Genomic DNA, 72,089 nt, shown 5'->3' with positions numbered 1-72,089 from the left:
ATTCATTGAAGAGGATATTTCTTCATCTTTTAAATGATGGTTTAAAAACTCATATAAATTTGAGTTTATATGCACTCAAATTGTTTCCAATTCTAAGAAACCATGGCTGGTGTGTTTTATAAAACACTTGTTCATACTTGAGCTGAAATGTTTAATAAAATCCCAGATAAGTTTCTCTTGCTAATCAAATATTATTTTTAATTAGCCAAACATATTTTAAATATTTTAAACTGAAACATTGGTTATTACTCAGCCATGAGAAAAGATGAAATACTGCCATTTGTGAAAACATGGATGGATCTTGAGATTATCATACTAAGTGAAATAAATCAGACAGAAAAAGTTGAGAACCATTGATTTCAGTCATATGTGGGATATAAAACTGAAAGCAAAAAGCAAACAAGACAAACAAAACAAACAAACAAAAACTCAGACACAGATAACAGTTTAGTAGTTACCAGTGGTAAAAGGGGAGGGAAGGAAGTAGAAGAGGATGAAGGGGGTCAAATATATGATGATGAAAGGAGATTTGACTTTGGATGGTGAACACACAATGCAATATATAGATGATGTATTATAGAATTGTGCACTTGAACCCTATATAATTTTTTAAATCAATGTTACCCCAAAAAATTTAATAAAGAAATAAAATAATACATTTTAAATAAAATGCATCTACATTTTTCCATAAAAAGAAAAATTATTGTCTAGTACTCAATCTAAATTTTCATTTCTTTCTATTAGATTTTTTTTTTCAATTTTAGTGAAAAGAAAAAATATGTACAGATACATTTTGAAAAAAATGCCTGTAGAAAACCAGATATAGAAAAGCTATTTGGAGGCACAAACAGAAAAAAAATTGCAGAAATGGATAAGTAATTCATATAGTATGATGTAGGTGGAAGTTATTATTCGTCAAAAATATTTTTTTATCATAATCTGAGTTATTGTATGTTCTTATATTCTGACTTTTCTCTGGAGTATAATCAATGATTTTAGAAAAACTGCTTCCCTTTTGGTTATAGAGAATATCGTATTAATACTCAGGTACACTGAACTCTACTCAGCAATATCTAGTATTTTCATGTGCAAAACACTGTTATTAAAATTCCATATTATTCTTAAGATCCAGGCTAGAAAGATGATATTCCTTCTATGTAGTAAGTGCTTACTACCCTAACATGGAGTAAGCAGAGACAGTCTTTCAGGAAACGGTATTATCTTGGCCAAGTAGTCTATGTAGCTCTCTTCCTTTGGAGAGTGAGACTGCTCAGTTATGTTGGAGATACTTTGATGCAAACTACATAGTACCATCACTGCAGGTATAGTTTGAATTTCTGAGGACACGGTTAGAATTGTTTTTTTTTCTTTTTTATTAGAATTTATTGTGCTGGCAATAGTTAGTAAAATTGCATAGGTTTCGAGTGTACAATTCTGTAAGACATCATCTATATATCGCATTTTGTGTTCACCACCCAGAGTCAGTTCTCCTTCCATCACCATATATTTGACCCCATTTACCCTCATCTACCACCCCTAAATTGTTTAATAAGTTAAAAAAGCACTCCATGGATACAAGGACAAGAATCAAATTGTAAGGGCATAGTTAATTACTGAGTTGAACCAATCCATGAATTTTCTTATATTTTCCTTTACAATTAATCCATTTCATAATTTAGAGGATAGAGGATAAGAACAAATAGTTTTCAGATCCTGTCCAAAAAAAAGCTTTCAAAAAATCATTCTTTTAATTTATTGGGGTGACAATGTTTAGTAAAACTACATAGGTTTCAAGTGTACATTTCTATAATACATCATCTATATATCACATTGTGTGTTCAACACCCAAAGTCAATTCTCTTTCCATCACCATATATTCGACCCCTTTTCCCCTCTTCTACCAGTCCTCCTTCTCCCTTATGCTCTGTCAAAAAAATTGTTCTGTGAGCATTGAGGTTTTTATTTATTGGTGGCTTCCACGTTCAGTTCTTGACCTTATTTTCCAGAGCTGTAACTTTCAAAAACCTTTTTGACATCTCTATTATGTTTTTGAACTCAAGGAACACACTGGAAGGAGGAATTCTTCCTTCTCCAACATTGTTATGACCAGCCTTTAAGCTAGTTCCTAACACTGAGCACCAGGAGACTCTGCCAAACTTGAATCATCAGCTCCTATTTCTGGAGTGCTGTTTCTATGGCTTGGCATTTAATATATTCTGCCAATGTTGCTTGTCAGAATTAATTATAGCAAAAGACCATCATTATCCTGACTAACTGAATATCCAATTACAAGATAATATAGCACATTCACTTCTCTAAATGTTCCCAATTAAAATATTAAAAGTGTAACTATTGGATTACAGAAATTTGTTTAATATACACAAATTCTATAAGAGAGCAAAAAAGTAGGTTTTAGCTGTTTATACATTTCAGAAACTGAGAATTTTTAAACTTTGAAAATGCTAGTGGATTAATGAGAAACTCTTTTCACTGAGAAAATGAGGAGTACGTAATGCTTCACCTTTCTCTTAACTTGCAATACAAAAATGTAAATAAATAAGACAAGCTAACATAATCCATAGCACTGTTGCTTATATTCTAGAATTTATTACATATATTTACTAATTAAATTTCAATAATGAACAACAAACTTAACCAATTTATCTGGAAAGTTCTTTCAAACCTGTTACCAATTAAAGACAAATAAGGTTATGTTTAAATAATAAGGAAAATTCATTTTCAGTTTCTCTCTTGCTGGTGAAGAAACCAAAACTATCTATATTTTTTATTTCTTAATTAATAAATTATTATCAATATAGAAATTATAATTTTAATAATATTTATTATTTTTCATTTTATATTCTGGAGATAGGATAGATTTTATTTAAGTGAGAAAGTGTATCAATTGTTAAGGTACATAAGTGATAAACTGTTGGGTCATTTTGGCAGCTATGAACCATTTTCTTAATATAAACCACAGTTAAATAAAAATTTTTAAATGGAAACTTAATTAAATTAAGTAAATTTTCTAATATTACGTGCTATGCTCTCATGGATACTCTGCACTAATTCTGATTATCCACATGAGAGTAGTACATATAAAATAATGAAACTAATACATAACTTACTCTGCAAAATAGGATTAAGAGCTTGGATATCTGTAGACAGGGCAATCTCTCACAGAAATGTTTAGAGAAAATGTGAGTCTTTAATATGTAATTTAAAATGATACCCAAGCATCTCCATAAATATCCATGGAATTTATAGAGATAAATGCAGATATGTTTTATCCAAAGTGTTTTGAAAATCTTGCCTCTAACAAATTGACAAAATGAATGGTCATATTTTGGAAATGGCAAAGACTTTATGAAATAACATTTTATGAATTATATCATGTTCAAGGTTGTAACAAGTTCTTCAAGCTTTCATTGAGTCCCTATACATTTACACACCAAAATAATAATAAGAAAATAATAATAATAATAATAATAACAATAACAACAACAACAATAATAATAGAATTGTTAATTTACTAAATGGGGCAAAAGGATTTGTAAAGTTTCCAATTCACAAAATGATCAATTCTATTGATGAATCACACTATATTTCTTGTTATTTTAATTATATTTTGCACAAACCCTATCTAGAACAAATCTACAAAAGTGAAGAATTACTTTTAAAGATTACAAACGCAATCATTTTTACATTAGTGCATTAGTACATTACTTATTTCAGATAAATGATTCTTTATATTGTTCATTAATATAAACTTGTCTGCTTATATTTTTGTTGAAATTATTCCTTAAACTTGTCAACTTCTACGAGTATTATCTACAGTGATACAATGTTTTAGTTTTAACAAGAACCTTAATAATCAAAGTTAATATATGACATAATGCCTAAACTCAAGGAGTTTATTTCTATTTGATAAGATAGAATTGAGAAACATGAAACAATCAGAGAAAAACTGTGTGCTAAAACATGTGTTCATTAAAGTTCAGAAGACATAGTGATAATAGTTGAAAACACTTTATAGAAGAGGTAGGAACGCAATACAGTTCAGAAATTTATCCCACAACTCAGAAATATTTGTGGCTTATTAGCATTTTGAATAATCAGGCAAAAAATCACCAACCAAATTAGGATTTGATTGTACATTATATTAAAAGTAAATGTATATGCAGTTATCAGTTAATGTAAACCCAAATTATTTAATTGAGTTTGAAAGTTAGAAGAAATTTAGTGATAATATCAGAAGTCATTAACTTATCTACACAGAAAAATCAGTAGTGAGCTTTTAGAACATAGCTGCTCAGACTCCTTCTAACCACTCACATCTTCTCCTGCACTAAATTTATACATATGACCCTAAAGACTTACCATTTTTAAAAACAATTCAACATGTTAAACACCCAAAGGGAAATATGTTATATATGTAACATTGCTAATAACCGCTAATATATACTTTAAAACCTCTAAAACTCTAATCGGTATTTTAAAGATGGGACTGTTGAGTAGAAGAAATGTTTTTGACTAAAGGTGGGATAAGGGCCTTCTCTTATTTCTCAAAACAGAGGACAATATTACAGTTATTGTACCTAGAGGTGAGGATAACTGTAATCTCTGGAAAAGAACATAAACTAGGATTTGGAGAGGAAAGAGATGCCATGAGCCCTCTGGGGTATAGTGGTGTACAACAGAGCAAACCAACTAATTCCCAAGCTCCTAAACTGGACAATAATAGTATAATTTCTTTTCTTTCTTTCTTTCTTTGCTTATTTGTTTAATGTAGCATGCTCTCCCCTAAATGAAAAAACAAAAACACGTCAAATTTAAATGTAATTGCTGTATTTGTAATTGTATCTGTTATCAATCATGTCCATTGATATTCATGTTTAAATATCGTTCTAGAAACTGCATGAAAACATAATTGCAGGGATGCCAAAAAAATGTATGCACATGACTTGTATTCATCTTTTGCTATCAGTATATATTGAGTATTACAATTTTAATACGGTTTTTCCATTCTTAAAATGTATATACTTTTTTTGACACCCTTTGTGTATGGCGTTAGTGCTTAATTCCGATAAGCTAATATTCTAGCTATGAGATACAATGTTTTTATACTAAACCTACAGAAAAATGTATACTAAATCATGATGGACTGTTATAGGCTTTCAGAAGACATGGAGATAGTACTTGGAAAATAATTCTTACAGGGAATATGGGGAATGTAGTACAGAAATTCATCACAGGCCAGAAAAAAAAATTTTCTTCTTTTTTCTTTTTTTGCATTGTGAATGGTCACCTTTTCATAATTGTGATTTGATTTTAATTTTAATAAAAATAAATATATGTCCAATTGTTGGACATATACAATTCATATTATATCATAGATTTGAATTCATGATCCATATTATTCACAATCCATATTATTCACGATCCATATTATGTCATAGATTTTAATGTGAGAATTAAATTGGAGATCATCTAGTTTAGAGTTCTCAAATTGTTTATTCTGGAATTACCTGAAAATCTTAACAATTAAAGGTGCTCAGTTTCCATCTTCAGAGATCCTGATTTCATAGGTCTGCACTAAGTTCCAAGAGTGCCTACTTTGAACAAGTTGCTCATGGGACTGTGGTGTGCAGGATATAAGAGACCATGATTCATAAAAATTGTTAAACATATCCTAGAAAATATGTTTGAGGATTTGATGGAATATTCTAAGTCATTGCAATAGGGTTCCAGATTTAAAACACATTACAAATTGCTAAGGTATCTCACTTCCTCAATTAGATTTTAGGTTTAGGATTTTCTCTCACTTACTGTTTATCTGTACTTTGCATTTCTCTTTTAGAAAGTGATGCAATTTTCAATATAAACTATATTTGGTGCATGCTTTATGGCTTTATTTTTTTCTAGTGCTATTATAGTGGTTCACATAACACATTATATGTTGGACATTAATAATTTAATTCAAGAAGAGCTATATCAGCAGTACTACTATTCATATGACACCTTTCATTTAGAATAAATGAAGTTTCAATTTAGTTCTAAAATGAATGATTTGTTGTCCCCATAAAAGTATGCATTTGAATTTGGCTTCTAATTCTTCCTAAATTTAATAGAGACTAATTTTTGTTTTTATTTTGTCTATGTGGCAAAATATTTAGGTAGCTATTAAAAAGAATCATCTGGAACATGCGTTGAAATAGCTCTTCAAGTTGAATATCGATATATTTTAAAATAACCTTTAAAAAAAATCTCAAGTGGAAATTCAGGGAAAAATGATGATGCACATCCAGTTAAAGTTAAGGACAGTTGTAGATAATTCTTTAAAATGTGTAATTAAGCACCTATAACACAAAAGAAGTTGTTATTCACACCTTGAACAACTATTACTAACACACAATTTTATCTCAATCTTATTTCTTCCTTTTCTATAATTTTAAATTAATAATATTTTCATTAACATTAAAAAAAAATGTTTAATCATAGTGCATGTTTTTTACCCTAAAATATTCTTCAATGCATTGGCTATGTACACCAGTAATTCTCAGTCATCGAGCTCTGGTAGAATCACTAATATATATTAATTGAGTTTAAGTAATCAAAAAGTCCAGTGAGAATTTTGCTTTGTGCGATAATCAGACTAGTTGCTCTACAGGTATGTTGCTACAAATAAATAGATTCTAGATAAAATATGATGATTAAAGCATTCATGGTCTCAACAGAATTAATATTTTATGGGCAAGAGGGAGATAGAGAGAGAGAGAGAGAGAAAGAAAGAGAGAGAGAGAGAGAGAGAGAGAGAGAGAGAGAGAGAGAGAGAGGTTGGAATTTGGATTTTTAAATAAGTGCTAAAAGCTGAGCAGTGATCATATCAGTACTGAGATCCTGAGATGCAGACTTAAAGATGTGAGAGACGAGCCTAAGATATTTGTATTAAGACAGGCTGAGTGAAGATTATAGTGACTTTTAATGCGTAGTGAGTATTTTCTCAAAGCAAAAGCAAAAAGTAAATTTTTTTTGGAAGAAAGCATCCTTAGTTTTTACTCCAGGGTTCCTTCAGAATGAAGGAGAGATCATTCACCTATGAGTCAAAACCAAAGATCACACAGAGGAAAACGGCCTAATGAATGAGCATTTGCTGATCCAACCAACTCTTAGGCATTTCCAATGACCACTTATTGTTGGCGGAGATCATGTCCATCTTCATTGGTGTTGTCAGAGAGATGCTCATTCCATCCAGAGGCACAATGAGCCTACCCAAGCTGCCTTCTGTTGTTAGTTTGGGAGTTGAGAAATGAGAGAGCTGAGTCACCTTCTGTTGGGTTGGGAAACATGAAACACCGGCCATTATGTTGTTCCTCAAATCCTGGGGTTCCAAACAAGTTCATTTTTTTTTTTTTACAACCTTTGAGAGCTCTCATTTGGTTGTCTCTTGTGTTATTTCCAGGGTTTATAGTTGTGCTTAGCAGAGAAGCGCAGGGAGAAAGGTGACTATACCATCTTGACTAGAGGTTAACCGGCTACTTGAAAACGTACCTAATGATTAGTCTATCCTTGAAAATTCCCAAACCAAGGAGAAGGCAGGGAGAACATTCTGAAAGTTAGAGAGTATCTTAATTTGCAATTAGTTCCAGGGTACTGTTTGTTTACTTAACACTTGTGGATTTCCCAGACATTCACCGAACATTTGATTATTTCTTTCCTCTCTCTGGGAAAAAAAAAAAAAAAAAGTGGGGATAACAAATATTTTCCTGTCCATTGTTTTTTTTCTATAAAATCACATTAAGATATTTCTCCACCTTTCTCAAAACACTAATTTCACATTATTGCCACAAATGGTTTATGCCTTGTTTACCAAGTTTCTGTGCAACATCTTTGTCCAAAAACTGTTCCAGTTTCTCTTTCCATAGTACTGTGAAATGTCTGCCCAACTCAGTGAATCTTCCTCAAAAGAAATACCTATGAATAGATCTCATCATTGCCAGTCATTTCTGCCATAAAGAGGCTATAAAAAGGACCTGAGTACCTCCCTACTTTACAGTAGACACTTTTGTTTGCAATCCCACAAAGGTAGACATTCCAGAATGGCTTGGGAATGCAAATAAAAAAGAAATTCCACAATCAGAGGGTGGAACAGAATGTGGCAGTATCAGAACTCTACATAATATCAGAACTCTGCATAATATTGTTCTGAGTTGAAATAAAGAAATTTAACAATAACATACATCTAACCATGCAGTGTTCCCTACTCCCACCATTCTATTCTTATACTTGCCTTCCAGATATCACCAGAGATGATCTTCATCCTGAAGCTAGTACTCAACAACATCTTGCATTGTTTTCTTTTTTAACTTTTGAAAGTGGGCATATGATGTTTGTATTCTTTTGGAACTTATTAACACTCACTAGCATATTGCTAAGATCCATGCATACGGCTGGGCACTACCGTGACTCATTTATTTTGACTGGATATTGTCGTTTACCCACTGTTCTAACTTATCCTTAAAAATCCTGGATATTATTTTATGTGATAGGTTTGAAGTACTAATTATATTATTAAAAATAACTATTAAAAGCAGGTCATGAAAGAACAATGATAATACTTAAAAAAAAAAAAAGGATTACAAAAGTATCCAAGTTTGTTCACCTGATGTCAATTTTACAAAATAAATGAAAAAAGACTTTCAGATTTCCAGAAAAATGATAGGAACATCTACTACAAATTGCCAGAAATGCTGCATTTGAGCTTCCTGAGTTGAATTTACAGGAAACAAAGGAAAATCTGTTGATGCTACCAATGGAGAGGAAACTGAAAGGCAGAGCAATAAGGGTGCAAACTTATTTTTGCCCAGGCTCTGGAAGATCATCAGATTTGCACAGGGATCGAACACTAAGAAGCTTGGCATTCACGTCTGCACAGGGATGATAGGGAAATAGGCCTTGAGATTGTATGAGGCAAGGAGTTAAACTGACAAGTCTGTAATCATGAAAGCTGGTGGTTTCATTGGAAGTAATATGCATACATTCTGTCCATAGCAAGAAAGCTTATCTCTCCCCAGACCTCTGGGAGAGGAAAAAAAGTTCCTTGGAATAAATAAAAACACAACCCTGTGTTTGTTCTGGTGTGGTGTTCAAATTCACCCTATTTTCACACTGTCAGAATCCTGAAGAAAAGTTTAATATAAAGTTTGATCCAGAACTCATGATAGTCATGGAGTGCAGAGCAGAAATAAAGGCAAACTCTTATAGAGGAATATTTTACAAGCCAGTCAACAGACTTTCCATTCTAAACAAAAGCCCCTGTGAAAAGATAAGAGCACAAGGGGAAAAAAAAAATCACAAAACACAAATAGAAGTAACATTCTAGGAAGTGATAAAATTATCACTTAGACAATAAAATTTAGTATGCTTATATTGACTAGAGAAAAAAATTAAATATTACAAAACACAAGTAAAGCATAAGGCTGATTTTATTTCCTGTTTCATTTGGAAATAATAGTAAAAACTATGTAAAAAACATCATTTTATATAAGGATGGAGTTTATGTTAACTGTAGTTTATAATCTCACCATGAACTCTACTCTGCCTTACTAATTATAAACAAATACAATAAGAAATAATTCCCCAAATACAGCGACTTCTTTATTTTCTTTATGTCAGAGATTCCTTACGAGTTACAGTTAATTTGCTACCATCTTACAGCTTTACTGGAAAGGAAACACAAACACTAACCAAAGATACCATATAATACAGGAAACCAATGAAAGTAATGACCTCTCTCTGTCTCTCTCTCTATCTCTAAAAACTGGTTTATTTTTTTGCAAATAACAACAAGGTAGTACTCTGAATAAGGTTTGCTAAGAGAGCAAGAAATGCTACTTGACTTATTAGTCAAATCTTCCCCTTTACTACACTCATATATTTTTGAAAAGTAGGATAAAAGTTGGGACTGTACCACTTCATTGGCACAGTAGGATTCAAATGTTATTCCTTTATTATGTTTTTCTGCTTAGTTTTATGGGATCAATTTCCCATATGGCATTTGTAGTTCTTACAGGAAAGTTGTATTTTGGCTTTCTCTCTCATAAAAAAAAATACCAAAACAAAACAAACAAAAAAACATGTTCTTGAGTTCTTGGAATCTGATTGAACAGCATCTGTCTCGGAGGATGCCCGGAACGCCATTTTTATGTTATCTCTGGGGTTTCTGCACACACAGCCTCAAGCGAGAGATTGGACTTTAATTACTTTCACTTAGGAGGGCTTTCCAGTTGTGGGTGGGCATAGATACAGTTTTCCCTTTGTCTTTTTTCCCCCACACAGTTTCTTTGAGCCAAAGTAACAAAAAGAGTAATGATAATAGTTCCCACCCATGTTTTCATCATGATGTTAAAATTTGCTGCATTGTAAAAATAAAAATAAAGCTGTTTGTGTTAAAAAAAACAACAGCATTGAAAATAGAAGCAGTCTCATTCAGGTTCAAATAAATAATGAAAAGAAAACTCCAAATCCCTCAGTCTTTATTTCTGCGTTTGCTTGTTTTAGCCAGAGAAGAAAAAGAGAAAACTCCGAAAGAAAAGCTCTTGTGTGGGTATGTGTGTCCAAAGTTGTCATTCTTGTGTTCAGAATCTCGTGAGAAATCTTGGTTTCCTTAGTGAGTGCAATTGTATATCTGACAGGCTGCACTAATATAAGATGGTATGAATGTTGACAGACTATGAAGAAAGCAAAATGGCACTGAACCCAACATAAGAGAATCTGCTAAATCATAATCTGGAATTTCCTTCACTATGGTCTGGCAAATTTCCCATTATCAAATAGAATAAAAATAGTAGTACTATTGGGGATAATACAGTATTAACTTGTCCAAATCTTTTCCATGCCCCTTAAATTTCCAATACTATCTGTTTCTTACTTTTCAAATATGACCCTGTCTAATTAGTGTACTTAATCAAGGGTATTCAAGATTAAGTCACTAAATTTTTATCAAATAAACTAAAAGCTTTTATCTCTCTTTGTCCATTTTTTAATAAAAATACATTATACATCTATCACAATTTGCCTTTTATAAAGTATATTTCAAGTAAGCTTTGAAATAGCCCTAGAAGCTAGATGAGAAAGAAAACAGTATGACTATTTGATGAAAACAATGTGACTATTTGATGAATAAGGAAACAGAAGTGCAAAATAGTGAGTGACTTGGCTAAGTTACTGGTCTGGTAAGTGATCAAACAAGTCTCCAGTTACAGGCTTCTTTCTGCCTACCAGCATACAAATCTGGAGTCAGAATTTTGGGTTAAAATCCTATCTCCATGGCATGCTCCTGGGCAAGGAACCTTCCAGTTCCTTACTTACAAAATAAGAATAAAAACTTCCTATGTTTTAGATTATCGTGAGAATTAAAACATGTATTATATGCAAAGCATTGAGAATAGCACCTGTATTATCCTTAATAATGTTAGCTATTGTTATTATTCCTTGAGCAACGATGACACTGTTTTTATTCTCATGTAACCCTAGCTCCCCTACTTGTATTCCTTTGTCCATTCCAGTCTATAAGTATCATCCCCTATTTAAACAATCAATCATCCTTTTCTCTACCTTGGGTCTTTTTCTGTCTACCAATATGGTCAGGATTTTTTTCTTATACTCAAGAAAACAATCATTGCTACTGTCTCACTTTTCTCTTTCTCTCCCTTTATTTTTTTCCAAAGAGCCACAAATCATTTCACTTTCAAGCTAGAAATGACCTTGTAGTTCGTCATTCTTGTTTAACCTAACGTTAGGCACATAGTGCTCAGAGAAGCTAGCACTTTGCACAGGGAAACAGAGCACCTTACCCGAAGCAGTGGATGAAACACTGAAACCCTGTCAGGTCCCCTCAAGGGAATACTGCTCTTTCTCACTCCCACACTCTTCTGCCTCCATTTCCACATCCCAACTTACTCATCAATTTCCTGCCTTTTGGATTTTCTGCTCCACAACTTTTCTAAAACTGAAGAGTTTAGCTCACTCTCTTTAGTGTACATAAAACTCTCAATTTTCTTTTATATCTCTCCCTTCCAGTACAATGCCACAACATTGAGTTTCCTATTTTAATTCTCGTTTTAAAATACTTTTCTTTTTCTCTTTAACTGTCTAAGAGAGATGCTCAATCAAATTCATTTCAGCCTTATTTTCTCACTACACTTCTGCCTTTGGAGACTGAATTCTACCTTTGGTGCTAGTCAATCACAACATCACTGTATGTCATTTCCAAAATGGCTTCATTAATTTAATCTATATTTTTGAACCCCAATTATGGGGTAGGCCCTGTGCCACACACTTGGTATGAAATGAGAAAAAGAAGATCTGGTCGTTTTGACACTTCAAAGAACTTACAGAGTGGTATGCTATTTAACAACGGACTCTACCTCCCATTGTCCCCCCAAAACCCCCTCAGATTTATAGAGTTTACCAAATTCCATAGTGTAAATACTTTGAAAATACTCCTGTCATGGCTGATTTCAAGCTACCAACAAGACATCATTCAATGCAAAATTAGGAAGAGACCTAACAGTGGGGTCCCTTGAGCCAGAGTTTTCTCCAGCATACCAGTGAATCTATTAGTGTTAAACATAAAAACCCAAATAAATAAATACTTAAAACTACACAAATATTGTGCCCAACTTTGAATTCTCTCATAAGTAGTTACAAAGAGCCTAGGTTAATTTTAATATACCATAAATCCTTGTAGCACTTATATAATTGTATTTTCCCCATCCTTTTGGGGGGGGAGTCTAAAAAACAACTAAATCAAAATATAAAACAGTTGTTACTACAACTACCTTTTGGAAATAAGTCACCTTTTGATCTGTGAATACCTGTTAAAAGAACAACAAATAAATTTGTGTTTTAGAGCAGTGTAGGTTTATAACAAAATTGAGTACAAAGTACAGAGAGTTCCCATATAACCCCTGTATCAGCGCACACAAAAACTCCCTCACTTTCAATATCATGTACCACGGTGGAATGTTGTAACAACTGATGCACCTACAATCACACATCATTATCACCTGAAGTCCATAGTTTAAGTTGGGCTTCATTCCTGGTGTTGTGCAATCCACGGGTTTGGACAAATGTCTAATTATAAGTATCCACCATTGTAGTGTCATACAGAATACTTTCTCTGCCCTAAAGCTCCTCTGAACTCTTTCTGTTCATCCCTCCCTCCTTCGCAACCTTTGGAAACCACGGATGATATTCCTGTACCTATAATTCTGCCCTTTCCAGGGCAAATTCCAAGTGTGTCATATAGTTGGATTTATACAGTACATAGCCTTTTCAGATTGGTGTCTATCACTTAGTAATATGAATTCAGGGTTTCTCCACATCTTTTCATGGCTTGATAGTTCTCTTCTTTGGCACTAAGTAATAGTCTATCGTCTGGATGTACCACAGTGTATTCATCAATTTTCCTCCTGAAGCACATCTTGGTAGCTTATAGGTTTTGGCAATTATGAATAAGCACCCATCTTCAGGTTTTTTTCATTTCAGTTCCTTTAAGTAAATACCAAGGGGCATGATTGCTAAGTTATATTGTAAGAGTATGTTTAGTTTTGTAAGAATCCACCAAACTATGTTCCAAAGTGATTGTACCATTTTACATTCCTACCAAAGATGAATGAGAGTTCAAGATGCTCAACTTTAATGTCAGCATTTGATATTGACAGGCTTTTGGATTTGGGCCATTCAAAAAGCATACATTCTAATATCAAACATCATACATTCTAATAGTTGTATAATGGTTTGAATTTGTAACTCCTTAATGACACATGATGTTTAACATCTTTTGACATACTTACCTGCTCTCTGCATATCTTCTTTGATGAGGTGTCTATTCAGGTCTTTGTCCCATTTTTAATTGAGTTGTTTGCTTTCTTATTGTTGAATTTTAAGGGTCCTTTATACATATTGGATAATGGTCCTTTATCAGATATGTTTTCAAATCAGAAAATCTATGCAATGATTTTTCTCCCAGTCAATGATTTATCTCATTCTCTTCATATTATCTTTTGCAGAGCGGAAATTTTTAATTTTAATGAAATCCAGATTATTAATTCTTTCTTTCGTGGATCACGTTTTTTTTTGTTGTATCTAAAAAGTCGTCATTATGCCCAAGGCCATCCTGGTTTGCTTCTAAGTTATCTACTGGGAGTTTTATAGTTTAGCATTTTACATTTAGATCTGTAATCCATTCCAAGCTAATTTTCATGAAAGCTGGAGGTCTGTGTTTAGATTGAGTTTTCTTTTTCTTTTCTTTTTATTTTTTTTATGTACATGTTCAGTTATTTCAGCACCATTTGTTGAAAGGAATATCTATTCTCCATTTTCAAAGGTCAATTAATTACATTTATATGGGTCTATTCCTGAGTTGTCTATTCTGTTTCATTGATCAATTTATTCTTTCACCACTGTCTTGTTTACTGTAGCTTTATAGTAAGTTTTGACGTTGGGTAGTGTCAGTCCTCTAACTTTGTTATTCTCCTTCAGTAATGTGCTAGCTATTCTAAGTCTTTTACCTCTGCATATAAACTTTAATATCACTTATTGCTATCCATAAAATAACTTGCTAAGATTTTGATTGGGATTGCATTGAATCTATAAATCAAGTTGGTAAGGACCAAATCAACAATATTGAGTCTTCTGGCCAAAACATTTTATTTGTAGTTTTTAGTTCAAATAATTACAAGAACAAAATTCCTCAAATTAATCTCTAAATTTGCCACCCAGAATACTGTAATAGATAAATTTTTAAATGTATTAGCAGCAAATTATATGTCTAAAAGGTTAGAATGTTCACTAATATCTGTATAATTTAAGCAGTATAATTGTATTTAAATGTCTTATTTTTATTTTAATCTCAGTTATATATTATCTGTTGTACGTGATTCCCCAATGCATGTTCTAAGGAACATAACTTTCCCGAGATATGCCATAAAAATTTGGTCCATGGACACTGAGTTTGAGAACTATAAACTAGTACTCCCAACTTCTTCAGACATTCATATGCTTGTTAGCCTACTAAATACCCTGAGAATTTGAACAGATTAAAAAAAATTGGTAATTACTGATTCCATACTCTGTTATATATATGTCTGTTTGTCTGTCTATCCACACTACATTTTGGTTTAGTTCTAAATTGATCAGTGTTACTGAATTCTGGTCAAATTTTAACATAACTTTCACCAAAAGTATGTTTATTATATATTAACTGGGTAAACATACATAATGTTGTATACATTTGAGGGAATTCAGTCCCTGTGAATGGAACCGTTCAATGAAAGTTGGTTAAAACTCAAGTAGTTGTAGTAATAGCAAAAATAATGATAAACGCTAAAATTTACTTTGCATTTATATATCTCTGGCATTTTCAGGATTCAATTATCCCCCAAACCTTTAAAGTGAGTACTATTGTTAGCACGTGTTACTTGTGAGGAAACTGAGGCCCACAGAGTGACGTAATTTTCTTAAGGTGTGCAGTCCATAAGAGCAAATGGTGATTTCTACGAGGTTTATCTAGTGCTAGAATCCATGTTTCTAACTACTATTTTAAACTTCCTTTCTAAAATAGAAATTGACCGAGATGACATGTGATTGTTATGGGTTGTATGTACATCCCCCAAAGATGTGCTCAAGTTTGGTCCCCTGATATCTGTGAATCTGACTTTTTTGTGTGTGAAATAGAGTTTTTCATATATAGTCAATTTAAGATGAGGTCATATTGGAGTAGAGTGGGCCTTTATTCCAATCTGGTATCCTTATAAGAAGAGGACAGACACAGAGAAGAGAAAGAACACATATAATGACCAAGGCAGAGATTGTAATAATGCATCTAGAAGCTAAGGAAGACCAAGATCTGCTGGAGTCTGCAGAAACTAAAAGAAAATCATAGAACAAATGATCCCCCAAAGCATTCAGAGAGAACATGGCTCTAGTAACACCTTGATTTTGAATTTCTAGCTTTTAGACTATGAGAAAATATATTCTGTTCCTTTAAGCCACCCAGCCTGTGGTACTTTGTTATGAGTCCTAGAAAAGTTACAGATAATAATTAAATTCAGTGTTTGAAGCTAATAGAATATACATATTTCTTAAATTTGCAGAAATGTTTACAGGTTATTAGTAGACATTTGCTATACGTAAAATATGTCTTATCCACAAGATTGCAATATACTCGTAAATCCCAGGACTCATTCTCTACAATTTCTCCTTCATTTACCAATGGAATTACTTAGAGAAGAATTTTAAATTGCTAAGACAGAAAATGTAATTTTATGTAGTTAACTTTTATGTATTTCATGGTTTTTGTTTAATCACTGAATTCATTCTCTCTCTCTCTCAAAATTATATCTTCTTACAAATACACTGGTTTCTTGTATCATATATAATAATCATGTCTAACATTAAATCATTACCACCAGAATAGTTGTATTCCAGTAAAAGTAAAAGATGAAAGCAAATTAGAGACAATCTTCATCTCAAGAAGTTGATCCCCTACGTCACTTAATGTTGGAATAAAAGCGCCAATATAGATAATAATTTTTTGAAAATGCACAGATATTTCATCTCAATTTTTATGATTTTCAAAACATTGTTATGGTTTATTGCTGTTGAAATGGAAATAATTTTTGTTAAAATTAGTAATTACTAGAATTTTATCATGAAACCTCTGAGCTTTTAAAAATATGATCATTCACTTATACTGGAAAAAAATATCAAGCTATTAGAAATACACATAGTTTTAAAGAAAATTAGCCAGTAAAAATTTATATTAATTTTTCCAAGAAAAAGTTTCTCATATAAATATTTATATTCTCTTAAAACCTAAATAAAACCATGAGGGCATCTAAGATGTGCATTTTGATGTTATGAAAAAATTGTTGTCTATTCTCAAAGCCATATGAATATAAAGATGGAAAGAAATTGTGATAATTTTAATGATTTGGGAGAGTCCAACTGTCATCCAGAAATAATTCTTCACCAGTCCTAATAGACTAGATAGACTATGTTGCAGTAACAATTAAAACGTGAAATCTGCTTGATTAAACATGAAATGAGTTTCCTTTTTGCCTACATCACAGTCAGACATGTTAGATGCGTCTTCTTGGAGGTTCTTTTTCAGGCAGTGACTTTCATCTTCTAATATTTCTGCCTTTAAAAATGGCCTTCAAAAATCATCTTGCAAAGGGACAGAGGACAATTGTACCTGGACTTCCATGGCCAGACTTGGGAAATAGCTTTAGCCCACTTCCCAGTTACATGGCCCCAATCTCACTGAAAAGTAGCCAGATAATGTAGTCTTCCTGTGTACTCAGAAAATATATCAGGATCTGGTGAGCACAAAACAGTTTAACTTGAAAGCTACAGATTTGGGGAACCATTGATAATCACACTGCTTTTCAACTCCAAAAAGGCAAGTCTCTTTGCTATAAAATGAGAGAAGGAGAGGTACAGGTTTCTCTTACATTTTCCCCCACCCCAAAATTCTCATATTCAATGACAATAAAGCCCTAATGTATTTTTCTGTACTCAGAGTTCCTATTGAATATATAGTCACATATATTTATTCAGTAAATAATTAAGGAAATACTATGCATAGTACATAGCAAAAATATACATAAGAATCCTGCCTTCAAGGATTTCACAGTTTAATAAAATTAAAAAACGTATTTTTTTATAATGTAAGCCAGAAAGATTTAAGTAACAAAATACAGATATAAAAAACATTGCAACACTAAGAAAAGAACAATTAATTTCCAATTCAGTGATTTACTAAAATTATGGTGGGTAAGGTGGTTAATTTTAAGTGTCAATTTGAGTGGATCATGGGATGCCCAGATACTTCGTTAGGTATTATTCTTGGGTGTACCTGAGAGGACATTTTTTTAGATGAGATTAGCATTTGAATAGGTAGACTGAGTAAAGCAGATTGTCCTCCCCAACTTGGGTGGGCATCATCCAATGCACTGAGATCTTGAGTAGACTGATGAGGTAGAAAAAGGAAGAATTTGCTCTCTCTGCCTGACTGATGAGCTGAAACATTGGTCTTCTCTTGCCCTCAGGCTGGGACTTACACCATTGGTGCTCATGGTTCTCAGGCCTTCTGATTCAGACTGTAACTATACCTCTAGTGTACCAGCAACAGATAATGGGACTTTGCAGCCTCCATAAATGAGTGAGACAATTTCTTACAATGAATCGATATAGAAAGATAGAAGATAGATAGACAGATAGATAGATAGATAGATAGATAGATAGATAGATAGATAGATAGATAGATAGATAGACAGATAGACAGACAGACAGATAGGGCTATTGATCTCTGGAGAACTCTAGAGATCAGCTTGCTTCCTTCAGCTTGCATTGTTTTAAATTTTTTTCTCAAAATGTGATCTCACACCTTTTTAAATAAAATCTGCTGTAGGTTAGTTCTTTATGCTATATTTCAAAATCTTTAAGCTATACCATGTTTAGTAAATGTAAAAAATGATTTATAGTTTGTTTCATAATATACACAATTCAAGAAGCATTATGATTGTTAAAAATATGTAAGCTTAGTGACTTTTATGCTGTAGCTTTATTCCATAATCTGGTGAAATAAGAACATTTTGAAGAGCTTATCAGACACATTTAAGTGGTTTCTGACCTTTGCTTGGATAATTATATGATGAAAATCCAATTTTAATCAAGTATGTAGACTCAATAGAACAAAATTCCACTTTTTTTTCCAGTTGTGGAAATAATTCTAGTTTATTCATTCAGCAGACATTTGGTGCTTACTAAGAGCCAGTCGGTACATTACAAATACTCACTTTTTAGGTAGGCGCTATTATTACTGTCATTTTATAATGAGGAAGAGAGGCTCAGTAACTTGCACATGGTCACAAACATAATAAGTGGTGAAGCTGAGATTAAAATCCAGGCCACCTGGCTAAAAAAAATCTTGTTCTTAATCACCATACAAAGTCATAAGAGATATTTGGCAATGCCGCCATTTCTAAATACATATGGATACAATTACTGGCTCTTATGGTTAATAGGCATCCAGGTTAAATATATGTAATAGGTCCGGTATCCATTTCTCTGGCACACAAAGTTCTCCAAAGGAAAAATAGCCATAGAGAGAAACTCAACTCCTGGTAACGCCTTGTCGTTTCAGGTGGTTGTTTCTGTGCTTTCTAACACCTCTCTGTTAGAAAACAAAGTTAGTAAAATTTGCCTACCAAAGAGTTTATTTATTAAAACTGGATAAATTTAGTGCAGTCATTTCCATGTTCCTTTAGAACAAAAATGAGTTCTAAGAGTTTGACTACTCTTACAACCATATTCAAGGAAAGATAAACATTAATTTATAAGTAATTCATTCTACTAATATTTTAGAGGAAAGAAAATGGCTCATATTTTCATATGTTCTAGAACTGAAGTAAGCATCTGGCCCTGGGAAAGCCACCGTACTCTGGTTTGGAAAAAAAGGGAATGTGTTTGGTAATAATTTCTTTAAAAGAATCACTAAAGAGACAGTGATGATTTAGAAACTATCCTCTGAGGAAATTTATCATGATCTTTGCAGGAGACAAAACAGCTTTTAATTCTGTATGCAAATTCTTGTCAGTGAGTACAATGTATAATCATGCTAAGAAACTTGTTTTATTATTACTATTATTATTTACATCAGTAAAGAAATTCTTGGTTTTTGTTTTTCTTCAGATCCAGCATAATTGGTAAACATTGATTTACTTACCTTGAGTATTATGGATGCAAATATTTTGTCACTGACAGGATTAAAACACATTTCCTTTAGTTACTTGCTTTGTTACAGGACAGACCCCCTTCTGTGTTCACTTTCTAATTGACATAAGGCACTCCACTGACGGTTGACTGAAGCCACTCAGGTCCAATCCACTTAAAAGGACACGTTTTTCTGTCCTTTTAAAAACATATTTCAGCTATTATCCAATTCATAAATTACCATTTGATAAGAAAACCTGTTTAAATTTCTTTGGTGCATCTAGTCTCAAGACCATTGGTCATTTTTTTTTTTTTTAAGTACTACCGGAGGCTCCTTGGCACATGAAAATGCAACTTGGTTGGATGCTTGTAATAACAACTTTTCTACCAAAACATTAATAAAGGACCTCTAGCTTCTTTCACCACAATAAATTAGTGCCCTTCTAAATATCAGGACCACATCTAATTTTCACTACTGTGCACTTTCTTAAATGTTCAGAATGCCCAGATGATTTGAGACCAAGTGCCATGCAAGCATTGTAGTCACTAAGCTCTATTTCCATGTACAAATGCTCTATTAACAATATAGTTATTTTTCCACACATGTTCCTTCTACAAAAGCACCCTCAAATATGCCAATACCACGTAGAATTATGCAGAGTTAGTATGACGTAAACATTATATTGTTAATAATTAGCAGCTAAATGACATAACAATTAGCAGCTTACTGGTATAAAACCATAGCATTGTCACGCCATCATCTGTGAGTCAGAAATGTACAACACAACACAAGCAAGCAAACCGTTCCTGGTCACAGAACGACCTCACAAAGATGTGCTCGGCTGTTCAGTACACACAGGCCACAAACCATGTCACTCCAGGCATTTCAGCTTGCAGCCAGTGATCTGGACGTGAAATAACTGTGCATTGGGGAATTTAGCGCTCTGTATGTTGGGACCTTTTTTTTTTAAGAATCTATGAGTTTACATTCTGAGGTCGTTTTCAGCCAGGTTTTAACTGAGACTATTTTACAGTTTAGGTAGAGGTTAAGCCTCTTCAAAGAAATTTAGATTCTGTTTCTGCCAGATACACCTCAAAACGAGAGAAAACACCATGGATCTCTTTTTTCTATTGTTTTGTCTTAGGCAATTCAAACCGAATATATCTACCTTCAGTTTCAAGGGACACATTTTTCCCCTTACTTCAGAGCCCAAGCCTACATGGGCAAGCTTTCTTGTTGCCTTCCTAGGCCAGTACGTGAAAGCTGTCTGATTTTTTTTTTTTTTTTTTTATCATTGTGAAAGTCCCGTTGTTAGAAGGGATTCCAACCCCCTGACTTTCTTACTCCCCGAATTTTATTTCCTGTTTCCATGTAGCTGTAACCCTCTTCTTTCCAGAGAAATAAAGATGCTCCCAGCACAATTGGCAGGTTTGAGTAGTCTTTATTTTTGGCCCCGGGAAATTTCTCTTAATTTCTTTAGAGGTCAATTTTCTACTTGAAAGATTTATTTGCTACATTTTATCATACATTTCAAGGTGTTTTTGCTAGGAAATTCTTTGGAATATTCACTTTCCTTGTAGATGAAAATGGAAATAAATTAGAAATTGTGGAATTTGTAATCCTGCTCATGTGGGAACTCCTGAGCTGAGTAGCAACAGGAGGCAGCGTCAATTTGTTCTTTGAAGACTTAATTTGTGTTTTCTATAATTTACATTGTGAACACATGTGTGGGTCTCACAACCCCAGAAGCAGTACCTTTCGTACTAGTACTTTCCTGGGTGATCCGCACCTTGGGTAAGAATAACTCTACCAGGTGGCAAGCTTTTAGAGAGTCGAGCAATTAGGTCATGCTATGGACCCAGGCCCTGTCATACAGTTTCATGCAACATTTGCATTTAACTGGAAAAATACGGCTCCTGTAGCAGGAATACAGTGGACCTTGCAAGCCTCATAGAACACTTAGTAGATACAGAAGAGAGTAGAAAGGACACATTACATTGAGAGCAAAGCCCAGAAGCCAGAAAGCACATGTTCTGGTACTTGGACACCAAGATGTATCAGATGAATAGAGGTATTAGATGAATAGATGGCACTAGTTAATGACACAATCACCAAGAGAGAATTTCCTTGAGCGTCGTGGTGGTGAGGAATCGTGTTTTTATAAAACAAATCATAATACTATGTAGAGTGAAAACGGAATGTTCTTACTTCACTTCTTTGTAAAACATTCCCTGAAAATTTGGGGCCCAGTTTTATCAAAGTGAAAACATGTCCCCCCAAATCCTGCTTGGAATATGCATTTTCCAGCAAACAAGATTACCATCATGATGCTGTTCATTATTATAATCTAAGGATTGTCTTAGGAACATATGGCCCAAGAAGATAATTATTCCAGAGAGAAGAACTGAAGATAAACTAGCCAATTGACAAGAACAAATCTGAATTTGAAATGATACCTATAAAATTTCATCTCACTAAAATATTTTGACATATATTTTCAAACTAGTTTATCTTGAAGGATATAGCAGGAAATTGTATACATTTTGAGTTTATTCGTTATTCTAGATTTATTAGTTATTCTAACCCCATTTATGTAAGAATTTATCATTAACCTATAATCTGATATCTTGAATTCTAGACTTTCCAGTATGTTTCATTCCTCTAGCTATGTATCTATTATTTACTAGGATTATACATCTTTTCATATTATAGCTTATAACATTTTTAAGTTTGTTAAAACAAATTGATATTTATCTTAGTCTACTTGGCTTGCCACAACACTGTGCACTGTGTTGCTTAAACAATAGATATTTATGTTTTTTCAAAGTTCTAGAGTCTAGAAAGTCTTAAATCAGAAAATCCAGCAGGTTTTGATTTCTGGTGAGACCCCCTCTTCCTGGCTTGCAGATGGCTGCATTCTTGCTGTGTCCTTATGTGGTGGAGAAAGAGCAGGTTCTCTGATGTCTCGTCTTATAAGGAAACTAATCACATCAACCAGGGCCTCATCCTCATGATCTCATCTAATCCTAATTACCTGTAAAGGAGCCCATCTCCAAATAGCATTGCACTGGGGTGTAGGGCTTTCACAGAGGAGTTTGGTGGGATGCAAACACTCAGTCCATAACTTTATTCATTTTTCATTTTGTGAAATATATCTTTTTCTTGTTTATTCATTCTTACAGATGAAATTTAGATTCATTCATCTACTTCTAACTTAAGTAGTATTGCTATATTGAATTTATCATTTCTGTGAGCTTCAGTCTTTCCTGGAACAAAGTGTAGTATAAACAAAAAATGACATTGTACTTGGGAATTTTGTCCTTATTTTATTTTTCTGAACAAAACATTATTGGTACTTTCCACCCAAATTTTGGTTGAAAGTATCTTTAGAGGAAAGGTATTTGAATTCATCAACAATGTTTTAGTCAAAAGTTAAGCCCACCTGTCTTACAGTGGGTAATGTATAGCCTTTTACTTAGTCCCAAGAAATCAAGTATTCATTCCTGAATAAGTCCTTCTAGCCCCATAAGAGAAAGAAATGTAAATGCTTTTAAGGCTGAAGAACAATGATCTTTTGTTCTATATCTGTCTGAATATAGGAGTTCACAAACAAAATGAACGTGGAAATGATTGGTTATGAAAGTGCAAATGCAGAGAACATCTACTGAAACTCATAATGTAACTTAGAGTGCACTTGGGGTGTATTATTGAAAGCTTGTTTCAAGACAGCAGGTTCGTTAGCTTATGACATCCTCTGAGTCATGGTTGAAACCACTCAAGTCACTTCATTAAATTTCCCTCCACAGATTTTTGGCCTGGTTTATTATGTTTTCCAGACATAATGAGCCTATAGTGGGGATTGAAACACTGAGTCATGGGTACGGTTAAGGATTTTAGCTCACCAAGAACACATATGAAAGTCTTCACCATGTAGGAGTATGCATAGACTCTAAACAGTGTTTGTGGTTTTAAATCATTTTTATTAGAAGTCATAGCCTGATTCATAGGATCCACTGTTGGAATTCTTACTGCTCTCAAGAAGCAAGAAAGCACAAAATCATAACATAAAGGAAATTTGGCACTATCTATAAAGTGGTATGTCTCCTCTTGTGTCTCTCCCAGTAAGATAATGTACACAACTGCATTGATGTAAGGGTTAAACAAATCAAGTCAAATATATTTTTTGCTTTGACTATTTACAAAATATTTATAAGGTAGAAATTCTTGCTTCTATGTATCATATTTATGAACGTCTATGTCTGATCTCTCAGACTCTTCTCTAGTGAAAATATTAAACTATTTCTTAATATGTGGGATGTAAAACTGAAAGCAACAAAGGAACAGACAAACAAATAAAGAAACAAAAACTCATAGACACAGACAACAGTTTAATGGTTACCAGTGGGTAAGGGGGGAGGGACGATGTTAGAAGAGGGTAAAGGGGGTCAAATATGTGGTGATGGAAGGAGAGCTGACTCTGGGTGGTGAGCACACAATGTGAGTTATAGATGATGTATTACAGAATTGTACACTTAAAACCTATGTAATTTTAGTAACCGTATTAACTTAAAAAATATATTTCTATGGAGGGAGAGAACAACCAGAGGAGCAGAGAAATAGATTTAAGAGTATCAAACAGTAACCTCCTAAAATTTTGGAACATACGTTTGTTTCTTTATGGAAGAGTGTGTAACAACCGAATGATTCTTCCAACAACTTCTTAAATACAGCTTTCGGTTTCAAGCACTCTTAACCTAAGTTCGTATTTGTGAGATGATCAGATTCACAAATCACAGAGATCAATTTTTATATAATGGCAATTTTATCACTGTATGTTACATTTACAATGTTTTTGAACCCAATATGTTACTCTCTGAATTAGGTACGTGCTGAGGGCACTGAATTTTAACCAATCACAGTTTTCCTTTGTTTTTATTTCCCAAGAATATGCTTTCTAAGGGATAGAGCATAACAAACAGTGAGTCATCCTTACCAGAACATTGACTGTCACCTGAGCAGTACCACTTCTCTGTCGGAGGGGGTCAGGAACAGCGTCATTGTCCAAGTCCGTTATTCTCACAGCTATCTTGTACTGTGACTCAGTTTCCCTGTCTAGTGAATCCAACAGCTTTATCATTCCTGACACAAAAATGAAAGGTGAACTGTTATCCTGGGATAACTAAATATCTTTAATTTATGTTAAATTATAAACAATGTAAATGAAATCATCACTGTAATCACAAATTGAATATAACTAATACAAATCAACTTTGGTAGTACATTCATACACCCAGCATGTAATTTGTCAGCAAAATCATGGCAGATGTCTTAGTATATGGAAGAAATACATCTTCATAGGCTTTCTGAACATCTCTTTGGCAAAGATCAAAGCTTTTCCTGCAGTAACTAAGAGTTTATGGACACAGCTAATAAACCAATGTGAACATTACATAGTTTAAGAGAAAGTTGTTTTTAAAGATTTTCCAATAACCAGTTTCTCGATAAAATGAATTCCAAATAGGTATATATGAGCTCATTATTTTTATTACCACTTGATATCAGCATTTTTACAGTACCTGTGTCTGGTTCAATGTAAAATTTGGGAGGTGATCCCAAGTTGCCTCCAACAATGGTATATTTTATATTATCAAATGGCCAGTCTGCATCTGTAAATGTAATTTTTCCAACTAATGTATCAACTGGAGTATTTTCAAATATATTGAAAGTAAATGCTGATGTAGTTCCAACTGGATTCAATTCATTTATGCGACTCACCCTTATGATGATTGTAATAACTGCTATGGAGAAAAAAGTGCATACGTATGTAGCTGAGATGATCAGGTGTCTTCTATAATTCTTACATTTCTTTTCCTTTTCAGTTAACAGCAATATTATATATTAAATTCTAAGTATGTAGATTATACAAATATATATTGTGAAGTTCTGTTATTAAATTATTACCTTTTCAATTATAGAGTATTTGAAAATGAGTTTAGGATTAAAGCACTCTATTGAATACTTGTCAAAACAACTGCCTTTTATAATGTGTTTATATATAAATGTTACTATTCGGAATTAAAGATCATAGTTTCCAAGAGCAGACATTGTTCCCTAATTGATATATGATTAAAATACTTCAGTATGACAATTTAATAAAGAAGTATGAAGGGTGTGCAATTTACTATGATAATGTGAATATTAGCGTTTTTTCTAATGCAAAAATATTATTACCTGAAATATCTTTTAAACAATAAAGATTTCAGAAAAGTCCAACTTTGACATTTCCTTTAAATAGCTGCAATGTACTGAAATAACATTTTTACATAGTTCTCTCACTCATGTTTTAGTTTTTATTTGGACTTTCTTTTTTTAAATACTAGTATATATGCACCAGATAAATTAATATAAGAGCAATAATTTTTATGCCTTTTTATAACAGATCATCAGAACATTTGCAAATATGATAAATTTCTAAGAACTAATTTTTAAAATTACTTGTTATTTTATATAACTCAGAATATTTTAATATTTCAAATAACATCTTACTTGATAGTACAGGACTTCCTTCATCCGTCACTTTTACAAACAATGTATATTTGAACTGCATTCCTGCCAAAATAGCATTATCATAATCTAGCTGTGCAGGTCCAATCTGCAAATAAAAAATATTACATTGATGGTTATTGTTTTTTAATTAAACATCTATTTTGTCATCTACATTAATCTAAAACCAAGACTTTTGAAACCTTTGGTAAAAAAAAATAATAAAAAGAATATTCTAGAACAGTACAGTTCAGTAGAGGTATATTCAGTAGTAACGTGAGCCACAAATGCAAGCCACACATGAAATTTCACCATTTCAAGTAGTGACATGAACATCACATTAACAGCCTAAAGAAGGAAAACCACATGATTATATCAATAAATGCAGAAAAAGCATATGACTAAATCCAACACCCATTCATGATCATGGTAATAACTCTCAGTAAACTAGGACTAAAGGAGAACATCCTCAAAAGAGATAATCTATGAGTACAAAAAAATCTACAGTTAACATTACACTTCATAGTGAAAAACTCAAAGCTTTCTCACTAAGACCAGGTACAAGGCAAGTGTGTCCCATATCTCTACGCCTTTTCAACATTGTACTGGAAGTTCTATTAGTCACATTTTTTAAAAGCAAATTAAAAAAGTAAAATTAATTTTAATAAAGTATTTTACTTAATCAAACATATCCAAAATACTATCATTTGAACATGTAATCAGCACCAAAAAATATTGATGATGTTTTCATTTGTTTGTTATGGGAATGCTAATTCTCTAAAATCCATTGTTATTTCACACTTGCAGCCCATCACAATTCAGGCAAGCCACATTTCAGGTGCTCAAAAGCCCATGTAGCTAATGGTTTCCACACTGGAGAGCAATGTTTTATAATATATAAACTATAAATTTATTGCAAAAACTAAGGTAATATTACTGTATAGTCTGGCATTTTGTAATTATTACATATTATAAAAGTATACTACGAGCAAAACTAGGGTTACATATTTGATATGCATCTGTCCACATTGACTTATTTGCCATAGATTGTCTTTCCCTTCATAAATAGAAGCTCTGTTGTGTATTTAAGTTTTGTAAAGTAGTTGTCATGAAGTTAGCAGTTTTAAAAATAGAGTTAGGTACAAGGTTGTAAGAGAAAGATCTCTCAGAAGCAAGCTTAAATGCAGGCTGAAATAGGCAAAAACAAATTGGGAGATCCAGTCTGGAGAGAGGTCAAGGCATCTCAGATTCTGGGCGTCACTTTAACTCTCCGGGGAAGAGGGCAGGGCAAGCATGATGGCAGGCAGGGTCTGCATAAATGTTAAACAAAGGGCGAGGGGAAGATCTCCCCCTTCACAGCTCAGGCATAATCACACAATCCTCAGGGTGGCCATCACTAGAATCGGTCTGAGGCAATCCAAGAGGAGTGGAAGGAATGTGATTGCGTGCTGTCTCGTTCTTTTGAGGTTCTTTCTTTGCCTTGGCCACACGCACAATAACTATTTTCCTTAAAATTAGCCAACACCTATTAGGGAGAGAAGTTATGTGTGACAACTAGGGGACAAGTTGCTGCAGAAAAGCATAGGTGAATAGCATGGTTTTCTTAAAATTCTACAATGTACCAAGGATTGTAAAAATTGGGAATTGTAAATAGTCAAATGGGAAAAAATAGTTTCCGTGTGAATGAAGTAGAATATTAGGTGATCTCTAAAGTAGTTTTCAACCCTATAATTCTGTAATCTATATTCTAAATGTAGATAAAGAAGGGCAACATGAAGAACACTGATGGCACTGAATCAGACATTAGTCAAGAAGTTAATAATTAACACTGGTAGTGCTACTGTTAATTTATCCTCTCTCGTCCTATTTATATTTAAATAATATGGAAAAAGTAGAAATGAATTGAGCATTGAAAACAACTACGACAAAACAATAACCAGAGGCAGACAGAAACATACGCAAAAATTTGATATATGTCAGAGAAGGCATTGTAAGTCACCATAGAAGTAAAACTGTGCGAGTTGGTATTACAGAGGATAAAAAAAAAAAATCAATTGAATTCCTCCTTTACTCCAAATCACAAAGTTAGTTCCCTTGTGTTTGGAAAACTTAAATATGAAAGTCCACTTGTTAAAATATTTTCAGGAAAATGTAGGATATTTTCCACAGCATGTGAATGTATCATACAAATCAATAGGGAAAACAAACAAAACAAGAATGGGCAAATACACATTTGCTTTTTACACAAAGGACACATAAATATTTCATGTTTTTTCACACAATTGGTGAATATATGAAAAGATGTGATACCTTGTTACTCATCAGGCAAAAGAATGTTACAGTGTGTACGGACCAGGTATCATAATGAGGATATTGATCAAGAGCAATGCTTGCACATTGCTGGTGAGAGTCTAATGCAACGCACCAACTTCGGAAAATAACTTGGCACTACACTTACTACATTACACTTAGGGAATGTGAACAAAACACGAGATTAAAATCAGGCACAAGAGAAAATGATGCCATCAAGAGATGCTTTAAACACTAGATGTATAAGGCTGCTGTCAGCGCAATGGCCTCCTGTTTTTACAGCAATTTTTTTAATAATTAAAAAAGTATACTCTAAAAAATAATAAAAACTATAGTATACTTAATTCACAAACAGTATTATGTTAATTATAATTATCAAGTGTTATGTACTGTATGTAATTGTATGTGCTATACTTGTATACTACTGGCAGTGCAGTAGGTTTGTTTACACCAGTATCACCACAGACACCTGCATAAATGCATGGCATTGTGATATTATGATGGCTACGAAGCCACTGGGTGATAAGAATTTTTCAGCTCCATTATAATATGGGACCGCTGTCATATACGTGGTTCGTCATTGACCGAAATGTTGTTATGAGGTGCATGATGGTACCTTATGTAGTTGACCATATACATACACTATGACAAGGCACTTTTGTTCTTAAGTATAAACCATAGATAAGGTGTTGCATGTAGGCACCAAGAAAAACACAGAAGAATTTTCGTTACAACCTTCAACAAAATTCAGGAGGAAATCTAAATCTCTATCAATGGAAAATAGTTATACCAGGTCTGACAATTAAGTTTGTGAACTTGCTGCAACAACGTTGCTAAGCTTTTTTTGATATCAGTGGGATTATTTATTATGGATTTGTACCAACTGGACAAACAGTTCACCAAGTTTACTGTTTGGAAGTGCTGAAAAGGCTGCATGAAAAAGTTAGATGACCTGAACTTTTCACCAACGATTTATGGCTCTTGCATCATGACAATACATCAGCTCACACGGCACTGTGTGTGAGGGAGTTTTTAGCCAGTAAACAAATAACTGTATTGGAACACCCTCCCTACTCACAGATGACTTCTTTCTTTATCCGAAGATAAAGGAAATATTGAAAGGAAGACATTTTTATGACCTTCTGGATATCAAGGGTAAAACAACAACAGCTCTGGTGACCATTTCAGAGAGTTCCAAAAGTGCTTTGAAGGGGGGAGTAGGCGCTGGTGTCGGTGCATAGCTTCCCAAGGGGAGGACTTCAAAGGTGACCATAGTGATATTCAGCAATGAGGTATGTAGCACTTTTTCTAGAATGGGTTTTTGAACTTAATTGTCTGACTTCGTAGTCACACAATGGAATATGAAGGCATATAATGGAATACTACAACAACAAGGTAGGTGGATAGATAGATAGATAGAAAAATAATAGACAGACAGATATTCACCATACATAGATGACTCTTAGAGACATAACATAAATTTAAAAAAATTAAGTCACAGGAAACTGAGGGTAGGATGTGATGCCACTTTTTTAAAGTTCAAGAGCTAAGCAAACCAACAATATTATTCAGAAATATATACATAGATGACAAAACTATGAAATCCCCCAAACAATAATAACAAATACAAAATTCAGGATATTGGTTACATTCGAAGGACAACCCCAGGGGTGAGAAAGGGTAATAGCACAGCTGTTAGTAATGTTCTAGTTCTGAAGAGAGGTGATGGGTACAAGGGTTCATTTTATTGCTACTGTCGTAACTTAAAAATATCTCATGTTATCTTGTAAATATCAAATATTGCATCATAAAATAGTAATTAAAAATGAAATGACTAATAAAAATATATTGGAGTGATTTTTCAGGTCAATGCTCATTAAAGAGAAATAACTTAATAAAATACATCATTAGCAATACTAATATAAAGCAACATTTATTTTTTATTATTTTATTAAGAAGTTAAGTATATGAAATAGTTTGGATTTATTATATAGCAATTCATTGTTCAACATTAAAACTACATGGCTATCGCCAGTACTGAGGTGAAGGTCACTCCTCAGTGAATTAAGATTAATTCAGAGTTACTGATATCTACTAGTCTATTAGAGCTTTATTCATTATTTTAACATAAACCTTTTGGTGCTTATTACAAATCCCAGTTTTGCGTGACTGTTAAGACTCTTATTTTCTCCCCTTAGTATAATAAACATGCAAACGTATGACTATCTAAAAACAATTCAATTTTGTTTTAATTATCTTAATTATGTCCTTTTATGAGTTTAAAACTCAAACATTGTTGAAAAGCCAAAAATGTGTTCTATGTTCTCTTAAAGGCTTTACTCATTAAGCATTCATGTTGGGTAAGTTTCTTTTCTTCTACAAACTGGCTTCTCTTTTTTGGCTGTTATAGCAAGATAAGAATGTGGGCATTTTAATAACTCTTTCTGAACTTAATCACCTTTTGAGAAAAATACTATTGTTCTTATTCCAATAACATATTTAAAAAAAAAGAAAAAGGGTTATACCATATATCAGTAAGTTTAAAGGAGATCAGTATTTCATAATTTACAGAAAAGATAGAAAAAGTCATCATGCGGTCCTTTGATTCAATGATTTTACTTCTAGGAAATTTGTGTGGCAAGTTTTATGGGTTTTGTCAAAATTAGCACAGGTCCAATACAGCTATTCATTCTTGTTGTTTGTTCATACATTTTGTGTGCTTGTTTTATTGTATTGAAATTCGCTTGAACAGGAGGATTCAAAGAAATGTTATACAATGCCATGATCTTCATATTCCTAATTAATTTTTTTTGATATTTTATTTTCCATCATTATCAGGATATAAATTAACACATGTATATGTTTTATGAGGAAATGTTACATTTAATAATTCTGGTCACATTAACAATAAATTTTAGTTGCAAAGAATTGTGAAAATGGGGTATTGATTCATTTGGGAGTAAATTGTTAGCTAAATCCTGTCAGTTGTCTTATAAAACTATTTCAGTTTAATTCTGTTCATTATTCTCATTAGCTTACCCATTGATTAACATAAATCTAACAACTACTGAATATATGCCAAGCACTAGTTTAATAACGGATTTTTTCTTTCCCTGTAACTGGGGAGACAAAAATATGATAGATGCCATGGTGGAAGAGATACAAAGCTGTGAAAACACAACGAGAAGCACCTGACCCAGATAGGAGGGAGAAGAAATATCAGGATGGCTTCCTAAGAGAAGTAATGTGTAAACAAAGTTATGAAGGCTGGGCAAAATGTGCAGGTAACGGGTGCACAAAATAGCTTAGGGTGCATTTTTCTAGGCAGTGGAACAGTGAACAGTATGACTAAAAGCCAGAGTTGAAAGGGTATAGCGTTTCAAGGTTGTGAAAGTGATCCTGCGTGCCTCTATCATATAACAGAATGTGAGGCAGTGAATGGTCAGGGTGTTAGGGGTTTCTATGAAATTCAACTTGGGTCTTGGGTAGGAGTCCACTTGCAAGGGATTGTGTCAAATCAAGGCTAAAAAACTGCTTATTACATATGTACTCGTGTATCTTACTTATCCATGTCTGTTGTCTTAGCCAATCAATTAGATGAACAATTTTTTATCATAATAATATCCAGACAGTAGCCATAGATCCTGTTTGAACACAACGCTAACCCAACCTTTCCTACTCTATTTAAGAATATGTGAATATAGCAACATATAGCATGACTTGATCTCAAAAATTACTAAAAATAAATTTATATTTCTTGAATTGGTAAGATATTTAAGCTATTGTATATTCCAAGATGCAGTAATAAAGTATGCATGTTTATTATATTTTAAATAATGCTCAATAGTTATTTAATATACTTATTAATGGCAATTATAGTAATTTCAACACATTCCAAAGGAATAGCCAGGACTTTATCACGGAACCATTTGTTCTAAGAAATTTATAACCTTCCTAGTTCAGTTCCCGAGACCAAAATTGCATTCCAGCATTTATCCCAAATTAAGATATTGTATTGGCATTTTAAGGTTCAGTTAAAAATACAAGAACACATTCTGCCACAAGCTATTTGAACTACTGTAGTTCATTAAGGATTTTATTATAATAAAAATTTTGTTTTAATCTGAATTTAATCACAGGGCCACAGTCAGACAGCAACTTTAAAATACTTACTTTCAGTTCATTGTTCGTGAGGGTGAAGGTTTCATTGGCAAAACCATCCTTAATCAAATGATAAGTGATATAGTTATTGGGAACAGTTCCATCTTTATCTGTACAAGTTAGAGGGACTAAAAGAGTTCCAACTGGGATGTTTTCACGAAGTTCAATTCTGTTAAGAGTAAAATATGAGAAAAAGGTGGTATAGCGTGTTAATCTAGATTTATGCAGATGATAAAAATTTTAAATTATGTTTTAAAATCTGAATCAATTAGTCATAGTCATGGGATGTGGAGTACAGCATAGGCAACAGTGTCAATGGAATTGTGACAGCTATAGACGATGTCAGAGGGGTAATCGATTGGAGGAGGAAAGTTGTCACTTGGTGAGGTGTGAAATGTCTATTACATTGTTTTGTACACCTGAAACTAATAAAAAAATTGTACTATGAAGAAAAACATATTTTTAAGCCAAAATAATAATAATAATAATAATAATAATAATAATAATAATAAAATGTGCTCAGATTTTAAATAGCCACTTCTGCCATGATAAAATTAAAGTGTGGGTGAAAATTTTTGAAAGATAAGAAATTGTTTGGCATTCTTCCTAAGGCCTAAGGAAAATGAGCTATGGTTGTATTGGATTAATAAGCAGCAAATGTAATAAGAAACACATATATTATGATAGGAAAAATGGCAGTTTGTACCTCAAATAACAATTTTTATCTGTAAATCTCAGAGCTGAAAGTAATCTGACATTACTTACTCTATACTTTTGCTTTTATGCACATAAGTTATTATTTACCCCATTTTATAAATAAAGTGAAAACTAGAGAGGTTAAATGACAATTTAAAAGATACAGGCTAGAAAAAAGAATGAATCCTTGACATCTTGCCTTCCTGTATAGTATGATTTTCTTGAAAATTGTCTTATTGTTAGGAAGTTTCTTAAATTAATATTAGACTTGAATTAATGGATTGATCTCCATGCATAGCTCAAGTTACAGTTGTCCTACTACTAATTGTGTATTAAATCTACTTAATAGCGGCGACTGTTAATTTTAACCAATATTCATTTGCCTCTCTATACCAGGGGTGCCCAAAAAAATGTTTACACATTTAAAGAGATGTTATCTATGCTCAAGCAGTAGTTTACCATAATCAGAAGGGTCTGGACACAGAAGGTAACCACTTTGAGCACCTCTTATAATTGTAGAAGTCAAATGTGACTTGTATTCTTCTTTTGTCATCAGTGTATATTGAGTATTACAGTTAATACAGTTTTTTTTTTACTTTTTTAAAATGTGTATACATTTTTGGGGGGCACTCTCTCTATATCCCAGTTTCCCTACAAATTTCACAGCTGGCTAATGAGGGGAGGGGAAGAAAAGTGAGTGGTGGCAAATGAAATGTAAGTGCAAAGATACGAATCAGTCTAGGCAAGGAAATTAAATATTTGGGGCACCTACTATATATGCTTGCTCTCTCTGATCTCTACATGTGGTTGAAAGCACAAGGCAGCAATATTGCAAAACGAGAGGATCCAATAAACTGGGTCCCCTCAGTCACAGGAGTGCCACTCAGTAGAGCCAACCAACCTTCATTGTCTTTGCATAAGAGACAGAGAAATGCTTATTGGGTTTAGCCACTGATATTTTTTTAATTTTATTTTTTGTTATAGCAATTAGTGTTAAGTTTCCTGACCAATAAAGACAGTTATGATTGTATTATTCTTTTATTTTAAATATTTCCCATTTTAATTACTTAAAATACCATAAGATTGAAAAAATAGTGGAATAAAATGTGAATTGTCTAATTTTTTAACAAAAAGAACGTTCTAGAAACCGAACTTCTAATATTCCTCCAATAAGAATCTGTAGACTACTAGGTGAAATAGAAAGGGAGAGCCAACTACAACTGGAGTGGCTAGAGAATTAATGTTTATTATTTCTACCTCTTGGTTTTTTTTAGTAAACATTATCTCTGGCAAAAAGATTGCAAACTAAAAGTCAATTTTTGAAGTGCAACAGAGCAATGGCAGTGTTTCTATATGTGGATTTTGGACTATGTTTTGTAACCACAAAGTGATCGAATATATGCTTGCAATAATAGTCATAAAATATTGTTTCAAGAGGGAGTTAAGTTATTCAAGAGCAGACTACCAAAAACACTTTTATGGCATTGTATAAAACATTTGCTGTGCAAGTGAAAATTCTGATTAAGCTGGAGCTGTCATTGCTCAACTTGCGGGACTATCAAAGTTCTACTCCATGTAGTTGATTTTAGCTCCATTTAGATTATTCTGTTGCCCGATGATATAAAGCATGCATTTCTATGGTTTTCTTCAGGAATGGAGTGTTACATACACTGTTGGAATGAGATATAACTAGAATACCAAAGAAGAGTTTGTTATCAGAATACTCCCAGGCTAGGTTAAGAATTCTCTGAGCATTCGAGTAGTCTATAGAGAAAAATGTACTAAAGATCAGGGAATTTAGGTTTTAGGATCTAGTTCACTACTAATTAGCTATACAAACTTTTTAAGTAAATGAAATCTTACAGATTTGATACCCCATTTATATAATACTAATAACAATCTGCATTTCTAAATCTCTATGTAATTAAAAAGCCACACCAGGGAATGTGATTTTGCATGGGCTTTAAAGCTGTCTTTAATATCAATAAAAAAATTTAATGAATAATTTTGCTATATTTACAAATATATAACTTTTAATAATGTGATAGCTGTCAGGCCCCTGAAAGCAAGGGCTTAGACAAAAATCATCCTTTGGGGTCCTTTCTAACTTTCATTTTTGTAATTTTTTGAGACAAAATAAAGCACATCCAATTGCATCAGGGAGAAAAAAAAGAAAAAGCTGCAAATTCTTTAAAATATAGTTAAGGAAGGAATATAGCAGGGGCTTACTCTTCATTCCAGAAATGGTAGGTTGGTTGCCCATTTATTTTTCTCTTTTTCTCTCTATGCCAAAATCGAAGGACACATTGGCTATGAAACTTACATGTAAATATCCTGGGTGCAGTGAGGTGGATTGTCATTAATATCTTGTAGAATCACTGTTAGGGTTCCAGTTGTGGAATGCACTCGTCCATTGTCATAAGCTCTAAAATTCAGAACCCAAGAATGGGGGGTGGCTGCATCTTCATAATCCAAAGGATAGGCGATTGTGACTTCTCCTGAATCTAAAAGGTAGACAAATGCAAATTGGCTCAACATTCACAAGATGAATACATTATGAATTCAAATAATTACATGGATAAAATAGTGCTAGGGATAAATTATACAGCACACATCACAGTGGCTGGCCTGATGAAGCTCATAATCTAGCCATCACTGAGGATCTGTAGGGAATGGTTAGTGACAGGGAAGAAAGAAACCTCCTAAGTGGCATAGATCAGAAAATATTTCATAGGAGGGTCATGGGGGGTGGGAGTGAGGGATGCACCGTAAATCCTGGGTTCAGTGTTGAAAAATGAGCATACAAAACCAAGGCAGAGAAGATTGGGGTGGAGTGGAAGTTGCAAGGAGGGAGTATGGCAAAGAGAAGCCAAAGAAGAGGAAGAAATGAAATGGACACTCCAGGCAGATAGAACAGCAATGGAAGGGAAAGAATACAGGCAAGAGCAGAGCATTTTGAGAACAGTAAATTGCAATACTAAAGACTGGGTGAGAGATTTAATTCCAAAAGTGATGGAAGGAGAGGATTTTAGTTTCTATTTAGCAGGTAGAATTCATAAACATATATTCTGGCTGACTGAATATGTGTATCTGGGATGGGCAACAAAAATGGAGTGACAGCAATGAGAGAAATTCTTAATATCTTTACCATTCCATCCACTTTTAAAATTATATTATTTTAAAGGTATAGTTTCTTGCAGTTGAAAACCAACTATATACGCTTCTTAGGATGGGGCATATACTTTCCTGAATAAAACAATTTTATCTACAACATTTACACATACAAATCCAAGAGAATAATACAATAAACTGCCATGTGCACATCACTAATTTCAATTATTACAATACATGGCTAATTTTGTTTCATCTATAGCATCACATACGTGATCCCCTTCCTGAATTGTTTTAAAGAAAATCCCAAACAACATATTTTATTTGTAATTATTTTCTTACCTATTCTTTTTTATCCGAAAAATACTAATTTTAATGTTTTAAAAGACAGACCAAAAAAAAAAAGGGCTTATAGAGTCTAAACCAATTAGAACTAAGGCAGCTTATAACAAAAATGAACACAATATGATTTGATCTCATAAAGGAAATGACTAATGAAAATTTAACAAGTTTTCATGTTTGTGATATATTAATACACAAAATATCAAAAATACAAAGCATGAATTTCCCCCCTTAGATTATATAAACTATCAAACCTCTATTTAATGCATTTACTTTTGTAAGCTTTCTCTGTTTATCAGCACATACTGGACAAGTACATACTTACTAGTACTTTACCATGAGGATTGTTTTCATCTCAAACTAGTGACTTGCTTTTTTACCCGCAGCTACATACATTTCATTTCCATTACAAGATACGTAAGACCTTTCTAGTGGTAAATTTTAATCAATATATTACATAAAAAGAATCTTGATTTTTAAAATGAACCTTTTTACTAGTGTACCATGATGGGTTTAATTGAACAGTTGAAGTATAATAAGGTAACTACATTGTACTGTTTAAACTAATTCACAGCTGTAGGAAAATGTTTGATTTTTAAAATATAAGCAAGATGAAACTGCATAGTTATGAGCAGTAAAATACTAGAAAACAGTGAATGAATAAATAAGGTGATTTTTCATCAGTGGCCATTTATTATATTACTCTTAGAAACCTGGAAGAAATTGTCTTCAAGTTTCAAATGTTCTGGCAAATCTAGTGGTTTCTGAGCTTCCTCAATATCACCTTGAATTGCTGAAATAAGTGACTCTAAAGAATCAAAGTTCTTTTCTGATCTGAGGTAGCCAACGATGGACAGGTTGAAGATTTCCCCATGGACATCCTCTTTGAAGGTATGCATGATGTGAGTCTCCATGGACTTCTTTGTATTCTTGTAGTATGGGTTCCATCCTATGCTCACCACCAACTTATGGACATCTCCACTTCCAGCACTGGCCCAACCATAATAAATGTCAGGGGCTACATCAGCTGGAAGATTATCTACTACTTGTTCAGCAAAGTTAGCTGTTGGGATGCCTAGCTCCTTGGAGGCCTGGCCAAAGCGCTATATCACCCGACTACGACCGAAGCAAGGCAGATGCCTCATGACGCGGTCCTCTCCGGGTCTGGGCTGTGGCCTGGTCAGGTCCACAGGTCCCATGGAGCCACCATTCAGGCGGTGCCCGGACCTCTGGGCCCCTGGACCATCCTGGGGGCCGAGGTGGGAGCCTTTTCTTATCTATTCTTATAGGTAAAACACTCTTCTTTTAAAATATAACAACGATATAATTACATAACTAAAAACATCACATTAATGCCCTAGCATAGTTGTATATCCAGTAATGATCAAATTTCTTGAATTGTTTTATGAAGTTTTGTTGCTGTTCAAATCATCGTCTAAGTCCATTCTTTGTAATTGGTTAATACCACTTAACTCTCCTTAATCTATGAGGTTCTCCAAAATTTTAAAAAAATTTGTTAGAAACTTTTGTGTTCCTTCCTTAATCAATTAAATGGTGTCACACTATGCACACTTTTCTCCACATTTCTCCCCAATATATTTTGGAGATCATTACATAACAATATGGAGAGGTACCTTATTTATTTTTCTAGGTACATATTATTCCATTGCCTAGGTATATGGATATTTTTAATCTTGCTATTAAATAATGTTACAATGAATATCATGTGCATATATCTTTTTATATTTTTGCCAGTGTAGTTGAGGTATTTCGTAAGATGGGATTAGAGTTAAAATGTAAGTGTATATGCAATTTTTCTATATTCTGCCAGATCTTTCTCAGTGAGGGTCATAGTATTTTTCATTCTCACCGGCAGTCTATGAGATCTGTTTTCCTACAGCTTCACCAACAGAAGATATTGTCAAATATGAATTTTGGCTAATATCATAGGTTAGAAGCAGCCTTTCCACTTACATTTCATTTGCCAGCACACCTTCCTCTCCCTTCTCCCCCATAGCCAGCCCAATCTTCTCTGCCTTGATTTCCCGTGCTCCCTTTTCAACACTCAGCTTGGCTTCAGTGTGCATCTGTCACTCCCATTCACCATGACCCTCCTATGAAATATTTTCTGATCTAGGCAGCTTAATGTACATTAAAGTGTTTGGGGATGATGGACATTAGGTCAGGAACTTATTCTCAAATGGTTCAGGAATAAAAAATGTTCCCACATGTTTGTGATTGTTTAAAACATTTCATCATATAGCATTATTTTCATTTTCAATTTTATTATGAGCAAGATTGAGCATCTTTTCTTATGGTTAAGAGTCATTTGCAACTCCTCTAAATTGTTGATTCTTATCTACAGTCTATTTTCATATGTGATTGTTGCCTTTATTTCTTCTAATATGCAGATATTTTTCCAACTTCTCATTTGTATTTTTACCTTGCTTCGGGTGACTTTGTTTATCTGCCACAAAATTGTTGTTGTGATGGTGATGATGATGATAATAATGATTACATCACATTCATCAATTCATAAACATGTGGTTCTGAATTGTGAGTTATAGTTATAGAAGTTTTCCCTACTCCTAGGTTTATTAAGAAATTCATTCATATTTTCTTCTATGTGTATGGTTGCATTTTTAAAAAATTATCTTATTTATTTGATTTTTTCTGCTGTACAGTATAAAAACTGTTTTATTTTTCCTAATACTATCCAGTTATTACATCATTTATTAAAATGTCAATCTTTTCTGTACCTTCACTGAATACTACATTTGCATGATTATTTGGAACTTTTATCAAGATTTTATATTCTGTTTGATAGATCTATCTGTACAATCATTTGTTGGTATCACACCATTTGCCATTCAGAGGCATTGTAATGTGTTTTAATACCTACGGGGATTAGCTTCTCCTCACTGCTCTTTTGTTCCAATTTTTTTTTTTACGACTATAAATACTTTCTTTGAGTTATATGCAAAAAAAAAAAAACAAACAAAAACAATGATAAAAGTCGATAAAATTAAAAACTGGTAATATTTTAATTGAGTTACTTTTAAAATAACTTATCTATATTTGCAGAGCACGTAGCCTTCATGTGTAATACACTCTGTCCTTTAAAAACATTAGTTTTAGTTGTAAATTTATATTTAATTCTCACCATTATTTTTTATACTGATACCTCTCCATTCACTTTGGTCGTCTGTAGTGCATTCCCTAGTAAATTCCTTACGAAGAACTCAGGAACAGTATATCCTGAGTGCTTTCATGTTCCTAAAAATTCACCTGTTTTCTTTATCCAAGAGTTAATTTCCCTGTGTATAAATTTAAGTCACATTTTATGTCCTTGAGTTTCCTAAATATGTTACTCCATTATCTTGTGGAAAAAGTGTTATAAAAAAGTCTGTTTAAAATTTGATTACCACTCTTATATAAATGAGCTAATTTTTTTGCCAAGCGGCTCACTTTTTGTTGTTGTTAATATATAATAGTTTACTAGAATATGTCTCCAGGCATCAGCCATATATTGGTTTTCCAGAATCCTAGTTTGCCTTTTTTAATATGTAGCCTCAAATCTTTTTTTATATTAAGAACATTTTCTTCAGAGATGCTTTTTAGTATTTGTTATGTCCCATTGCTTTTGTTTGCTTATTCAGGATTTTTAAATATATAATTTAAAGTATTGCCTCCTCTCTGCCTACATTCTATATCTATCGTATTTTTGTTCTTTATTCATTTCTATTTATCAGTATTTATAGGTATTAAATGTTTTAAATAATTGCAAACATGTGGAAAAATTATTTTCCTGAACCAGTTGAGAAGAGATTCCTGACCTGATGTTTGTCATCTCCAAATAACTTTAATATCTTGTGAGAGTATTTTCCAATATTACCACAAAAAAACAACACAACCCAGAAGTTAACATCGATATATCTAATATTGAGACCTCCTTTCAATGTTCACAAATAGTTTCAATAATATTTTTATAGCAAAATGATCCAGTTCAGAATCACACATTGTCAGGTTTCCTTAGTCTCCATATACTGGAAAGTCCTTCAACCTCCCCTTAAGTTTTATGACCATTTTGAAGATGAAAAGCTGAAAAGCTGATTTGGACAATTCTCCTCCAATCAGATGTGCCTAATATTTGTTCACAATAGGATTTGATTTATGTAGTTTGGGATTACATATCACAGAAGTTATACTATGTTCTTTTGCATGCTATCAATCTGTCTGGATACTGGTGATGTCCACTTTAATTCCTTGATTAAGATAACGTCTTCCAGTATTTTCCACTTTACAGTTGAAATTTTATTCTTTGTAATTAATTAGTATTTTGTGATAAGGTATTATGAAAATATGTAAACATCATGTTTCCCATCAAACTAATAATTTATGTATGTGTTTCTATCTCTGTGGACTCATGGTGTACTATTTTATATCCTGGATTATAATCTGCAACGATTGATATTCATTTTGATTTTCAAACTGCCCTTGGATTGGCTAGAGGCAGCCAATTCAAGCTGATTTCTATGTCTTCTTAACATACCCTCATCACTCTTTGAACATCTTCCTGCTTTCTGTCACAAGATATGTCAAGCTCATATTGTATTTTTAACTCCTGTTACCTCAAAAAGAGCCATTTCTTTAAGGAGCTCTTACAGGGCAAATGGTGTTTAGAAGTCAGTGTCTGGGCACTCGTTTTGCTCATTGCTATTCTGGTGTCATCCTCCAGATATCCTCCAGCCAGTAGATATAACTACAGAAACTAATTTTGTGTTTCACAGACACATCCTCCTGCACACATACATATAATCAAAAACTTAAGTTTATGCTAATACCTTCAATTTTAATTCATGCTCATATTGTTCATTCCAATTTTTTCATTTTCTGTATTTGTACCTTGCATGTCTGACAGGAGAAACTAGCATTCATTTATTTTTAAAATAGTTGTTTTATGAATCCCCCTATATGTAGCTAATCTATTTCTGCTGTTACTCCCTTCTCACTACTGTCCTGGGCACCCTTCTCTCTTTGCTTAAGCTCTGACTTGCCATAGGTTCTTCCCTCCGCAGGTCACCTTCCTCACCTCTCTCAGATTCTACTTCCTGAGTGGGGCTCTTTCTCTTCACATGATAGACAGTGTGTGTTTAATCCTGCTCTTTTCATGTGTGCATATGTACATCACCTCTTAAAAAGAGGAGAAAGGTTTCTTTTTCCCCTCCCATTCCTTTATGTCTAGGTCGTCAAGGCGTGGGCTCCTAACTTTTGGTCATACAGAATGTAGTCAGAGTTACAGGTATTATAATCAAGCACACTGAATTCAAGCACAGGTACTGTCATGCAAATTCGCTGCATAAGATTGTGTAAATTAGAAGTCCTCTCCAGGCATCATATGTTAAGAGAATTAGGATAGTAAAATCCCAAAGAAGTTATTATGTATGCAAACTGCTTATGAGAACGTATGATATAGAATAAATATTCAATTTTTGTGACTAGTTTCCATGGGAAAATCCACTTTTTAAAGAAAAACCATACAATAACATCCCAGGGAACCCTGCTGTGGGTCTGAATTGTTTGGGCGTCCCCTGGAACAGACAAATTGTACAGACTGTTTCCATACTTCTGAGAAGGAAGGAATGATCACTTTTACCTCATATAAAATATGCTAAATATTTTAAAGCTGCTTTTATCCTAGTATAATGATAATCAGGCTTATTTTTAACTAGTGAACAACATACTTTATTATATTTTATGAAATGATTAACAATAAAAAAATTATTTTACCTTCATTTATTGAAAATTCTTTGTGTGTACCTATAAATTCATAATGTACCGAATCCCCTATGTCTCTATCAGTTGCTGTCAACTTGACGAGCTTTGTTCCAACAGGCAGATTTTCATAAATATTAATAGGTGCATCTGGTATGTATCTGTAGGACAAAAGGGATTTTTTATCACTTAGTATAAACAAATGTCTCTTTTCATCTATGTCACACAACAAGTATTCTAAATTTTACGTGATACATATTTTGTAACAGTTTCAAGCCCTTGGCCTTTAAAAGAAATTTTTCTTTACAAATGGCTACATATAGTCGAGAATGTTTTTGTATTATAAAGTGAAGATAAAAGTTTCCTCCTATCTATACCCTTTTGTAGCCCTTCTACCGACTAGTAAATTATACTTTAATCTAGACAACGAAATACTACAAACATTGTTACAATCATATTTTTATTTCATATGTATTTGGAAATATTTTTATATCAGTAAGTACTCATTGCCCCAAATTTTTAAATAGCAATATTGATTTTGCAATATGACTGTATCAATGTGCATTTTCTACAACATTTTACTTATTAAAGAGAAGCAGCAGAAAAATAGAATTGTTTAAAATTCTCATCCCATCACAAAAAGAGGTCACTCTTCTGTAGTTTCAAGCACAAAATATAACTGAGGTTCACTTCCACTGTATGTAAAAAACTATAGAGCACATAGAGGTTTGCCCTAGATCACTTTGAAAATTTGTTAAGAACATTGGCAATGGAAATACCTAATAGCAGAACGCTGTATTTACCTGGTTGTAAAAAACGTTTCAGTGGTTAAATCTTAGCTTTGAAATATTTAGATCACTCATTGCTTACCTAAGAACAGGACTGTTATCATTCACATTTCTGATGTTTATGGTGATGGTGCCAGTGCATGACTCCAGAGACAGGTTCCCTCTGTTTCTCACAGTAACCACTATCTGGAAATGCTAAAATAAATACAAGAAGACAGAATATTTTTTGAGTGCTTAAAATATGCAAATTCTGTTTACATTAAAAAAACAAACAAACAAAAACGCTTTAAAAATAAAATTGAAAAACACTTTAAAAAGTTGCAAGCATAAACATGTAGAACCATTTCCAAAACATCTTCAGGTCATTTGCCGAGAGGAATATATTTTGTACTCTCAACCAGATTTCTGTGATTAATGCTATCTACCAATTGTTATGGAACTTTGACCATATTTTTAAACACTGGTTTTGGTGTGCCACATTTAAAGCATCATAGTCAATTTAAATTTGTTGAAATACCAAACTAAAAGAGTAACTTAAGTTCCACTGGTTAGGGAAAAAAAAATATGTAAAACTAAACACTATTTTACTTTTGAAAAAAAAACTGAAAAATCATGGATACTTTAGAAACCACAAAAAAGGTGTCAACTTTCATTTTAAATGTTGATATTCCAATGTGCAAATAAATAAGAAATGTGGTCAATACGGTAATAGCTAGCAAGTTTGATGAAGTCAAATAATTATTTTAATTTTTATTTTATTAAATTTAATTCTTTAGTTAGTAAGTACATTATGTGTATAAACAAAAAGCACTTCAAAGTAATTTTAATTCTGTGAGATTGTACTTTATTGAGTCTTCTATTTTAGGAATATTTCTACTAACTAAGAAGAAACTGAACATTATAAGGAATATTCAACTAAAAGGTCATTTAACCAAAAACATCTTACCTCTGAAGTAAATTATTACTCAGGGAAAAAAAAATATATATATATATAAACTGCTTAAAAGGCAAAGGGAAAGGGTGGCTTAACGTGAAAAGTTTGTCCTCAAATGTGTCAATTTTCCCCTTCTTTGACACTGTCTTAAGAAAATGGGGTTCCCTATGACAGTGCAGCTGTTCTGAACTAATCATTTATTCATTTGTTCGTTCGTTTGCAATATATCCATTAAGTATCAAACACTGATGGTTAAAATGAGCAGCACAGTTTCTATACAGCGTAGAGCATAAAAGAGTTGAGGGAAGATAGTAAGAGCTTCTCAGACGGGATGACAAGCAGTGGCAAGGTAGCATAGTGGTGAAGAATCCACACTAAAGTTAGGCGGCTTGTGTGTTGATATCATGACTCATCCAGTTACCGGCTGGATTATCTTGGGTAAATTACTTATTTGGACTTAATGTTCTCATCTGTAAAATGGAGGTAATAATGATATCTATTTCACAGGCTTTTCATAAGATTTAAGTTATTATTTGTACCGTCCTAGTACCTAACACATACTCAACATAATGTGTTTTGTTTCTTTAGAAAAAGGGTAGGATAAAAATAAATGCATAGAAAACAGGGCAAAGGTGACCACACTGTACTTGGCATACAGCAGACAGTAAATAAAATGTTTTGGAACAAATGAATCTATATTGTTTCTCGGTGTTTTAAGTCTTAACAAAGCACCCAGTCTCTTGAAATTGATAGATAGAGTTCATGTTTCATTCAAGAAGTACTTCTCGAGCACTCACTCTATGCACTATGCAATCCACTAGAGACAAGAACTTAATTAACAGTAACATTAACATGGAGAAAATCGCGTTCTAATAGGAAAAAGACTGACATGAAAACCAAAGGAGGGTGAAATTTTATCAAAAGAGAGTTTACTTTTAGATCAATTTTGTGTACAGAGTAAAATAATTGGGCATAATCCTTTTAGTTTACAGCTAAAATAAAATGATAGGGGCAGAGAAAGAGAAAGAGAGAAGGAACTAATTTGGTTCAAGAATAGCTGAGCCATAAAATTAACATAGAAACTGTCCTGAGGCCAGTGATGCCCTAGGGACGCCTGGCTGTCAAAAGATGAACCTCTTTGAATGTACAATAGCTCAACACTGTCCAAATCTGTAAACATATAAAGCTTTTTTACAAATGAGCTCAGGTGTTAAAAAAAAAAAAAAAAAGAGTGAACAAACAACCTTGAGCTTTAGTCAGCAAAGGTGGGGGAGAGGAAACAATCAGGATTAGAATCCCAAAATTAAATTAAAATACTAGCAAACTGAATATAGCACTCTGTATTGAAAACTACCTTATATGGGGTAAGTTACATGCCAGAAACACAAGGATGGTATAATACTAGACAATGTATTAAAGTAACTCGGAACTTTAATAGATTTATTTTTGAAAGAAGAAGAAACTATCTAATTTCTAAGCATAAAGCAAAAAAAATTATAAAATTCAATATCAAATTCCTGATAAACACTCTTAACAAACAAGGAATAAAGAAAACTTTTGTTACTTAATGAGGATGGTCTACCATAACCCTACAACAAACACCATTCTCATTTAAAACATTTAAAGAATAACTTTAAATTCATGACCGGACAAGGATGCTTCCTATTACTACCACTTATTAGTAAACACTGTTCTGGAAATCATCAGAAAAATAAGACATATAGTCTGAATAAAAAATTATAATAATTAAAAAGAAACGACTATCTTTTTACAGGTATTTTGTGAATGTTAGCATACAGAAAATAAAAGATCATCTAGAAATTATTGGAATCAATATGAGGAGTTAGCAAAGTTACTGTTTTCAACATCAAGATGCAAAAATCAATAGTTTCCACTATAACCCTGAAGAACAATTGGAAAATGAATATTTAGTAGCAAAATTCAAGTTGTCTAGGAATGTCATACATATAATGTGAAAAATGCAAAATTTTATGGAGAAAAATACAAAATGTTATTGAAGGACTTAATGAAGTTCGGAATACAAGAATAAATCCTCCAGGTTTATGGATGATACAGATGCTAATTCTCTTCAGTCGAATTCATAAATTCAATGCCATTAAAATAAAAATTTCAATAGGGCTTTTTTTCATAAAGCTAATCCTAAACATTACATGAACAAGTACAGAAACAAAAAGAATGAGGTCATTCTATTTAGGAGTGAAGGGAAAACATCAAAGTTGGTAACATGAAAAATAATCCAATAATACCAGAGTGAAAAGTAATATTATAAGCCATTCGCCATTTGTCCTGGAGTAGCAGTTGTTGCTTTTTATTTTTTCTCTAAATCTCACACAGTGAAATAAACTCTTGTCAAAATATTTGTAATATTTAAAGGCTTGCTCTAGGCAAGATGTTAAAAATAGTAATAATAATAATAATAATAATAATAATACCTGGTAAACCTACTACTGGAAACATTTGAGAATGTTTAAAGAAACTGGAAAACATTTGAAATTTAAGTGTACCCACTTCTCAATAATTTGATAGGGAAGGTGATTTATTATGTTTTTCCACCCCATTTATACCTGTCTCTTCTTCCCAGATTTTGCAAATTTGAAATTTTACCAGAACACCTAGGGGGGGAAAAACAAGACATACGCCTGATCTCTACAGTCAAGTAAAGATACAGGCAATCCCCAGACAATTAACAATTGTAAAAAATATTATTCCATTTAATTACCCAGACATTGCCTCCATTTTGTGCTTTGAATATGGAGACAATCCCTCCTCCAACTTTTACACAAACTTGAAGGAGCAAACACAAAAACTGAAATAATGTTTAAATAATTTCTAATGGAAAAAGTCAAATAAATCAAATAAGCTTCTAAATTTATTTTCTTAAAGTGGATTTCTGCTTGATCTATGGAAATATGAGAATGCAATTACATGAATTTGGCATTTTTATTTCAATTTGAGTTTCAAAAAATTTTTATTGAAACTAATACTTCAATAAGTGTTCTTCTTGAAGGCTACCTACAGATATTTATTATTTTAATGTTAAGATTATATTTATTCTCACCTTAGGATTTGTTTCATAGTCCAAAGGAGGTTCCAGGGTTTTAGAAATGACTCCATTATGTGAATCCAAAGCAAAGTAGGCCATGGCATTAACTGAAGAATTTAGTACTAAAAACTTTAAAACACACACGTACAAATGGTTAATCTATTATTGAAAAAGCATGGATTTTGTACTGATGGTTTTGATGCAATTATCTGGCAAGACCTAACTAAATCAAAATTAGTCTTGTCACAACAATGCCAATAAAATAGAAGCTAAACTTTCTTTCAGTACCAGACTTCAAAATAAATCTGAAATTTTTCACATTTTTAGTTGAATTTTTTCCAAAGATGTTTATTCTTAACTATTAGAATATTTTTGGTAAACAGCTATCATTGAGTTTATAATTAGGTCACTTTCTAATGCTGCTAATATATAAAAAAGGCATTCCCTCTCATATACTAAGAGTGTATCTAAAGGAGGCACATGGACTGAATTACTTGGAAGGAGCCATTTGATCTGTCTCTGTGTTGATTTTCTATATGACACAATAAAATATTGCTTTAGACAAATTTTTTTCTTTTTGTGAGCATCAGCATGTTTCTCTCTGTTGTTATCACCCATGCTTATAACTGGGCTCAGTTTCAAGATGAATATGAAAGATTTTGAAAAGGATTTAGTAAAGACATTATATATATATTTTTAAATTTACATACAGTTTCTGGCCCAAAGAAAAATAATAAATCTTGGGAGGCATGATATCCAATGCCATTTCCAAAAAGACATCACAGCCATGTTGATGGGCATATTAACTGATTTGTATCTGTCTATAAGTGAACAACCAGAGTTGGCTTATGTTAGACTAAAATCCATTAAGTGTTCTTACGGAAAAATCTTTTCTTTGTTTCTGCCATTATTATTATAGTTTTGGATTTGTTAAAAAAACATATATCATTTTCCAAGTCTTTGTTTTGTTTTCCTTTCCCAATGACTTTTACAGTAAAATCCAGATATAAATTTTAGTTATGGAGAATATACAAGTGAACACATAATTATAATTGATATTTACATAGACATCCATCTTCCATACACATGCACATATTCTAGCCTAAACACAAACATATATCTATCTATGCACCCTAAATACACATATCCTCATATCCAGACTATAACCCTCCCCACACATTCAAACACCCAAATACATGGAGCTTCAGAACCTGGTAACTAGAAATTACATTTTCCTATGTTGTCTTATATCCTTGAAAGAAAGAAAAAAAGAAAAAGAAAAAAAAATGAAACAGGGATGCTAATCAATGCTTTATTATAATCAGGTCACCAGAAAATTATGTGCAGATTAAATTATTCAACAATTACCCCCCTAAACTTTCATACCAACCATATTCTCCAAGCAATATTTATGAGCCAGTTGTTAAAGTATTGGCAAATGGAAAATAAAAACCTTAGTTTGCTTTAATGAGAAGAATCACAAAATTTAGGGCAGAATATTCCTGTATATTAATATGATTTCTAATATATTGTATAATCAAGAAGTCAAAAATTTTCTTACAATATAACAATATAAATCATATGTGCATCATAAAAATTTCTGAAAAAAATCTGGTATGATGAATTAACTTGTATTTCTTCTTTGCCCTCTCTCAATCTGTAACTATCTTGTCATACATTAGTTATTAATTCACTATTGTTTATTAATTATTTTTGAAAACAAATAATATGAAGATATAGCATATCATTTATTCAAATTATGTGTATAATAAAGAAAATATTCCTGATCTGCGATGAATAAACGACAATAAAACATGAAAGGATATTCTCTCAGTTGTGTAAATGTCATCAAATAAATGCAAATAAGTATAAGCTCTAGTGTTTCAAAGTAATTTCAGACCATTTTAAAAGGTTTATTTCTTTCATTTTAAAATTACATCTTTTTTAGTCTATGTTACTGTATTTAAAGGTTCCATTTTTTTCCTTTCACTTCAATGACTACCATAAGATATAAATAGTAATTCAAAACCTGATGAAATAATTTTTTACTCATTGAAAATTTGAGCACTCTTTTTTTAAAAATCAAAGTTGGAAAGAATAAATAGATTATAATAAAACACATACTTCAACTTCTTGTCCTGGATCTGGATCTCTTGCAAGAATCATATATATAAAAGCAAATGCAGGAACATTTTCAGGAACAGACACTGTAACACCTATACAATTATATAAACCATGAACAATAATTTAAATTCAAACATTCTTCCACGACGAGTCATGCTGTATTTCTCCCTATAGCAGTTTTCTTAATGATACTTTTTTGAGAAAAAAAAAATAGAACAAAAGCAATTATTCCTATTAACATCAATGTTAGGAGAAACAAAAGAACAACACCAATTTCATATTTCTACATTTAAATTTGAGGCTGAGTGGAATGGGATGTAATTGCTTAGTGTCCAGAACAAAGTCAATGGTCACTAAGATATAATTTCAACTTTGATTCCTTTATAGTTAAATGATTGAAGCCATGCATCTCTTTTTACAATAATGCACACACAAAAAAAATAAAGCACAGGTTGTGAAGTCAGAAAGAAATGCATTTGAGTTGCTGATCCATCAACGTTCTTCTGTACAATAGGGATCAAGTACATTTTCAATCTTAGAGTAGTTTCAAGGATTAAATAAAATATAATACATAACACATCTCAAAAGTGCTCAATAAATGTTAATTTATTGTCTTCATCCACTACTCCTATGTTCCCTTCAATGTTACCAATTGTGATTCTGTCTCACCCCAAAATCAAATAACACAAATGCATATACTTTTAAACCATAGGTAGTTTCTTAGTTTCTTCATCTGTTATGTGATTCTATAAATGATACTCTGGGGAAAAAAAAGTGTTCCTGCTTTCTGTGCACTTGAATCTTGGATATCATGTCCAGGAAACACTGTATTATGATCCAAAGTAGGAAGTCCTGCAAAAGCCTCATATAGTTTTTCTATTTCTAAGAATGCGATAGAACAATTTTTGTGTGAATGGGTCTTGCTTGTTTTGATCCATTAAGTAAAATATTATACATAACACATCAAACTAAACCCGTTTAGTAGAGTCTCTAAACAGGTTTGTTCTACTTAATTAAGTCAACTGGATAATTTAGCACAATAAGTGAATTAAATATGTTTGTGGCACATTGCCATCTGAAAATGGTGTCAACACCTGTTTTGGGTAACCTCACAGACACCCACAGAGTTACCCTATTTTTGAGAGAAAGTAATATGGTTTTTTGTTTCGTTTTGTTTTTCTGCTATTCCTCTGTCCCAAAGACCACAAACCCACGTGATGGAAAACAAGGGCATCTTGATCTCAATGCTGTCTAAGTCAGACAAGTCTGTGGAAAAATCAAGTCAGAATGACCTCCTTGGAATCTATGTGTATCTTCTTAAAACTTTCTATAATTTGGAGGAGACCAAAAGGAAATTACGAAGAACATCAGTTAGATTGTCTCAAAGTGATCCAAAAGACAATGTTTTCATAAACACCAAACCTATAAGCTGGTTCATTGCCAAGGCCTACCTGGGAGACTTTCCTTTCTGAACTTGAGCCTCTGTGAATAGGTCTTTTTAATACAAATTCTTATCTCTGCTGGATTTTTTTACTACACGTACCAGAGGGTATGTTTTGATTCAAAGTAAGAAATCTGTGTGTGTGTGTGTGTGTGTGTGTGTGTGTGTGTGTGTGTGTGTGTGTGTTAGAACTTTCGAGTTTCTAAAAGAGTGATGTATCTTAAATATGAAGAAGAGATAACGGTTATGGTGAGAAATGGATAGAGAGCAGTTATGGACAGGAATCCGGGTGGTGGATGGGAACACTATTTTAACAAAGTCTGCCTTGTCTACTTGCCTTCAATTTCATTTTCTTCTCATTGTCTCCCAGTTAGCTGGGTAGTTTCTCCTAACACAAATAATGAGAGGAAGAAAAGGAATCATAATAGAGAAGGTAGAAAGAGTAGAGAGGATTTTGATATAACGGACAAGTAAGCAAGTTAGGTTAGAAATAAATGGAGGGAAAACAATAGAAAGAATAACTAGCAGAACAGATATAATTGATGAGCTTGAGTTGACCCAACCAAATTCAAATCAAGCCAACTTGTATTTTCTGATATTCTCCCATGTGCAAAGTTTCAAGTGCATTCAAATGTTAAAAAGTCAAGGAACAGTATATGAGGTTGTGATTTGAATGGCACTACTTCATTATTTTATACACATAGATATACTGCTTCCAATTAATCTATTAGGACTGTTTTCTTTTCTGGGTAGAATTATAAAAAAATGAAATGCAATTGACAAAATTTTAATTTATACCAAACTTTTCAGGAACATCTATTTTACTTATACCAAATGGTACCTTCATATATTACTTTAATTATCTATTCTATTGTAATTTCAATAATTGTAAACCTATTTTAAGTAAATACTCTTTTGGGAAGACTGTTAGGTGAAATAACTGCATACTATTAGGAGTAATGATTCTTATTCAAGAAGTTGAAATTTTATAACTAAAGCTAGAGTTTTAGTTATAAAAGAAACATTGAGAAACATTGAACAACATTAAACAAATGAGAAACATTAAACAAATTAACCGTAGAGAATGTTTATTTCAGTGTTGGAAAATAAAGAATCATTTCTTGTAATCATACAAAAACAGAGATAACAATGGTTTTATATATGTATCAATATATGAGTATAATGGAATGTGTTTATAATTATTTGTTAATGTCACATATTATTTTTCACAACAAAATTGAGAAAACTTCAGTTTCTATTAGCTCATACCTATTATTTGTCGAAAGATAATTTTTAATGGCTAGGTAGCACAATATTTTAAATAATTTCCTCTTGTTAGATATTTTGGATATTTCAAACACGCTATATAAATTTTACACATAATCTCGACTACATGACCAATAGTTCTGTAAATAAGAACTCTAAGAGCAGAATTATGGAAGTAAAGATTATAATCATTTTAATACCCTTTATAAATATGTACAAAATAGTATTTCGGGTGGTTATTCAAAATCCCATTTATGAAAATGTTAATTTCTTTACTTTAGCCAACACTGCTATTTACCTCCTATTCTTTTAAAACCTTGGTCAATTTAGTGCTGTGTTTCCCCAGAAATAAGACCAGGTCTTATATTAAGGTTTGCTCCAAAGGACGCACTAGGGCTTATGTTCAGGGGATGTCTTCCTGAAAAATCATGCCTGGACTTATTTTCCAGGTAGGTCTTATTTTCGGGGAAACACAGTAGGTGAAAATTATACTTTATTCTTTAGATTGTCATGTGTTTGACAACTTATCAGTTACCTATTAATTCATGTTACATATAAACTTAAAATACTTTTGTAAGTACTCCTATACCCAATCTGCCACACAAACAAATAATTATTTGAATGTTAAATTACACTAACTCTAATCAGTTTTTTCTTTTGAGGAATATATCCATCATTTTATTCAATTCTTCATATAGTTCTCTTTTACAAAACAAAACAAAACAAACAAAAAAACACTCAAACTATAATTCCAAGTTTTGTTTTAAAATTGTCTTAGCCTATCATTGTTTTATGAATGTTACTAATAAAATTGACTTGTCATGTACCTGCTGCTGTTGAAAACCTTGAGTCACAGACAACAGGGTCATCCACATTCTCCACAAAAACTGTCAACATATAGGTACTGGTGTTATTTCCATTATCTCTGGCCTCAAATTCCAAAAGGTAGGTTTTAGAGTTATTTGGATTGTCAAGATTCAAAGGCTGAAGAAGAGTGATTATGCCTGTAACTAATGAAAAGAAATAAAATGAAGAAAAATTACCAAACTCAAATAATTAAACATGTTTATTTACTCAGATTTATGGTGCTTCAATTCACTTGATGATATATGTTTTTAGTGAATGAGAAAAGTTATGTTTAGCAATTCTACATTCACTAATAATCTTTATTTAAAAACGCCCATTTGCTGTATGCTTACCTTTAAAATATAATTAAGTACTAAAAATGGTTTCATCATATTTTCCTCCAAGTCTCTAATTGTCCTTTATGGACGTACCAAGCATAGGCAGCATCTGTACTTCAGAAATACCAGCTAGAAAACTCTGCATTTGATTTTAACTACAATAATAAAAAGTTAGCATTTTTGAGCCTGAAACAACTAGGCAAACCATTTTGAAATCCTAATAATGTATTGCTTCTGCCATATGACTTAACTCAATCTTATTGTATTCAAAGAGAAAATATGAGCTCAGAGGTCAAACCTAGGAAATTTTGTGAAGACAGAATCACCAAGGGAAATTCTTGGTCAACTGGGGGGGTGGAAAGGTAGCCACAGCTATCTCGTTGCTTACATATTTCTGCTGGTCCACTGTCTCACCATTGGCATGAAGTAGCAACTGGGTTTGCAACTACTCCACCTGCCTCTAGATCCTCTTTCAGCCTCTCTGACTCCTAGAAAAGGGGTGTGCTCAGCCTTGTAATGAAAGACCCAGCTTCTGCAGGACACTCGCACCACCAAGGTCAGAGGCAACAAGAATTCACATGCTGTGTTTCCCTGAAAATAAGACCTAGCCTGACAATCAGCTCTAATGCGTCTTTTGGAGCAAAAATTAATATAAGACCCGGAGCTGATTTTCCGGCTAGGTCTTATTTTCGGGGAAACACGGTAGGTGTTAGTCCAGCTCATGGAGTCTAGCACCTGCTTGTGTGTTCTGGTCTACCCTTAACCTTTCTCACTTTATATCCCTCTTCCTTCTGTCACTTCCTGCATTGTGGACTTCAAACCCCAGCCTCAGACACAGAGACAACAGCCTTACAGAGACTGCTTAACCAGCTCTCACAGTTCTATTCCCGATGTTTCCCCCACACGCCCTCCAGTGGAACACTGACAAATTAAAGCAGGTTCTGTGACAGGATGTAGGGAAAGCAACATCTCAGAGTAGTATCCTGTCCACATAGATGGAAATCTATCTATAATCAAATATACAAAATATAATTATTAAGGAAAAGTCTGAGATTCCACAAGTGAAAATAAGGAGATAGATATGACTTCGTTTTCCTAAATTCTACACAGATTTCACAGAAGTATTTGGATTGATTACTTCTGAAATACAAATAAGGGACTATGACACTAATTAGTTCACAAGAATATCATTTCAATAAATAAGAAAATAGCAATTGTCAAATGCCACATATTTTTGGTATGTTTCCTTCTCCTTATTTAATTTAATTTTGAAAAGGTAGTTTTACCAGCCCAACTTCTAAAGGAAACACATAGATTAGGTAGTGAAGGTTGAACAGAAGTAAGCTAGAAGTGTGTATTTAAAACTTACGAGGGTCCAAGCCAAACATTTCCTGCTGGGTTTTAAAGGAATAAGTGATGCTGCTATTTTCATCTCGATCTGTTGCTTTTATTTTTGCTATAATTTCTCCAACAGGTTTTTTTTCAGTCACATTAATAGAATTCAAAGGAAATGGCCTAAAGGAAAAAAAAAATATTGTGATGAAAAAAAGTTGAAAATGCAAATTTTTATGTAGCGGGTGAGTTATAATAACCTGCAAAGAATATTTTGTATTTGTGATGATATCACCTTCATCTTGTCAAGAATTTAAGAATTCCAAAAGTACTCAAATACTGAGAAAAAATTCCATTTTGGGCACAAAGTTAGTTAAAATTTTGCATAAGCATTTATTTCTAATCATCTAGTCTCTGGTATAATACCAGATATCAATAATATCATGGCATCAAAGAGATGAAAACTGAAAAACACATTAAAATAGTGCACCTCTATTATTCCAATTATCAAATGTATGGAATAGTTGGCAATTGAATAATAAGGACTAAATATGTTCATTTTATTCTTGATGAAATGCTGTCCAAAGTGATAACTTATTAAAGTCAGCTATCAGAACATTCCCTGTAAATTTATTGTTCATGTCTTTAAATCACAGTTAAAGTCCCTGACCAATTTCTAGAACATTTCTGAAACTTATATTTATTTCTTATCACCTACAGTGTGTCATTTATACACATAGAACTGAGCCTTCTCCTGCTCTTTAGGATCTTGCTACTAGTAGAGAACACAAATAGAAAAAGCGACAATGCTATGTGGTGTATACCATAACTTTGCTACAAATTTAAAGAGAAGGGGAGACGAAATCTGGGGTTGGGAGAAAGATTCAAGGAAGTTCTCCAAGGAATGTAAAAATCAAAGGGAAAGAGAGGCCATTTCTCTGAGCAAGCTTCTTGCCACCACCATCCAATCTGGTGTCTCCTTTATACCATAATACACTGTAACTCACAATATTTATATTTTGAAGCACTTTACATATTTTTTTCTTTGTTTCACTGTCATTTAACATATTTTGTCTCTTAAGAGACAAAAACAATATTTGGGGGCAATATTTTAATAATTTTGGTATTACTTATGATAGCTAGCATTCAATTCTCCTAAGTAAAAGCACTAAGTTCATTCCTATTGAAGGCATGAAGGCAATAGAAAATGTTCCAAGAAGTTGATGGCACCTCTACTGCAAACATAGGTGGACAGTTAGAGTAACTATCCCCAGAAATAAAGGGGAAACAAAACTCCATATTTACTTCTGTTGTTCAGGTAATATAAATTAAAGTGAATTTTGGAAGTCAAACAATTAATTACTCTCCATCATCTGTAGAGATATAACTTAGTTATAGAAGGAAAGTAATTTGAATACTATTTTCTTATTCTCTTCACCAATTTAAGAAGTATTTGATTGTTCTTAGACTGTAGTAATATGTGTGATTGCTACATTTTGAAGTATAGAAAAATATTTAACAGACGTTCATAATCTGCAAATGTTTTTGAAGGCTACAATTATACCTCAGAGTGAAATAGTTTAAATATTTTAGACTACATTTTAAGATCTACTTTTCCCGTTATTTAAAATTAATGTATTTATTAAGAAACAATGCAACATCTTTGCTAAGTCTTTGGGAAAGAAAACAAAAGGAAAAAAAAGAAAACAAAAGGAAAAAAGACACACAAAAACCCTTTCACCATATGATAATATTGGTTATTTCTACATTTGTTTTACAGTATTTTCTAATATATATTTTACTTTCTATCAGTATATGTATCAATCATGGATATATAATCATATATTATTAATTTAGCAGAATAAAACTTTTTCTATGCAGCTACATTATCTTTATTTTTTATTATTCATATAATATAAATTATATTCGTATATGTGAAGTTTAGATAGTTATTTTCTTATGGTTACACTTTAAAATAAATATGCTTACTCAAATTGAGGCTTCTCATCATTTATGTCTCTGACTTTGATAATTAGTGTCCCTTGACAAAACAGACCAGTTATATCTGTTGCTCTCAGTGCAAGCTGGAAAACCTGGAAAAGAATTTTTAAAAATTTTACAATATGCTATTTGTATATCTTTATAATATGTCTCCTGTTATGTTGTGTTTTTTTCCAATTAGATGCAGATATTTTCCTTTTTCTTCTAGGCAGTTAAAAGAAATATAAGTGTTTTCTTAGTTAATTAGATTAGTTGTGTATTTTAAAATAGCTTCATTTTATATACCATTAAATGTCACTCAAAGGTCTGTGTACCTTGACTGTATGCCTAAATACAGACTAAATTGAACAAAAAAAATAATAAATGAATGAATCAGATTCAATCATAAACTCAAAGTATAAAGCACTGGAATTATTCACAAAGCAAGCTGTTTAATGCTAACTCCTAGAAACACAACCATGGGTTATTCTTTGGGATCAAGAACAGGTAATTTCTGAAGAATTGAGGATGTCATCAAATCTCAAATATTTTCCTCATCATCCTATCACATATCTTACCCTTTAGATATTTATTCATATATATCAGCAAGTGATCATTTGAAAAGAAAAAAAAAATGGAACACTGCTGAAGCAGTAGGATATCCTCTAAAACCTTTCTTAAGCAAGCATTCAATAATCCTTCATGATGTACAGGAGCCCATGCCAAGGTTGAGAATGATTGTACTTAAGTCTCTTGAATGGGGACTAACATATCAAACGTCATAAAGTGAATTGGTTAGCTATGTAATGGAAAAATGAAGTAGGTCTTAAAAGACTTAGTGGAAGTTGGTTGAATGTGTGAGAAAGCAAGCCGGGAAAATGAGGCAGGGAACGGTCGTAAGTATGGAGTTGTACTGCTTAATATGTGGCTCATGTACATAATCTCAATTTATTTCCACCTAATTTTAACCTTATATTGTAGTCTAGCTCTCAAATTGCTTAAAAGATATGTATCGTAGGTTTCTCCACCATCCTGTAACGTTCAACATACCCAAATTTAAATTGAAATAGAAATCATTGGCTTTCTGCCACCATGTCTGTTCTTTTAGTCTAGAAAGTTGAGATTATCTTCAATTATTGTTTCTTTCTCCTAAATATCTGTTCAGGAGCAAATTCTCTATTTTTTCTATAAATTGATGTATTTTCCCCTTACAGCTATTTTCTCAATCACCTATTGAAATGATACATGGGGAGGATTTTGAAAATGGAAATGTTTTACCAATACTAATACTACTAATAATAATTTCTTGCTTTATTTCTCAAATTTAACACCTTATTTCTATGTGGACAGATGATCTCAATAGCCCTCTAGCTACTTTCTTTCCAGTCAGTTGTTCCTACTTACATGTCCTTCATTTTCCATTCAGAAATCTTCCCAATAATGCTTTCTTTAAATTACCTTTCTCATAGAAATATCACAAATTGTTCTTCCCTACCATATTTTTTCAAATGCATCTATAAGGTTTATACCTGTCTTATTTTGGCTGCCTATGTGTTTTGCCATCCTAAATGGGGCAAGATACTAATGTTCAAATAGTTTCAATATGGACATTTTTACATTTTAAGTTTCTTCCATTTCTCTGATGTTCAGAAAGATTTACATTTTAGTGATTTACTGATTTAATTTACACTGATTATAAATCTCTTTAAAATACTTTATTTTTTCTTCCTTAAACTTCTTTAAATAGATCTAAAAACTTAAGACATGATCGCGATACTTTGAGTAATGACAAAGACTGTCATAAATGAATCATACGAAATATTTCGTTTCCTTTAAATAATAATGATGTGTTTAATGTTTCAGGCAGAGTTCAAAATTATAAAAAATCCCTGTCACTCTATGTAGAATAATAAATAAATGCATTAATTACATGATATCCAGCATCAAAGTCCAAGGGATCTTTGCCTTGCAAGCTAACAGTGCCACTTACAGAATCCACCCCAAACGAAGTTGCCCCTACCATTGGTCCAGATAACTGTGTCTCAATGGAGTACTGGGGAAATAAAATAGACATTACTCACAACAAAATAAATGAAAAGATATTTGGAAGATCATTAAGATACAATAATAAGCAAATATATAGAAAGTTCTCTATTTTCACACTGGTTATTTTCAGCCTTATGATCTAGCTTGTATTAAAACCACTAGCAAATACTGATCAGAATACAGGAAATATAAGAGTTGCTTAGCATCTTAACACAGCCAAAAGATTTGCTATATTTTAATAGAGCTACACAACACTATAGATATTTTCTAAAAGATTTTTCCAGAAAATACTTAATTCTGACTTTGCACATTAATACAACTCTGAAAGAATATGCAAAATAAACTTGCATCACTACATTTGAATTTTAGGAAACAAAACAAGAATTATAATGATAAGTAACAATTTTGAATATTAATACAGTTGAATATGGAATTTGTAATTTATTTTTCTTTTTTATTTATTTGCCACCACCTTGGAGAACAGGTGAAAGTAGATATATATTCACAAAAATATCTGAAAAAAATTTAGTTTGTAATGAAGTATAAAATTTTATTAAACAACAGTTCAATTGTATCTGCATATTTTAAAAAATCTGATAAGGATCTAGCCTATAACAATGTAATTATTTTCCAAAACACTAAAATATAAAATAATAACCTGCTGGGTCCCTATCCTGTTCCTGCAAATGACAGAACTGGTAATAACTATGTTCAACAGGAACATAGATTTTTTGTTGTGAGTGTGTGTGTGTGTGTGTGTGTGTGTGTGTTTCCATCTATTGGAAAGACTTGTCTAATAGGAAAGGTCTTATATTTCTTAACAATTTGGCATTAATTTCATATTGGTTTGTCTACAACAAAATATTTTTGAGCAGGGATGTTAAGTACTTTGACTGACAACAGCTTATATATCACTGAAGGTTAACGATGGAAATCAAGGGCAAGCGTGATTATGTGACTTCCCCAAGATTACATCGCTAGTTAGTGGTAAAGCCATTACTTGACCCGAGCCACTTGACAGCCCCATTACTTCATTCTTATTCCGTGCTCCATTACTTCATACTCTGAGTTACTAAATTAGAAGTAGTAAACTCTCTCAATACATGTTTAAAAAGAATAGCTGCATAGCAAGCATGCTGACTTTTGTTGTCCAATGTACCACTAAATTCTCCAGATAGAGTTTTATAGGTTCTTTTTATTTTGCCAAATATCTAAGAGACTTTACAACCATGAATCAATTATGAGAAAAGCAAGTCTCGTACAGTTAGTAATTAGGATACTGAAACATCAGAAAAATATAATCACATTCACATGTGTCATTGAAATAGCTAGAAAAGTGAAACAGTTCTGAATAGCATCCAAAAGACAAAGCCTCAGTTTCAGCTCAGCATTGACGTATTCCTACCAGCTGCCCCCCTCCATTAGGTCATATAATTTTCTTGTTCACATCAAGAGAAATATATTCATCTAAAAATGATATTTTGAACATTAACACAAATATTGCATTATAGTGGTTGTCAACTTCATTATACTCTCTCTAATTATCAAACCTTATCAAATCAAATATGTTAACTACTCTTGGAAAATGTTTCGAAGCATAGCGTTGTATGCCAAAATAATATATACATCTCACCCAATGATCATTTACTATCAATCTATCACTATTTACCATCAATCTCTGACCATTTGAAGAGTCCTCATCTGTGGCATTCACTCTATAAATGGACTGAAATAATGGATAGTCCTCATCAATTTCTAAGATAGCTGTGAAGCAAAAAACAATGTTACATCAAATATTAAGATATGTGGTGACTTCATTAGCACTTTATATGATAAAAACAGAACAATATTAAATTTAGATTGCATGGTGGAGTTGACATAACATTTTAAGATAGCCACATATTTTTTTCTTATTTTTATTTTTTCCCTTTGGCTTCCTATCATCTTTCCTGCTGTTACAGAGTGCCTTTCCTTACTTCCTGGCTCTGTCTGTGGCAACTAAATAGTGTAAGAAAAAGAGCATCATATATATGTTGACAGACTGTCCCATGGGGAGCCAGTGAGGTAGCCTCACATAAGATTCTTTACTCCAATTCCTGGACTTGATGGAGCCATAGATGGAGGAACTCTTTCTTGCAGAAATACATTTGTAGACAACTGATCGACCTCCACCTCTCACACATCTTTTAACATCTCCCCATAGCCTTAACTGAGGATAAAAATCCAAACTACAACACAAAATGGGTGGAGTGACCTCAGAAAAGACTCAGGTTAATTGTTTTGTTTTCGGGTGGTGCTGGTGGTGGTGCTGGTGGCGGTAGTGGTGTGTGTGTTTTATTAAAGTCCATAAAATATGAATTTGAGAGTTTGACTCAAGTTGGTTCATAAGATATTTAAAATTTTTCTATTCCTTACACACATATATTTGTGGACCAAATTTATACATTACAATAAATTTAAATTTTAATAAGTTGCCCAATTAAATTTAATTGATTTTTGTTTTTCAATGTAATTACGTGTAAAGTGAGTGACCAGGAGATTGGGGAAGGTGAAGGTAATAAGATAATGAAGATAATGGTAGCTATCTAGATGTCTCCTAGTATTTTCTCCAAAAAAAAATAAAAATAATAAAAAATACAGAAAAAAAAAGAAATAGAATTACACAGAAGCCCTCGGCATAACTTGAAGACAGAATGTGACCAAACTTCACAATAAAGAAGCAATTTTTTAAAAAAAAGAAAAACGAATTCAACAAATCCTGGCAAATAAGGTCTCAAGTCCCATCCCACGATCAGACCTTTGTTACACAAAGGGTAACATAGAAAAGCTGTCAGGAAGATAAATACAGAAAGCAAACTACAGCCCTAACATTGATGTAAAATTACTGCCGGGAAGAATAAGTCAAAATATTAAAAAAAAAAAAAATCTATTATGTTGACAGTACCGTGCTAAGTACTGAAGGGAGATACATAAGTAAAAAGAAAGTTTCATGTCCCCCAATTTTTTACTTAATGGCAAATAAATAAAAGAAATAAGAGTGATTTTAAGATAATAAATATTTTAAACAGAAGAATGAATGAAGTAAAATGTATGTTAGAAATATATCGGCATCTGTAACTTGTGTTTAACTCAAATAATCTGAAAATTGAGCTTAAAGTGTTTTTTATTTTCAACATTTAGATAAATGTCAGATTTTGGGAGACTTCATAAGCATAAGCCTGAACTATTCAATGCAAAGAATATTAATAGAGGAATAAGTGCACTAAACCCTCAGAGTTCTTAAGCTAGTCTCTATTCTATTTATACTTTAACTTTTTAAATAATTATTTACCTTCTCCTGTCATCCCAAATCTCTGACCTCATCACTTCTGTCTCACTTCCTATAGATCTCTCTTCTTACTGCACAGAGTAAATATAAACCATTAGACTAGAGATATCTCACCTTTTCCCATAAAATCTAGACCACTTACATCTATCTATCTGTACCTTTCTCCCTCCTGTCATGGTGAACTGAGAGAAATTCTTGTCATTAATGATAATCTTTGTCCACTAGGAGATGTCCCCTCTACCACTTTTTCAAGAACTTGACTCTAACTTTATCTTCCATTTTCAAATACTTCCTCACTACTGTCTACTTTCCATTAGCACTTCCATTCAGAAGAAGAAGGAAAAGAAAGAGCAGGAGGAGGAGGAGAAGCAGGAAGAGGAGGAGAAGCAGGAGGAGGAGGAGGAGTAGTAGTAGGAGGAGGAGAACACCCTCCTCCTTGTGTGACCCCAAGCACATGTAACCATGGCCCTGTCTCTCTCCCCTGCCTTCAGGGCCAGAATTTTGTATGTATCTCTCTCTTCCTATCCCATTAAGTCTTTAGTCCACTCTACGAGAGGTTCTGCTTCTACACAAACACCAGAATTTATCCCAAAATGTCATCAAAGGCTTCCTCCATGCTGCCAGAGCCAAATGATGCCCAATGTCCATATTATTTGATTTCTCTTTAGCACTTAAACAGTTGACAATTGCTTTTTCTCTTGGCAGAAAAAGATCATTGCAAATCCATACTATTTGGTCTAAAATTTCTGAATATCTAAAAATAAAAAAAATGCCTTGGAAAATCAAACTTGGCAAGGTTCCTGAACATCCACTAAGTTCTCAGATCGACAAAATGCTCATGATAGCTTTTCTAATCTTAACTACCAACTTCTTAATAATCTGCAGTCTCCTTTAGCCATCACCCTATTCTTTCATCCTAGAGTCCACACCTTTTACCACCTCGTATCCTAGACAGAGCCAACATTGGCAATGGAAAACAGGGACGCAAGGGCTTTTGGTGTGGCACAGAAGGGGGCTGAGAGCCCAGGAGAGCTTGTGAGAGATGACCTGGTGTATTACCTCTGGTCAAGAGACAAAGACAAAAATTTTAAAAAAATTAAAAAAATAAAAAGAAAGAAAGAAAAACAAAAAAACTATTAAGGTATTCTTGTTACTTATCCATAGTCATAGCCAATATCATCATTGCACACATGTATATGTGTGTGTGCACATGTTTGCCTTGAAAAATAACTGCACATGTTTGTTTATAACAATAAACAAAATAGAAACAGACTCATAGACACAGAGAAAAAAATAATGGTTGCCAAACGGGAAAGGGGTTGAGACGCTAGATAAAAAAGGTAAGGGATTAAGAAGTACAAATTGGTAGTTACAAAATAATCAGGGGATGCAAAGTACAAAATAGAGAATACAGTCAATAATATTTCAACAACTATGTGTAGTGCCAGGTGGGTACTAGAGTAATCAGGGGGGGATCACTGCATAAATTATATAAATGTCTAACAAAATGCTGTACACCTGAAACTAATATAACACTGAATATCAACTGTAACTGAAAAAAATAAATAAATAATTTTTGAAAATTGACCATCAGAGATATTCAGGAGTTTGTCTAATATCATACAGTCTCTAAATGATAGAGCTCAATTTTATCCCCAAGTCTATTTGATGTAATAATTAGCTTTCTCTGTCTGTACTTATAATTATTAATTTCTATGAAATAAGAGTAATAGATATTTGTTATATTTAATTGACTTACATACTGATAAGAATTAAAATATAGTCAAAGATTAAAAAGAGAAAAACCCTAGTTCATTTTTGTAATCAGCTCAAAAGGTACTTAGTATAACAGTTTAATTATTAAATAATTATAATTAATAACTAATTCATAAATAATTGGTTTGGGTTTATATGGTCCAAATTTAAAATTATAATTTTAAAATTTCTTTTATATTTTAAAAATATTTTTATTAAAATATAGCTAACATACAATATTATATTAATTTCAGATGTACACCATAGTCATTTAACATTTATATACCTAAAGAAGTGATCACCATAAATCCAGCAACCACCTGACACCATACCACTCTATCACAATATTATTGACTATATTCCCTATGCTGTACATTATATCCCCATAACATATTTGTTTTATACCTGGAAATTTGGACTTCTTATTCCTGTTCACCTTTCCTCTTTTTTTTTTTAACTTTTCAATTGCAGTTGACATTCAATAATATTTTATATTAATTTCAGGTGTACAGCATAGTGGTTAGACATTTATATAATTTAGGAACTGATGCCTCTGACAAGTCGAGTATCCACTTGGCATTATGCATAGTTGTTACCATATTATTGACTACAATCCCTATGCTTTACTTTATATCCCCATGAATATTTTATAACTACCAATTTGTACGTCTTAATCTCTTCAACTTTTTCATCGTGCCACCCAAACCCCTCCCATCTATCACCCCAACAAATCTAGTACTCATCTGACACCATACCTACATAGTTATTACAATATTATTGACTATATTCCTTATTCTATATCTTACATCCCCATGATTACTGTGTAACAACCAATTTGTACTTTTTAATTCCTTCCCCCTTTTCACTCACCACCTCCCAAACCTCTCGCATCTGGAAACCATCAATATGTCTGTATCTATGAGTTTGTTGCTGTTTTGTTTGCGTATTTTATACTTTAGATTCCACATATAAGTGAAATCACATTGCATCTGTCTTTCTCCATTTCACACTCCATTCAGCACAATACCCTCCAGGTCCATCCATGCCACAGAAGATGACAAGAACCTGTTCCCTTCCCTGGCCAACCAATATTCCATTGTATATATTTACCACTTCCTCTGTATCCATTCGTCCATTGACAGACACCTAGGCTGCCTCCACATCTTGGCCATTGTAAACAATGCTGTAATGAACATATGGATGCACATGTCCCCTCGAAGTAGTATTTGGGTTTCTTCACATAAATACCCAGAAGCAGGATTACTGAATCCTTCTGTCTCTTTTGCTATTGCCTGTGTTTTACAGTTTATTTTGTCTGATATAAGTACTGCTACTCAGCTTTTGGGTTTGCTTGTTTGTTTGTTTCCATTTTCATGAAATGTATTTTTCCCTCCCTTTACTTTCAGTCTATTTGTGTCTTTCAATCTGAAGTTATTTTTTTCTAAGCAGGATAGATACAGGGTTGTTTTTGGTTTTTTTCTTATCTATTTAGCCTTCCTGTGTCTTTCAAGTGGAGCATTTAATCCATTTACATTAAAAGTAATTGTTTATAGATATGCAACCATTATCGACATTTTATTATTTATAATTTTGGTCTTTTTTTTCCTTTCTAATATTTCTTGTAATACTGGTTTGGTGATAAACTTCTTTAGCTTTTTCATGTCTGAAAAGCACTTTATCTGTCCTTTGATTCTATATGATAACATCGCTCGGTAGAGTAATCTTGGTTGTAGGTTTTTGCTTTTCATTGCGTTGAATATTTTGTGCCAATCCTTTCTTGCTTGCAAAGTTTCTGTTGAGAAATGCTGACAATCTTACAAGAGCTCCCTTATAAGTGACTAATGGCCTTTCTCTGTTGCTTTTATGATTTTTCTCTTTGTCTTTAGCCTTTGCCATTCTAATTATAATGTGTCTTGGTGTAGTCCTGTTTGGGTTCATCTTGTTTGAGACTCTGAACTTCCTGGACTTGAATGTCTATTTCCTTCACCAAGTTAGGAAAGTTTTCGGTCATTATTTCTTCAAATACGTTCTCAATCTCTTGCTTTCTCTCTTCTTCTTCTTCTGGGATCCCTATGATTCAAATATTGTTACATTTGATGTTGTGCCAGAGGTCCCTTAAACTATTCTGATTTTTTTTCTTTTTTTCTTTTTGCTGTTCCAATTGGGTTTTTTCTACTACCTTGTTTTCCAAATCGCTGATTCAGTCCTCTGCTTCATCTAGTTTGCTGGTAATTCCTTATGTAGTAAGTACCCTGTGGGGGCCTGACACAGTCTTCCTGGTCACCTGTTCTGGGTGCTCCAGGAATGTCCCTTATGTGGGTTGTGTGTGCCCTCCTGTTGTAGTTGAGTCTTGACTGTTGTTGGCACATCAGTAGGTGGGATTAACCCTCAGGCTGATTGACTGTGGGGTTTAGCCACATCCACAGTTTATGGGCTACTGTGCAGGGCGTTTACTCCAGTGAGTGGGATTCGCCCCAGTGGGCTCTGGTGCCTGTTGAGACTACTCTTTGTGTGTGTGTGCCACTTGTGGGGCTAATTGGGCAGTGCTCTGCTGTGGTCTGAAGCCAACCTCTAAGTATGTTATTCCAGGGTCTTTTGGAGGGGGCTCTGGTGCAGTTCCAGGTCACTGCCTGTGTCTCGCCAGGGGCGACCTGGTAGAAGCTATAAAGCAATCTGTGGTTGTTCATTGTCTGTGCTAAACCTGGAGGAGGCACATGGGAGAGGCAATGCTCCAAACTAAGGATTACTGCCATCAGTACCAGCCCTGGTGTAGCACCGCAAATAGCCAGGACACCCCGAGGCCAACTGCCACTTGCTGGCTCCTTTAAGGTTTAGGCCCTGGTGAAGCCTCATGCAGTACATGACTTGGGTGAGGCAGGGTCTCAGTGAGTCAGAGTGGGAAGAGTTATGGTCACCAGGTTAATGCAGACTCTGGTTTGATGCCAGTGCTGAGCTTGGAGCTACTCAGCAAAAGTTTCAGAGCACACCAAGGCCAGCTGACACCCACTTGGGTTCTTCAGACACAGATGGTTTTTCAAGAAAAAGTGCAATGTGGACCAGGCTGGCTGGCCTTGAAGAAAGTGCCTCTGGAGTTGGACAAATTGGGTGTGGTGGTGTCTCAGAGTCAGCAGGGTGGAACAGCACAGCTCACCAGGCCAATCAGATTCAGATTTGGCCTGTGGGGAAGGGCTCAACACAGGAAAGATGGTGTCTGCCTGCCAGCTGCCTGGGAAGAAAACTCCACACAAGGAAATGGCAACTGTACTCCAGCTCTTGCTCTGACACCCCCTCTAGTTAATGTCCCTCCACCAGAGCCCAAGTTGAGTGCCTACAAGTAAGAGAGTCTGTGTGGGGGCGGTTGAAGATGATGTCTCAGTTTCTTCCAGGTTCTCTTTCTTCCCAGAACGTCGGAATCCCACTGTTCTTTACAGCCAGATGTTGTGGGGGCTCCTCTTCCTGGCAACAATTCTGTGTGCTGGGGAAGCTGGGCTTGTATCTTTCACTCAATCAGGGGGGACATCCAAGGCTGAGCTATACCTCCTGATTCTCAACTACCACACAGAGGTTTGGGGCCAGCCCATTTTGTGTCTCCACCCCTTACCAGTCTTAACGTGACTTTTATATATATGTATATATCCTTAGTAATAAAACTTCCATTCAGCTAGACTTCAGATGGTTTTCCAGGTTTATCTTTTTTATAGTTTAGTTATAATTTTAATGTGTTCACAGAAGGAAGCAAGCAGTGTTTATCTACTCCACCATCTTGGATCTCCTCTTTTTATATTTTTAAATTATTATTTACATTGATGACTTTTCAAAGCAAGGGACAATAATGCATGCATTCAAAATATTATATTTTAATTGCAATTATACAGAAAATTTCTTTCAGGCACACACCCAAATAAACTGGGGCCCTCAATTCAGTAGTACTTTTTTAGAGATTAAAGTTGTAAGTACCAATGGAGAAAACAGAGTTTTAAGCCATTTTGAATTTGTAAAATATAAAAATAAATTGAAAGTATAAATATAGACACATAAATGTTTATAAGATGGATGAGATTGAAGATAGATGAGATTGATAAATGATTCATTGATCTATTGATTCCACCTGAATTTTGATCCCATCTCTTTTCTACTTTCTCTTTCATGGGTCTTCAACAAACCAGTCAAATGAATTCTCCCCATTAATTTTTTAAATTACCCAAGAATCTCCCTTTAAAACTAAATATATATGAGATAAAACTCTTTTAATCCAATATATTTCTACCACTGCTTTCTTCGAGGTTTACACACAAATTTATAGTTTTTAAAAAAGGTTTTTACTTTCACAATCTCTTAAATCTGCTCCATTCTGGCTTCTACCACAGTAACATAAATAAAATAATTATTAGTATGCTCATTAGTTATCTTTATCCCCACATATCACTAACTAAATGCAATGAACATTTTAATAACTCATCTTACTCAATTATGGAACTTAAGTCTACTAACCACTGGCACTCTCTTTCAACACTGATCCTTTGCCATTTAAGGCATAGCCCTCTCTTTTTTTCTACCACCACTTGAGCTGTTCCTATTCTCCTTGGCAGGCTGAGCTGCTTCCCCACGTCAATGAGTGTAGGAGTTCCTCAAGTTTTGGCTCTATGCCCTCGTTTCTTCTAATTCTCTACTATCTAGCTGAGTAATCTCATCCAAATCCATGGTTTCAATTACAAAACATTTATAGCCCTAGGCAAGACCTCTGAGGTCAACTGTTTACTTAAATCTCTCCTTTGATATAACAAAGACATATCAAACACAAGATGTTCAAAAAGGAAACTCATAATATTTCTCTCCCAATTTGGTCTAATTCTAGATTTTTCTATCTTAACTGAGGCTCTCCAAACCAGTTATGTAAATCTGAAACCTCAGAGTCCTCTGTTCTTCCTTTACTTTAATTTAATACCAGATTCTTTATCTCAAGACTATTTTATGTTCCTAGGCCAAACTACACCATTCCTTGCCTGAATTACTGAAATAACATGATAATTAGTCTTCCTTTCTTTACTCCATTGGTCTTCAAACTACCATGCATGAACCAAATCTAGACTGCTGCCTGTTTCTGTATGGTCTGTAAGCTAAGATTTTTTTTTTTTTACATTTTTAAACAGTTTTGTTTTTTTTTTTAAATCAAATGAAAGAATAATATTTTGTCACATGTGAAACTTATTTTAGTGTCTATAAAGTGTTAACAGAATACATACATAGACACTTGTTTACATACTTTCTATTGTTGCATTCTTGCTATGCTGGCAGAGTTTAATAACGAAGTTAGAGGCCATATGAGGTGCTCTCATTACTCCACATACTATAAATTACAGTAATCTGGTCATAATAGCATTCTAAGTACCATGTTATTTTTTATTCCCATGCCTACCCATCATGGCTAAATAAGAAAACAGAAATGTGAACTTTGAATGCTATACTTGTATAGCATGGTAGAGTGCGGATTACTTAGTTATCTAATTATGTGCCAAAGCATTGTGTTTACTATACAAAGGCACTATAGATGAGATAAAAGAATATGATATACATCAGAATTTTAAGACTAAGCACCCATCACAATATTCCCATTTGCCAGGAAATCAGTGGTCAGAAAAATTGAAAAATGTAAAATAAAATATCCTATGATGATTGATTTTATTCACAAAAGTAAGTCAAAATCAGGCTGTAATAAAAATAAGATTCTGAGTGGCTCATTTGTTAGCCAAGCAAGGAAAACCATTCACTGATATTGAGTTATTTAATACTTCCTCCCCAAAAAAGGGAATTCTATCCCCCAAAAGAGAAAGTCTATTTTTCTCATTAGGAGGCCTCTATTACAAAAGTATAACCAAGTGTTATTATTATTATATATTTTAAATTTTGTCAATAAAGACTTAGACATTTGTTTCGTACATTGTTATATGAGTACTACATAAATAGTATTTTTGATTTTATTTTTTAGCCTTCAAAACTCAAACTACGCATACTTACTGTCTGGCCATTTATAATATCTCTTAATACCTCCCTACCTTTGTGCCCTTCAAATATTTTTCTACACCCAACCAAATGGATCTATTTAAAACATTTATCTGTTTAAAATATTTCAAAGGATTAGCACTACCTTTAGGGGAAAGACCAACATTCTTAAAATACCCATATTACCCTCCAATAATCTTTTTTTCCTTTTTTTTAAGATTTTATTGGGGAAAGGGAACAGACGTTATTGGCCACAAGGTTGCCGGTTTAACTCCTTGATTCCCACAAGGGATGGTGGGCTCCACCCCCTGCAACTAAAATTGAACATGGCACCTTGAACTGAGCTGCCACTGAGCTCCCAGATGGTTCAGTTGGTTGGAGTACATCCTCTCAACAATTATTTTGAATCATATTATTCAATGGTCTCTAATTTTCAATTACGCTAGACTTCAATTCTTACCATGTTCTATCCGGCCTCACAGCATTTGTACTTATGGTTCCTTCTACATGAAGCACTATTCCCTTTCTTGCTTATTTACACAGATCAGAGTTTGGACCTAAAGTATTGTGAATTTTTTTAGAGAAAGCTTTATTTATGTTTCCGACTTGGTCAAACCACCTCTCACCCCACATAAATACATATACATTATTTGCTTTTATAATATGAAAATACCCTTTGAGACTTAGGAGTGTTAAAAATAAACGAATCTTTGTGATGTTTTCATAAGTAAAGGATTAAACTTATGTATTAAATTATCAAAGCCTTTTATTTATTTGTTCTCTCCTGTCTCACTTTTACTACAATAAGTCTTTTGAAGAATCTCTGTTGCTGTTTTTAATGCATTTGCTCTCTAACTTCTTAGTTGTGGAGTGTGAAATTCTACCTGGCAAATCTTTTTTTTTTTTTTTTTTTTTCCCAAACAGTTCCACAGAGAGATTATACGTGTTCTTATATTTATATGAACATACATTAGATACGTAATAAAAATCACTGGATGTCTCCAACCAGAGAAATGTGCCTGGTCTCTTTTACTATAGATAGCTGTTAAACGTTAACCATAGGAAAATAATGTATCATACCTGTGCCTGAAGAAAACTTGGGATCAGCAGTACAGTCTGGAGGTTCGGGAACATCAATGATATTAATGGTCAACACATGTCTCAAAATCCCTCCAGTATCAACTATCAGTAGAAATCTTCTGGGATCAGTTTCATAATTAAAAATTTTGGTAGCTGTGATTATTCCAGAACCTAGTTAAGAGATAATACATAAATGATAATTAACATAATTATATGGTAAAATTGCTTGTGAGTCTTGAAAGATTTTTGAAATACATATTTAACTCTTTTATTTTGTAAAGATTCTAAGTGGGAAGTGACATGATCTATCCAAGTCACACAATAAGCATAATGAGAATCTTTGATTGAAAGGGGGCAAAAAGTAGGAATAGTCCCAATTTTCATTTCTTTGCTACCTAACAAGGGAAAGATTTAAAATATGAACAAATTTTAGCAAATACTAATAGTGGACTTATTTTCTTTTCAAAATGTTCCACAATTTAAACCTCTGTTTTTAAGAAACTGTATTTTACTCTCAAATATTTTCATGGAAAAGCATTTCCAAAGATTACAGGGACCATAAGTGACAGATTACGTTATGATCATAATACGTGTCTACTTTTTATTAACAGCGAAAAAAATGTTGTTTGTTTATATCCAACTTCATTAATTATCATGAGTTTACCTAAAATCATAAAACAAGTTTGGTATAATTTTGAGCTGGCACTAAGATAAACTTTATCACAAAGTTGTCCCTGTTATCAGAAGAGGCACACTGCCTCCAAAAAATGTACTTTTTCTATGATATTACTTCAAAAGCAACCGATTCCCTGCTGGGCTAGCCTAAGACCTGGGTGTAAAATAATTAACTGTTTTAAGTGAAGACAAGAAAAGAAAGTATAGATGAAAGAAAGAAAAACACAGTCACTAGCAAAAACATTTTTTTATATATTGTTATCATTGTGGGCAAGATTAGTTTCATTAAATTTGGGCATTTTTTTTAGATACTGTCATCAATTCTTAACAGAGGCTATCTTTTAAAATTAATGAAATATTTGGGATTT

General features: G+C 33.1%; 1 pseudogene; it reads right to left on the bottom strand.

The window, feature by feature from the left end:
- Nucleotides 1-37,629: 37,629 nt before the first annotated feature.
- LOC117012533 (riboflavin kinase-like) lies at nucleotides 37,630-38,118 on the bottom strand (annotated as a pseudogene).
- Nucleotides 38,119-72,089: the final 33,971 nt, after the last annotated feature.

Source organism: Rhinolophus ferrumequinum, chromosome 20, assembly GCF_004115265.2.
Source record: "Rhinolophus ferrumequinum isolate MPI-CBG mRhiFer1 chromosome 20, mRhiFer1_v1.p, whole genome shotgun sequence".
Lineage (NCBI taxonomy): Eukaryota > Metazoa > Chordata > Mammalia > Chiroptera > Rhinolophidae > Rhinolophus > Rhinolophus ferrumequinum.
Note: the sequence above shows the minus strand (reverse complement) of the source record. Positions and strands in the feature narration are given on the sequence as shown.